The sequence below is a fragment of the Cannabis sativa genome, chromosome 4 (genome assembly GCF_029168945.1).
Source record: "Cannabis sativa cultivar Pink pepper isolate KNU-18-1 chromosome 4, ASM2916894v1, whole genome shotgun sequence".
Classification (NCBI taxonomy): domain Eukaryota; kingdom Viridiplantae; phylum Streptophyta; class Magnoliopsida; order Rosales; family Cannabaceae; genus Cannabis; species Cannabis sativa.
In genome coordinates this window covers 45,747,736-45,819,824 of record NC_083604.1, presented here as the reverse complement: position 1 = coordinate 45,819,824, position 72,089 = coordinate 45,747,736, and the positions used below count along the sequence as shown (strand labels likewise).

The following is a 72,089-nucleotide window of genomic DNA, read 5'->3' as shown; positions in this document are numbered from 1 at the left end:
GACGATGTCAGTCATCTATTTCAAAACATAAAAACCACATTCTTAGTTTTTAGGTTGTCTTGGACAATTTGCTAGTGAAATTTCTGACCGCAGGCCAAGATACGCATTTGATGCCCCTATATATTTGTATGCTCTGTTTGAAAAATTATATTAACATTTCAATTTATTAGTTAATTAAATAATTTGTTACATAAATAGTCATTAAATTATTACCTTCCCAACATTTGAGTAATTTGTTCGGGAACTTGTTGGCCACGTATATGGTCTAAATGGATCATTTTCCCTAGCGCAATGACCTCTAGCATCCAATGCGCACTAAAAAATTATATTGGGATATAAGTAACATACTATAAAAATAATTTCAAGTTATAATATAGAAACAAACAATTAGCACTAAAAAATTAAATAGTGTTTACCCGATATTCTAGGGAATAAAGAACATTTGGTAGTTGTTATTCATCAATAATAACCAAGCAGCCAATCGTTTTGCCGCATTCTCAAAAGACTAACTCTTCTCTTCATCGTTGATACTATTCACTACGAGAAGCTCTGGGTCGTAAAACTTGAAAATTTTTCTCAAATTTTTTATGCTCTCCCAGATGTGCCTGCATAAAATTGTTAAGTAATAGTGTGTTATAATAATTTTACTAGAATTTGATATATGAGGCTAATTAGATTAAAGAAGAGTATACATCATTCCAAACAACATTCCCTGGTTATCGATGAAGTCACACAATGCCACCTACTACAAATCATCTCTAGATAACGTGATCTGGAGATGCGGTGCTATGAATATTCGAAGCACCGGAATTGTGATTATATCACTTTTATGTTTGATTCTTAGAAATTTAGCAACCATCTATTTTAATTACTTAGGGATTAAAGCTATGACCTTTGGTGAGAATAATTCATCTTCTTCATCAGCACCACCTTGTGGAGAAGGCATGGGACCTTTTCCCTTCGACACATCACATCTTGATTGCAGTTGAGCGAGTGGACCCTATACAAAACACACCATAATATATCAAATTTGATCCTAATTCTACTTGATTTTTGGCAGCATAACGGCTGTAATTAAATGCCTCTAAAATTTTAAACATGCCTATATAATGACAAATAACATAGATATAACAGTTGTTTATTAATCCATCCCATCACAGCACAAATATTTGCATAACCTACTTCACTATGGTTGAATATTTACGATATTCAAACTCCACTAATCATTAATAATTAATTTATAACAAAAGTTACCTCGGGTGTTGCAATTAGGTATTTAGGCCAAGAAAGGAACATGTTTGCTACTTCCTTAATATATCTGCACCTGTCAATTGAGATTGGGATTTCAGTAGCCTCTTGCAAAATTTATGAAATCAGAACCCAGGCATGTGAATCATCGTAGTCTTTGCAGTGAACTTTGATTGGACCCTCATGTTCATACAAATATGCTCGGGCCACAACATTGTCGATATTGTCAGAGCAGAGATATACTGGCTGATTAAGGGCCCTCTATTCATCAAAATTGTACAAGAGCGGTGGCTCGTTAAGGGAAACAAACTCCTCAGCATAAATTTCTGGTCGACCCTCATCCTCACAAGTGTATTGTTATGGAACATACGCCTGATCAGCCACCTCTCCTTCTTCCTCTTGTTGGGCAATGTTTTTCTTCTGTTTAAGGGACTTGAGTTCGACTTTTAATTGGTCGATCTCCTTCTATTTCTGAGCCACAACATCAGAAACTTCCATTTTCTTCCTTCCAAACAGTTTAGATACCTTGGTAAGGAACCTGCAAATCATTAAATAAAATTAGCTATGATTTATTTTGTATAACTAAGGAAACAATATTTCTCAAGTACTAGCATACCCAGCATCCCTAACACGTCCAGGATGCTCTGGTGTCTCGAGCTCTTACGTAAGGATATCGTTTTAGCCATGGACTTGAATTTGTCCCTGAGTAACTTGCTCCTCTAATTGAGCCTAATGCAAATATTCAAGCAATTAGTATATGAATTATGTATACTAACTCATTATTAGTACTCAATTAAGGATTAATATATACTTACTATCTTTTCGACAATTTTCTTGTCGTAATCAGTGACAAGTTTCATTCTCTTGGTCCGAGATTTGATCCAAACACGACGGCGTGGGGGATCTTGAACCTTGAGGTCCTTTTTCTACATTATTTTATAACAATTAAATGGGTACAATTACATTTTGAAGCACATTATTAGAAACCATTGATTACTTACCACATCTTCCCTTACGTTTACCATTCCACTCCGACCACTTCGATGTCTGGATTGGATTTTTGCTGAACGTTCCCTTTGCACCTTACTCAATTCCTACAATGCCAAAAAAATACATTAGATACTTTTACTTGTATTTAAGAGTTTATCTTAGTACAAATATAATAAGCACCTGAAATTCAAGAGTTAGTCGACTTTCAACAAATTTCAACCAATCAGTAAGGTTAATTTCTGGATGCTTTTCAGGGACTTGTGCCAGTCGTTGCACATCTTTTTCTTCTAATGCGGGCATTATAACATCTTTTTTTTTTTTAATTTTGTTCTTGAAGTCTTTCATTAATTTCCCAACAAGGATAAAACAATCATGTTTGAAATCATCTTGCACTATAAAATCGGTCTAGTTTGAAAGAAAACAAAAACATGATTAGAGTTAACATCTGAATTAATCAAAAATAGATCAAAATGCTCACAAATAACCGCTTACCTGTAAATCTTTTCAAACTTTATTTTTAAGTGTAGGGTTTACTTCGTTCCAATTTTTATAGGACAACCCTCTCGTCTGACGACATCTACCTCCTAAAGTCGATACTAGCTTGGAGTAGTTTTTGCCACAGTACTGTCCTTTATCATTCACTTCGAGTGCCATTCTTTTTCCTTGGTCCATCAGCTTGGATACTTCATTCATCTGAGTAGCTCCTCGTGTAGGTATCCCCCTAGGACACTCTGCTTTTGGGTCTAAATCTGAGCCTGAATCTGAGTTAGCCATATCTACACCATTAACAAATAAAATATAAAGTTAGCTATATAACAGAGTAAATATGTACATAAAAAAAAGCCTAACAAGTAATCTATAAAAAATATTAACTACATAAACAAACATTATCACAAGTAAGCTATTGAAGTAAGTTACCAATTAATTAGGCACATTTTTTTTTTTTTTTATTTATGCTTTCCTGAATCACAATTAACCCATATTCCCTTATTGATATCGTTTCTTTGTACATGAATTGGTTGCCCAACAATGAAGTCATCATAACATAAATCAACATTCTCCTCACCTTCTTCATTTTCTAAGAACCTCCTCTCTGGTGTCGATAAAATAACAGATCATTTATCATTAGCCAGATCAGAAATATAAAAAACTTGAACTGCTTGGCTAGCCATGATGAATGGATCATTCTTGCTTTCTCTCTTACTTAAATCAACCAAAATAAAACCAAGCTCGTCAGTTTTTACTCCAACATTGTTGTCAACCCAAGAACATTTAAAAAGTGGAATTCAGAATGCAAAATAATTGAGCTCCCATATTTTTTCAATAACCCTATAATACGTCATAGTTCCTAAAACATGGTTTCTATCTTTTGCACTTGCAAAATGCATGGTTTCTGCAACGATATGTATGCCACTATTTTGAACCTCTTGAGCATCATCTCTAGACTTTGTATGGAAATATTTATCCCTTACAATGTACGCTTCATGCTTTGCTACCGCAAAAGTTAGTCCAAGGGCAATACGACTCAACACATCAGATACTCCAATTCGGCTCGTTTAACTTTGCTATAATAGTATTCCTTAACCACCCAATGAAAGTTTGACGATGCTGGTCTGCAACCCATTTCTATTTATTTTTATGATTTCTTGGAACCATTGATTGTAACATCTCCATATGGTCACTACAAAACATGTAAGGTAAATTAAGTTATTGTTCATCGTGACTTTAGAAATGTTAATCAAAGGAAAAGCTACTGACGTTGTATATGGCTAAACCTCTGCATTATTGTTCATCACGACTAATTGAGCTTTATCTAGTTCAAACTTGCACACTGGCACCATTCTCCCTTTCCCCCTTAATCCTCTATCAACCTCATCTGGGTCAGTTGTTGGTTTGCTAATTCCTATTGCCTCAACTCCAGCCATGTACTCTGAACAAAATTCCACAGCCTCTTCAGATATGTAGCACTCAACCATAGATGCTTCTAACCGATAGTGGTTATGCACATAACTTTTAAGTACCTTCATATTTCTTTCAAATGGATACATCCATCTCGCCCAAACCGGCCCACACAATCTTGCTTTTCTCACTAGATGAACCATTAAATGTATCATGATGTCAAAAAAAGATGGCAAAAATAACTTTTCGAGGTTGCATAATGTTTTGACTACATGTTCATGTAATGCATCTAACTTATCCAGTTCTAATTCCTTCCCGTACAACTTATTAAAGAAAATGCAAACATGTGTCAAACACTCTCGAACATTTTTCGACAAAACTGATCTAATGAGGATTGGAAGCAAATGTTGCATTAACGCATGACAATCATGTGATTTCATACCCCTTAGTTTCAATTCATCCTCATTTACCAAGTTTTTCATGTTAGATGAGTAACCATCAGGTACTTTTATATTTGCAAATGATTTTCAAACCATTTGTTTTTCCTTTTTGGACAAAGTGAAACAAGCAAGAGGCAAATATAATCGTTCATCTTTCTTCTCAGGTGCCAGAGATTGTCTTATACCCATTTCAACGAGATCTAAACGAGTATTTAAACCATCCTTAGTTTTGCCGGGAATATCAAGTAAGGTACCGATAATACTCTCACACACATTTTTTCAATATGCATGGCATCCAAACAATGTCGAACCAGTAAACTTTTCTAATATGAAGACAAAAAAAGATTGACTTTCTTTGAAAACAACCATTTATTTTCTTATTTTTTTGCGTCTTTCCATACTTAAAATCTACAAGTTCTTCTTGTTGGAGAATTTGTTCCCCTATCAGCGGCAAAGAAGCCATATCTCCCTCTTCAGTACCATCGATTGCTTTCTTCTTCCGTCTATCAAGATGATTTGTAGACGAGTACCGTCTGTGACCCATATAACACATCTTGTATCAATTTTCCAAGCAACAAGCCCATGTGTTAGTGCAACAAATCAGACAACCTTCGTAACCTTTTGTGCTTAAGCCTGATAAATTACTATAAGCTAGAAAATCACTGACAGACCACAATAACACTGCTTTTAGATTAAAGAATTCTTTTTTAAAACTATCATAGGCCTGAACACCATTCTCATACAATTCTATTAAATCGTCAATCAATGGTTCTAAATATACATCGATATTATGTCTGAGTTGTTGTGGGCCTGATATCATTAAAGAAAGCATATTAAATTTCCTTTTCATCACTAACCAGGGAGGAAAATTGTACATAACAAGGAAGAAAGGTCATGAACTATGAAGACTACTTAGAGATCTATGTGGATCTACTCCATCTGTAGACAGACCGAGACGAATTTGTTTTGGTTCAGATTTGAATTCAGGATTTATGTAGTTTACTTTTTTCCAAGCTTGGAAATCTGCAGGATGTCTAAGTTTTCCATCTTTAACTCTCTTGGTCTTATGCTAAATCAAATTTTTAGAATGTTCTGCACTACGATTTAAATCATAGTGAGTAAGATGGTGGTAACCAAACCCGAAGGAGTGAAAGAGATCCAGGTTCAGATCTTGATAATGCACTGGTAAAAGTTAGATTTTAGCCACTACAAATGTACGCTGGTAAAATTTTGAGCTCTTTGCCAACGCAGTTTGTGAAATGTGCTGGTAACATTACTTTTACCAGCGCAGTAGCGAACTGTGTTGGTAAAAGTGACATTTCTTGTAGTGTAAAGAAAGGAATCAAGGGCTAGAGATCTTGAACGAAAGGAAGCCATTTGGCTTAAAGGGTTCACAAATGAGCTTGGTATCAAGATAAATGAGTTGATGGTTCATTAAAGTGCTATTCACCTTATGAAGATTCTCTTGTTTCATGAGCGGTCAAATCACATAGATATCAAGGTGCATTTTATAAGAGATATCATTGGTAATAAAGAGATTTCAGTCAACGAAATTGACACCAATGAGAACCCAGTTGACATGTTCACAAAGAGTATAACATGAGAAAAGTTTAGGCATCGCCTAAACTTGCTAAAAATTAAGGAGCACTAAAAGTCCCATGTCTTTAGAGGCAGAATAGATGGAACAGTCAAAGCTTTAAGGGGCCATTTGGTATATATGCAAGTTTTATTTCATGGGAGTATGTTTAACATTGCTTGAAGAGTGACGAATGGAATTATAAACCTAGGAAAGCAACATTACCGTGTTTGATTGTGCACAGTAATATTATGATGATGCCTGGGAATATGAAAATTATTTTGTTTGGTTGACATAGGAATGGAATGTGACAATTTTTTTTTACAGTAATGATTATTTTTTTTTTATAAAATACTAATAATTCAATATTTTTTTTTCTTTGTAAGTGTTCAAAATAATTTTTATTTATTATTTTTCATATAATTTTATAAAAAATTAACAATAATAAATAATTATAAAGAATAAATATATTTTATAAAATAAAATATATAAAACGATAGGAAAATTACTTCATATATTAATTTTTAATTTGGGAGAACTATTTCATATTTTAAATATCTTTATATACATTAGTATTAATCATATATAAAAAAACAATTTTAAAATGCAAAAGTTTATGTCATATTGCCAACGGCATTGGAAAATCAATTGCAAGTTAAGTGAAAACTACATTTTCATTGAGTTTTCCTTGCCAGCCAAACTAAAGCCCACCACTTTCATTTAGCCAGCATTAAAATATTAAAAACGTAACCAAACACGGTAAACTTTCAAATTTACATTCCCACTTCTCCTAATACCGCATACCAAACAACCAGTGACGAAGCCAGAAATTTAGTTGAGTGAGGGCTTGAATAAATATTAAGTCAAAACTAATAAAAATAATGATAAATGTATCTTTCAAATTTTCATCTTCAACAAAATAAAATAATACTGTTGACAAAAATAAAATAAAATATTGTCAATGGTATTATTTATTTTTTAATAAAGTATTATTTTTTTTATTATTTGTATTGGACTACTTTTAAAATGGTCTTGATTAGAATAAGAGTAGGCTCATGAATCATGATTAAGATATTGAGTGAGGGCTTTTGTGAATTGGACTTTAATAAATTGAACAAAGTGAATTAATATATGTATATATCTACATATAAAAAATTTGATGTATATATTTGAGTGAGGGCTTTAGCCCACACATGGGCTAAAGTCCCTCCGTCCCTGCAAACAACCCCTAAAGGAATACAATGATATCTTTTACCAAGTGACCAAAATAGGTGGATTTGTGAGAGATTTTTGTAACTTGGGTATAGCTATTGTTAGTCTCATCTAGTGACATGTTAGATGTTGCAGGTTTGACTACTCAACTCCGAGTTAGTTATTTCAGTTTACTAACTCAGGTACACCTCATATTGAGTTGCCTCTATAAGGCTTTGAGTTTTACTTCTTTAATTAGGTGACGATCTAAAAATGAATTTAGATGATTATTACACTTGTAATGAGTGCGAAGGGTTGTTGAAGAGAATGTGTATGTTTGATCACATCTCTCAAGTGAGTTAATTTGTAAGGTGCAAGATACTATTGTTGATAAGATTAACTTTGTATTCTTTTATTATTGAAGATCCAATAAAGATTAGCCAAATGGTATGTCTTGGTAATTAGTCACCACAAGAAGAGTGATAAATCTCCTTAAACTTTGTCTCTATTTTATGTAGTTTAATCCGCATTTATTTCTGGTTTATGTCATTGATTGATTCTGTTATTCTAGTTCTACAATTCTTGTTTTATTTGATTCTTGTGTTAATTTACAACAAAATATATAGCTTTGTAAACATGTAATTTTAGTAGATTGAGTACAAAGATTAGAATCTTTTATTTGAAAAGAGATTGTAAGGCTTGTATGTTGTGACAGAGAGTTCGAGAGAACTGAGTGAGAGAAAGAAAGGAGAAATCAACAGGGAGGAGAGTTGTTCTTCAAAGGATATCCGATGTGTTCTCCACCAATTTCGAAGGCTTTGTTCAAGGTGAAAGTTCTGTACTGTGTAACCCGCTGTGTTTAGATCAAGTTGTAATGTGCCATTGAAATAGTGAAGATCGAATTCCTTGGAAGGAGTTCAAGAGGAGTAGCTCCAAATTAGAGTGAATGTGATCCACTATGATTTTCTTTGTATCTTTCACTTTCTGTTCTTAGCTTTATGTTCTTGTCTTGGCTTTGTTCTTTGTCTGGTTTTTCTTGTGATTGTTTTCCAGATAAGGTTTCAAGTTAAGGTTGTTGGTAAGTATATTAATTCTCACACAAGGGGCTGAACCATAAAAATCAGTTATACTACTGTATATTTATAAATCAATACTAAAATATAATATTATATTCTCTAAAAAAATATATATATAATATTACATTAATGGACAAAGTTTTGATTTCATGATAGGTAACTCTTACCCGTACAACTAATTCATCCAGCAATCATCCTCAATCCTAATAAAAGTATTGATTCAAAACCAAGTGATTTTTTTCACCTACTAAATCTAAACTATTTCCAGCGTTCTTTACACACACACAAAAAAAATATCTAAACTATTTTAAAATATATATTTTGTTTTATGAATACACTGAATCTTAATAATACAGTACAATTCAGTGAAGAAAAGCGAAAATCTAAGCAAGTTTCAGATAAGTAGAGAAAACAAGAAAGAAAGAAATATGAATAAATTCTAAAATGAGTTGTCGAACTGCATATAAATTGGTCCACATTGCTGAAAATAGTTAGTGCACCCACTGACAAAGTATCAGACTAACCCTTCGGTACAAGCAATTTTTATACATGGTGGGCTCATTGATGCCAAAAGCTCTACCCAAATAATCCAATTTGACCCAACAAGGAATAATGACACGTCCACGACCAAACAACAAACAATTTGCATTCCCTAAATATTATAGAAGTTGCCCTTTAGTGATTATCAACTGCACAAGATCCAATGTGGCTAATGTATAGGCAATTCGAGAAGGCACCAACATTTAGTGCTATTACATTTTGATTAAGACTTTTAGAGTCTATAATTTAAATTTAATAGTATGGTTTAGTTTATGTTAAAGAGTTTCTTACACGTTATTGAAGATGATTAGAAATTTGTGAAACTAAGATTTGAACAAATTTTTGTTCAATCTTATCCTCAACGCTTAATTTTACAAATTTCTAGATTGAATCTCACAAGTTACCTCATTCAGTGAATAAGAGCATTTCTAGTGGTATTGTTCTTTTAGTTAAGATAGCTAAAAAATTAAAATAAAAAGTCATCTTTATTGTTGTTACTTCAATTATACTTACCATTAGTATTTGATTATTTTAATGAAATTTTATAATTTTACTCTTTAAAAATAAATTAATTTTATAAAATAATAGTATTTTGATTAAAATACTATTAAAAAAGTACTTAAAAAAAAAGCTATTTAGCCTTATTCTCTATTTTTATTAAGCAGTATATTTAGAGAATATGATTGGAGATGTCTAACAAATTGAAATTATCTTTAGGATTAAGGTGTAAATTTATGCACAAGTAACTATTTGGATTGGAGCTTTAGGATACACATCTTCTTGTACATTTCTTTTTTCTTAAGTAATGAGCTCTCAGTTAAATAATAATTACATTGTACAAATATTTTTATTGAAAACAATGAGAGAAAGTCTCCAAAGTGCTGGGGAGAAGTGGAAGTGAGGAGCTATTTTATAGAAAAACTTTAATGAAATGGCATTGCAACCAAACCAATCCCAAGCCAACCCCAACAGTATAAAGGCAATCTGAAGCCAATAGAATACAAAACAGTCTTTGGAAATATATGTGATTTCTTTATACTTAGTTGTATTCAACGAGGGAGATAGGGGTGCGGGAGGGTGCCATGGCCCCCAAATTCTTTTTGATAATTTTTCAAAAATAACATATAAAAAATAATTAAAAAGAAAATTAAGTAATTGTTTATTTTCTTTTAATGTATTGGCCGTGTTAATTTTTAGGTTAGCTTCATTGATTGTATTGTAGCTAATGGTTTTGGTTCATCCCTTCTTTTCATGATCTTCTTCTTTTTCTACCCAAGAATATTAGTTGGGGTTGAGTTTTATAATCAAAGATTAGGGAGTTACATAATGGGTGGAGGGTGCATTCTCAAGGGCCTATCTTTCTAGTTAGCTTATTGTATTCAAATGCTTATAAATAATAATAATATTATAACATAGGGATTGGAGGAGTGGTCAAACTTGTATTACCTCTCTCTCCTTTAGCACATTTCTTTTTCTATTGGGATTCCAATCCCTTTCGCTCCCTTTCTGCTATCAAACAAAGAAATTTCATATAAATGTGAGAAAAAGGCCTAATATCATCATAGTCAGCAAAGCAACAATTTCAGCAATTGCGGGCACTTTGTCTCTTTCACTTAGTCTCTCTCTCTAGTTTTCCTCTTCACATTTTTTTATTGTTAATTTTTATTATCTCTAATCTCTAAAGATTAATTTACTTAAAATCGCAGGCGGGCTTTTGTTCTATTCCCTTTCAACGTTGGACTACACACCTAGCCGTTTTGGCTAGCTACACAATGCTTTGCATCTAGGTTTTTATATTCTAAAATTACTCAAAAGCCAGAAATATGGGCACAAATAACTATTTTATTTCAGAGTTGTCAATCCCAATTCATTACTTTCAGCTTCAAATATCCACCGTTTTCTGAAGATTCTTTGATTGATTTGTCTTGGCTCAAATTAATCATGACAGCATAAAATTATTAACGAACAAAATGATAGATGACTAGACAGTACATACCAAATGTATAACTAAAGTTTGAAGAGTATTCTTAAGAAGAAAAAAATGGGGAGTTTCTAGTTTGGTTTACTCCAAAGTTGAGCACTTTGGAGCAAGTATTGGTGCCAAGAACCAAAAACACTCAAAACGTTGGTACAAGCCAAGAGAATAGAAATGAGATATTGTTAGAACAAAGTTGTTATTGTAGCTTTTCATACAAATTAAGCTATTTGAAAACAAAGATGAAATTTTCAAAAATAAAAAATAAAAAATAACAAGGGGAGTTAGTAAAGTAGTCAGACTAACTAGCTAGTAAAAATCAAATTAATTTCTTTTTTTTGTATTCTTCTTCACTAACAAAATTTCCTTTTCATGTACAACCTCAATTTTTTTTTTGCCTTTCTCACATTCTATTTGTTCAAACAGAAAGACAGAGAGAGATTCAACTGTAAAAAAGAAAATAGAAATAAAAAAAGGGGTCATATCAGAAAGGCATGATATGAGTGGTCTTAGTATCATAACAAGAAATGAAAGATTTGGAACTAAGCCGAAAGATTTTAAGTAAGTCCGCCGACATTTGACGAACAGATGGCGTGCAATTGCTCTGCATCAGAAGCAATATCTTAGTCACGCCGTTGGCCTTTGCCACGGCCTCTTGCGCCGCCCTCTCTCGGTAGAGGTAACACACACTCCACAACACCGTCACCGCGTGTTCGGTGGCCGCACTCGACACCTTCAGTAATCTCTGAACAATCCTCGCCACGCAATTCGAGTCTCCGCCGATCTCTGACCACCCTTCCTTGACGGACGACGCCGTTTCAAGCAGCTTCAGCACCTTTTCGGTTACAGAAACGCTCAGATTCGGCTCTGATAGCGATTTCGCTAGGGATTTCACCGCGCCTAGTTGGACAAGTTTAACTTTCACTCGCCGGGGCTTTGATATTGCGATTAGGCACGATAATCCGGCTTCGATTAGGTTTGGATCTTTTTCGGGACTGATTAGTTTCAACAATTCAGATAATAGCTCTTCTTTATCGGCAATAATGAGTTTCGATTCCGCGTCGATGGCGATGGATTCCAAAACTCTAGCCGATCCAATTCTTGATTCTACGCTCCCTTGTTGAAGAACGAGAACAAGCGAGCGCAAGCAATCGCGGTTGCTCTTCAACATCGAGTTTCTCAGCTTCTCCATGTCTTTAATCTCATTACGAATCATATCCATAGCCCTAACCACAAGCTCCAAAAAATCAATGCCTCTGGAAGCTCCAGCACTGGCATTGCAAAGAAATTCGACCAGCATCGAAGCGAAGTCATCTGCTCCGGCGAGAAATTTACGGTTCTCGTCGGACTCCCTGGCGAAACAAACAATCTTTGACAAGAAGTCAAAGGAGGAGCCCGCTTCACGGTCCGCTCGTTGAATTAACTCAGTGACTTGGCTCTTGGTAAGGCAAGACTTGGGAGACGATTCGGCGGAGTCTACTCGGTGCTTGACTGATTCGGACCAGATCTGGATGAGCCGTTGCAAGGTCCGATTGGGGACCAATTCCTTGCTCTGAAGTACCTGCATGGTGGCGGGACACGTGTTATTGCCATTGTCAAGCCAGCGCTGGATGCTAGAGCGATCGTAGGTTACGCCGGTAGATAAGCTCACAGGGGATTTCATCACGTCAAGTGATATCGGACATCTAAACAAGCTCGGGACAGTGATGTACAAATCGTCCCTCACCATCTTCTTCTTCTTTTACTTCTTCTCGTTCCTTTCCCACTTTGGAAACTTGTTTGGCTGAAGAGAAAACACCGAGAAACTCAACGGGAAAGCGAGAGAAACGGCTCCTATGAAAAAATAAAATAAAAAAGACAATGAAAAAAGGAAACAGAAGATGAAGAAATCAAAGACACCAGTGAGTTTAAAGAGAGAGAAAGAGAAAAAGAGTCAAAGGTACGGTGACGTCAGCATTTACTTTTTCGTCTGATTTAATACATTAATTTATTTTTATTTAAAAATAATAATAATATTCTTCGGCTGGGTTATTGGTCAAACAAGAAGACTATTTTAGTGATTTCATTCCAAATTTAAATTAGTAGGGAAGTGTTTCCGCGTAGAGTTACGTATATTAATGCAGTGAAGTTTCCACCGTTTATTACAAGTAGAGTTTGGAAAGTTTTGGATGTAGTGATAATCAACGGCTGAGATGAGAGCAAAGCTTACACGTGGGTTGTGAAGTGAAAGGCGTATAATATGGAGAAGAACGTGGGGGTAGTGGGGACGAGGGGAGACTGGAGAGTAGTGAAATAAGTGAGGAGACATTTTGGGTAAAAAAAAAATTATTTGATTATTGGTGGTTTTGGGCTTGAAGGTGGGCCCAAACGAAGGGAGTGTGTGTGTGGTGGGGGCCCAGGGGAGGGTTCGCTCGGTCGGACTCATTACATCATTTGTACGTTTGTAGTAGGGAAAGAACAAGTAGAAGGAATACAAAAGAAAGTCTTTTTGATTTGTGGTTGTGTAATTAATTAAGGTTTTTGTTTCGTCCTTCCCTTTTTTTTATGTAAAAAAATAAAATAAAACAACAAAAGCTGGAGATCCATCAAATCGATGATAAAAAATGATAACGAGCAAAAAAATTTATAAATAAAAATATGGCAAATATAATTATTAGTGCTAATTGACTAATACATGAGTGATGCAAGAGAAAAATATGATGAAATAGTTAATAATCTTTTAGTGGGGAACATCTATCAAGTCGTGATTTTTATTTTTTAATCACCAGTAGTAATGACGGAAATAATTAGTGCTATCTACAGTTAAGTTGGCAGATACTATATGTTCATTTATGATATGGTGTGGATTCATTTATTAAGATTTGTCTAGTAAAGTAGAAGAAATTATATATACGTGTGGTACATATAGTGTCAACTCATATTTCTACCGCTTGAAACATAGATAGTGAGTATTACGTCCACACCATTTAACTATAGAATAATTACACAAGATATCATTTTTTTTATTTCGTAAAAAAATTACATTTTTACGTTTAAAGATTTTTTTTTTTATATTTTTACGGTTTTTCATAGAAATAACATGAAAATAACAAGAAAACTACATAAAAGTAATATGAAAATAACATTTAAATAACATCAGAATAATAACAAAAAATAACATACATATAACAAAAAATCAACAACAAATTAACAAGATAACAACATAAAAAGACCGTATATATTTTCTGTAAATAAAATAAAAAAAACGGTAAAAATATTTAAAATTACGTGTAATCGTATTTTTGTAAAATTTTTTGTTATTTTTGTGTATTTGTGAAATTATCCCTCTTACTATTATCATTGCTACTTTTTATTTACAAAGTTGATCTCCTTTAAAAAATATAAAGGCTATTTATAAAAATATTGAAAACAAATTGATATATTTAGTATGCAAACATAATTTCATTAATATGATATTTTCTTTAAAAAAAACTTAAATCATGATTGATAAAAAGAATTACCACACAAAAGGTTATATATAAATTTTACTTTTCTATAATCAGAACTAGTTTGTTGATAAAAAAAATTTAATTTCTTAATAAAAAATCAATTTTTTATGAAAAAATTAAAAGAAACTAGTTAAAAATAATTTTGTTAAGCCAATAAATTAAAAAAATTAGTTATTTTTATGTAATCAAAACTAGTTTCTTAATTATTTTTTTTAAAAAATAGTTCCTTAAAGAAGAAACATTAAGAAATCAGTTATGAATATTAAAACTTATAAATTTTACGTGCTTTGTATTCTATTTTATTGTATGGAATATTGAATAAATCCACTACAATATCAAAATTAAAACTAATTACAAACTTCTTAGAAGCTCCAAAACTCGACCATGAACCACTACCAAAATAGTACTATCCATTAAGACAAAAAAATAGAATGAGAATAGTTGCCGAAGTTGTTATCATCGTTAGAAAAATCATCGAACAAGTCGTTGGAATTGTCGTTGTTATTAGAAAGTTGCTAGAGTTATACATCGGAATTGTCACCAACGTTGGATGTTTGAGTTGTTGCCGGAGTTGGGCGTTGGCATCTGAGACTAAGAAACTAGTTATATTTATCAGCTAGTTAAAAATATAACACTGAGAAAGAAATTATGCAGGTTAAATTGAAAACTAAAGAATAATTAGCATTTTTGCCCTCTAAACTTTCGACACAACCTATTTTATTCCCTAAAATATACGGCTTGTTAAAAATTCTCCTTAAAATATAACAGTTACATAATTATGCCCCTTCTGTTAGGTTTTGTTTCTTTTACCGTTAAAAATTAGTATTTTCACCCCCTAAACTTTGACCATACTACAAGAAACTAAACTTTTGTCGGTGCATTTGTCCAAATGAGCCGACAAAAGTTTCTGGCATAAAAGGGTTGTTGAATCGATAACATGTTTCAGCCACAATTTATACCGGCGCAATAATGTGTCAGTAAAAGTATATCAATACTGGCATATTTGGTGAATTATGCCGATAAAACCACAAAAATGAACCGCCAAGAGGCACGAATAGTTTTTATCGTTTAATAGGCTTTCATCGGCGCATTAATGACCCGGTAAAAGTCCATAAAAAGAGAGAGAATTTTTACCGCATGTAAATAATTTTGGAGGAAAATTTCCCCTATTTTGGTAAATTTTGCCGGTGCATATAGAAGTGCACCGAATTTTGTTTTTTCAACTTTTAAAGACGCTTTTTCGCTTTTCCTGATGCATATATGTGCCAGCAAAAGTTACCAAAAAAAGGAGAAATTTTTTGTGTGGTAAGAATGGTAGGTGGGAAAATTTTTACCGATGCACTGTTGCGCTGAAGTCTTCCTCAAAATGCGTATTTTATTTTAGGTTAATTTTTGAACTTTTACTGGTGCATTTTTATACTTTTACCAGTGCAAAAAAATGTGCCGGTAAAAGTGCCTCGACAATATGAGGCCACCGTCCCCTTCTTCCCCGTTTCCTCAATTGCTCTCTCTCTTCTCTCTCTTCTCTTCACTCTCTTAGCTCACTCCCCTCTCTCTAATCTCATTCTCAATCTCATTCTCTCATTCTCACTCTCACTCTCAATCTCAATCTAAATCTCAATCTTCTCTTTTCATTTTGCTGCCTCCGCCACCGGCACCACCACCACCCCAAACGACAGTCACCACCACCACTGCCACCACCACCCATTCCAATCTGTTTTAAGGTATTTCATAATTTTTATTTTTCTTAAATAATAATATTTATATTTTTATCTATGTTTGTTAAATGTATATATGTATATGAATATGTATGTATATTTATATATGTATATATATGTATATATGTGTACGTATGTATGTATATGTATGTATGTATGTATATGTGTATATGTGTATATATATGTGTATGTATATTTATGTGTATGTATGTATATGTATATGAAATACTCTACTAGTTTAGGCATGTTAACGTGATTTTTAACTTAATTGTGCAACTCGTTATTAATCAACGAATTTATTTAAAATCGTGAATAATTAAAACTTTATTTAACTAATTATAAATACCAAAATAGCATACTTATGTTAAACCGGAATCCCGTTTACAAAAATATTTATAAAATATTTACAGTGCATATCACAAAAGTTTGTCATCCAACGACTATACAAAATGAGCCTCGTTGTCCCAAAGACCGTACACTCCATGCCTAACCACCCCGACATGTACAATCTCTATATGCTCAATCTTACGGCTGCTCAACCTTAGTCTTGTCCTTACCTACGCATGCAAACAATAACTGTGAGTCGACAGACTCAGTAAGAAAAGCATAAACAATAATATAGCATAAACCCACATTATAATCAGGCAGCGATAGACCCAATCATAACCCTATCCTTGTGTCCAACATGTTGCTGAGTCAATAACATTCCTACGACAATACTATTGATCATAATGTCACCCTATACTCAGTATGCTGGTCATACTCCAGCCATACTGATGTGACAACATCGATCAGAATCTGAGCCATACATACATCTATCAATATTCAATATAACTCTATGTATACTAATACCACTATCAATATAATCTAACAGGCATAAATAATATGTACGCTAAATATGTAAACATGTAAGAATATCATTATAGTAATCTTACCTTGTTTCTAAATTCAGGTGTGCCGGCCAACTTGAGTGGAATAGATGCTCGACGAAATACAGGCTCATAAAATCACATTATTCGTAAAACTGGTGAGTGACACGCTAAACTACTTGTCGGGGACCTAAACTTGGAACTAAAAATTTCTCTATCGATGAATAGCATGACAATACCCTAATTATTGATAACTCTATGGTATAGAGTTAATTTTGATGCTTTTAAACTAAAGTATTGTGAGGAGAGTAATGAAAATGTGTTTATTTTGCTTATTTTTAATTAGTTTTAGTGTTATTTTCTATTTAGTAATCTAACCTTTAAGTTTTGTAAATATTGATATTGTTGGGTGTGTTTTTCCAATTAACTGTGCTTATTTTGTTGAAAAAGGAGGAATTAAATTGATAGGTAAAAGAGAAAGAAGCAAGGAAGAAAAGGAGTACAAGCTGGAACTGGTTGTTGTCTTGCAATGTTAAAGCAATGCTGAAGTGAATTCAGCATCCTGGCAGTGACGTGGAAACACGAATTTCACTTATCCACCTCAGCAACTTCGGTCCAATCACTCAAATTGCATCAGCTAGCTGACATGGAAGAAAGGGGTCTCACCCTAGTGGGCCAAAGTGGAAAAGTTTGGGCTTCTATCTTGGGTGAGGAGGTTGGTACCCTAAAAACCCAACATCAAAAAGAAAAGAAAAGAAACAAGTACACCATTATCATCTTCATCATCTTGTATGTACAGTACGGGGCAGCTGCCATTTTTTCTATGGAGGAGCTTTAATTGCAGCAGGAAGTACACGAAGAAGAAAGAAGAGGGGACCAAGCCTAGTGTTTGAATTTTCTTTTACCCTTTCTTGATAGTCTTCTCTATTTTTCTCTTTGTTATTGTTGTTTGTACTTAGTATTCAAAACTTCTTGAGATTGTAAAATTGGGCAGCAGCCATGGATGAAGTATTTTTAGCTTGGATTTTATCTTTTTATTTGAATATGAGCTAAGCTTTTGAGGCTTGAATGACTATGAACTTCTAAGTTGGGTATGATTAAATTTTAAGCTTACTTTAGCATTTGTTTGCCTTTGTTCATTCAAGTGAGTTTCATTTTAATTGATTGTTGTTTCTTGGCCATGAATAACAATTTGCTAAGCTAGATCTTGTACCGGAAGGGCTAGATCTAGTAGTTCAACTTGAATGGAGCAAGTGAAAACCTAGATTTAGGCTTTTCTTTGTAAGTGGAATAGGAATATTTCATTTACCTTGCATAACTTACTAAATGAATGTTTGAATGGTGTTCGTCAATTGCCGGTTTGATATAGGAATATGTTGAGCTAAATAGTAGAATTAAAGTTGTGAGTGTTGGAAAATTCTCACAAGCCTAGAGGAATTTGTTGTTATCTCTGTGCAGAATGCTAGAGCAATGCTGAACCAATGCTGTACTGACTGTAAAAAACCTGACTAGAAGGAATTAGTTATTCAAGCCATTTTTGCCATATTATATTTTTTTTATCTTGCAAACAATTTTTCTAGCAGCAGTAGTTTTAATTTTAGCAAGTTTAATTCTTGTCAATTTTAATTTTGAATCATTACTCAACCATTTGCATATTATTTCTTTTTATTTTAAGTTGTAATTAGTTGGTTTTACAAGATATTTTTGTTTGCAATCCCTGTGGAGACGATCTTACTTATCACTTTATTACTTGTTTGACTGCGTATACTTGCGTATATAATTTTCACAACAAGTTTTTGGCGCCGTTGCCGGGGATTGAAACTAAAAATTGTGTATTATCAACTATTTTGCAATTTATTTTCTGGTTTAAGGTTTTAATCCTATTTGGTGCGCTGAATTTTTATTTTTCAGGTGTAAACTAGTGTATGAACGAGCAAGAAGAAGACCTTGAACTTGCTCCTATTGACCCCGAAATTGAACGCACTTTTAGACAAAGGAGGAAGGAACAAAAGGCTAAAAAACGCTGCAATATGGCCGATGGGTTTGAAATTGGGGGTGCTCATAATGAAGCCAATCCTATTGCTTTGGCCGATGATAGAGCCCGAGCAATAAGAGAGTATGCAGCCCCTATGTTCAATGAGCTAAATCCGGGTATTGTGAGACCCGAAATTCAAGCACCTCACTTTGAGCTCAAGCCCGTGATGTTTCAAATGCTCCAAACGGTTGGTCAATTTGGTGGGTCGCCAACGGAAGATCCTCACCTCCATATTCGCTCATTTTTGGAGGTGAGTGATTCTTTCAAGCTACAAGGAGTAAGTGAAGAGGCTTTAAGATTGAAGTTGTTCCCATTTTCCTTGAGGGATCGGGCTAGAGCATGGCTTAATACTCTTCCTCCCGATTCGGTGACTAATTGGAATGACTTGGCTGAAAAATTCTTGAGAAAGTACTTTCCTCCAACAAGAAATGCAAAGTTTCGAAGCGAGATCATGTCTTTTCAACAATTGGAAGACGAGACTACTAGTGATGCATGGGAAAGATTCAAGGAGTTGTTAAGGAAGTGCCCACACCATGGTATTCCTCATTGTATTCAACTTGAGACATTTTACAATGGTCTCAATGCGGCCTCTAGGATGGTGTTGGATGCTTCCGCTAATGGAGCCATTCTTTCCAAGTCTTACAATGAAGCTTTTGAGATTTTGGAAAGGATAGCTAGCAACAACTATCAATGGTCAACTAATAGAGCTCCTACAAGCCGAAAAGTAGCGGGTGTACTTGAAGTAGATGCTTTGACCGCTCTAACCGCTCAAATGGCCTCAATGACCAACATTTTGAAGAATATGAATATGGGAGGAAGTGTACAATCAGCCGCTGCCATTCAAAGGGCTGAAATCTCTTGTGTGTATTGTGGTGATGGGCATACTTTTGAAAATTGCCCCTCAAATCCAGCTTCGGTGTGTTATGTGGGTAATCAAAACTTCAACCGCAACAACAATCCATACTCAAACTCCTACAATCCGGCATGGAAGCATCATCCGAACTTTTCATGGGGAGGTCAAGGGGCAAGTTCAAGTGGAGCACAACAAGCACAAGGAAAGCAATCATTTCCACCGGGTTTTTCTCAACAACCAAGACCTCAACAACCTCACCAACCTCAAGGCTCTCAAACTAGTTCTTTGGAGAGTTTAATGAGAGATTATATGGCCAAGAATGACGCTGTAATTCAAAGCCAAGCAAAGATCTCTTCTAACCTTGAAGTTCAATTGGGGCAATTGGCCAATGATTTGAAGAATAGACCACAAGGCACCTTGCCTAGTGACACCAAAAATCCAAGAAGAGATGGGAAGGAACATTGCAAAGCGGTAACCTTGAGAAGTGGAAAAATAATTGAGTCAAATGTGGCTGCAAAAAGGCAAGAAAGAGCCCTTCAATCCAAAAAGAGGGGGAAATGAAGAAAAAACCAAAGAATCCTTCAACATAAATTCCCCAAAGAGTTACAAGATCCGCGACGTTCCGTCAAGAAAGAAGCCTTTGCAAAAGCCACCTCTACCATTTCCTCAACGGTTCAAGAAGCAACAAGATGATGGTCAATTCCGGAGATTCCTTGATGTTTTAAAGCAGCTCCACATCAATATACCATTAGTGGAAGCTTTAGAGCAAATGCCAACTTATGTGAAGTTTTTGAAGGATATTTTGACAAAGAAAAGGAGGCTTGGGGAGTTTGAGACTGTCGCTTTGACGGAGGGCTGTAGTGCCATGTTGAAAAGTAAAATCCCACCCAAATTGAAAGATCCGGGCAGCTTTACAATTCCTATTTCTATAGGGGGTCGAGATGTTGGAAGAGCTCTTTGTGACTTGGGAGCTAGTATTAATCTCATGCCTATGTCTATTTTTAGGAAGTTGGGAATTGGAGAAGCAAGGCCAACCACCGTCACTTTGCAATTAGCGGATCGTTCCATGGCTCATCCGGAAGGGAAAATTGAAGATGTGTTGGTACAAGTGGATAAGTTCATTTTTCCGGCCGATTTCATTATTCTTGACTATGAGGAAGATAGGGAAGTTCCAATCATTTTAGGGAGGCCCTTTCTTGCCACGGGAAGAACTTTGATAGATGTTGAAAAGGGAGAGCTTACCATGAGAGCTCAAGATGAGCAAGCCACATTCAAGGTCTTTCATCCTATGCGTGCTCCGGATGCAATAGGAGAATGCTTAGCAATTGGAGATATGAATCCTAACAGGGTTGAGGAGTCCAAATTCAAAAATAGTAAGAAGGTGAGAAAGAAGATTCCCCTTAAAGAAATTGCTAAGGATCACGAGCCGCAAGAAAGCAAAGACAAAACATCATTTGACCCTAAAAAACCACCCAAAAAGAAGAGAAAGAAAAAGAAGTTTAGTAGAAAATTTTGGTCTCAAATGTTTGAAGTTGGGCAACAAGTGATTTTTGCTAACTCTTTAACGAAGGCTACTCATGGACGACTAGATTCAAGGTGTGATGGATCTTTCTTGGTGGTGAGAGTGTACCCCGATGGGGTGGTAGAACTACGTGATGCACTTTCAAGAAGAAAATTTTTGGTGAAAGGCCAAGGAGTGAAGTTTGGGAATGGTGAGGTTGATCGAGCAAAGACCTCCATCACATTGGAAGAGGCTTGAGGAAGAAGGGTCTCGGGTTGTCATGGCTGTAGTGAATCACATTTGGGCAACCCAAGAGCGGAGGAACAAGATTATATTTAGTTATATATATGCTATGTAATAAGTTTGGGGTGTGCTACCCCTTGAAAAAAAATATATATGTATTTACAATTAAGTTTGGGGTGTGCCACCCCTTGAAAAAAAAAAAAAAGAAAGAAAAAAAAAAGAAAAAAGAAAAAGAAAAAAAAGAGGAAAAGAAGAAAAAGGAAAAAAAAAATTAGTATATACATACTTATATAATTACATATATATATATAACTTTTAATTTCCTACATTTACTAATGATTTCGCTGTAGTGTGGTAATCTTTATTGCTGGTGCAAAGCAAGGAATGACAGAAAAAAGGGGCTGCTGCAATATGGTGTGAGCAAATTTGTATGTTGAAGCAGTAGGTCCCAGTACAGCATTGGATCAACATCGCTTCAGCATTTTGAAGCAGAGACTCTAGTGGGGAAGAGTTCAAATCTTGAGGGAGTTTTCTTTTTCTCCTTAGTTAAATTGTTATTGCTGGTTGTGTTTGATTGTTTACTTAGTTTACTTTTATTGTCGTCTTTAGTTGTGTGAGTAATAAATATTATGTGGATTAGATGTGTATTAATCATGTTGTTTTGTCATGTTTGTGATGTTATGTTTTAGCTTGCAAATGAGAAACATATTGCTTGTATTTTCAGCTTTGGTTTAGGGTAGCGCTCGATGATGAAACATATCCATTTTCCTCCATTTGTGGAGTGCCTTGGTTTGTGTGTTGAAAATGCTAATTTTAAGTGTTATTTTTGTCTAAATGCTAGCTTATGAGGAATCCTTTCAAATATTGTGTGCTTGTGTTATCCCACCATACCTTGAGTTTTTAGAATAGCCAACACTTTGAGAGAGTTTAAGCATCTAGAATTAGCTAGTGTAATCCTTGAGGCGAAATCCTAGCGAGCTTTATAACTTAGAAATGATTTAGGCCATCTTTGGACGTTTGAGCCTTTCTAACCTTCCCTATGAATTCAAATTTTCCCTAGTCACCCAAGGTTGAGCCATTTAGCCTATTATTGTTGTGCAACCCAATCCTACATCTAACGCCAATCTTAATTTGCATTTCCACATATATCCTCACTTAATTGCTCACTTGTCAAGAGCCAAGTTTCACATTAAGTTTGGGGTGAGTGTAACTTGTGGCGAGCTAATTCAAGGTCATACTTTTAGCCACATTGGGGACAATGTTGGGTTGTAAGTTTGGGGTGGGGGAATTAGCTCACAAAGTATATGAGTATGAACTTTCAATTAACCTTCTCTTGCTATTTATTATATAAGTATAATATAGTAATAAATGTCTTTCTAATATATGAAAAAAAAAAAATCAGCAATGAAAAAAAAAAACAAAACAAAAAAATACATATGCTTGCAACTAAGTTTGGGGTGTTCCACCCATTTTAGTTCAAAAAAAAAAAGGAAGAGAATAAACATAGCAAGAGAAGTCAATTTTAATATCAAGTACTTGTGAGTATTGATTAGGGAAGAGGGTCAAGAGAAAAATTTTTTTTAAGGAAGAGACTCGGTTTTTGACAAGTGAAGTGGTTAGGTGTTGAGCTAGCTTAAATACATCCTATACCATACCATAACCCAAGCCTAACATTCAAGCCTAGTCAAGTCCTTTTGATCTAAGTTGTAAAGCTAAGCTACATTAGTGGAGAGGATTGCACTAATTCAACTTATGGAAGCAAACCTTTAAACTTGAGGATCAAAGGTGGTTGTTATAGAAATTCAAGTTGTTGGTGGGAAGTATTTGCACACTTATTTGATCGAATTACTCTTGATAAGTTTTAAGGACATAAATAGCATGCAAAATTCTGTTGAAACACACAAGTTCGAGGCATATTCACTACTGCCAATTACACTTCCATTTCATCTAATTCTGAGAGCAAATTTCGTCCCTAGACCAAGTGTGAAAGAGCAAGATTTTCTCTGCTGCAAGCATGTTAGTGTCGCTGTCATTTTTTTGTTTTTATTGTTTAGTTCTTTTTGTTTTTCATTACTCGAGGACGAGCAATACTCTAAGTTTGGGGTGTGATAACTCTATGGTATAGAGTTAATTTTGATGCTTTTAAACTAAAGTATTGTGAGGAGAGTAATGAAAATGTGTTTATTTTGCTTATTTTTAATTAGTTTTAGTGTTATTTTCTATTTAGTAATCTAACCTTTAAGTTTTGTAAATATTGATATTGTTGGGTGTGTTTTTCCAATTAACTGTGCTTATTTTGTTGAAAAAGGAGGAATTAAATTGATAGGTAAAAGAGAAAGAAGCAAGGAAGAAAAGGAGTACAAGCTGGAACTGGGTTGGTTGCTGAAGCAATGCTAAAGCAATGCTGAAGTGAATTCAACATCTCCGGCAAAGACGTGGAAACACGAATTTCACTTATCCACCTCAGCAACTTCGGTCCAATCACTCAAATTGCATCAGCTAGCTGACATGGAAGAAAGGGGTCTCACCCTAGTGGGCCAAAGTGGAAAAGTTTGGGCTTCTATCTTGGGTGAGGAGGTTGGTACCCTAAAAACCCAACATCAAAAAGAAAAGAAAAGAAACAAGTACACCATTATCATCTTCATCATCTTGTATGTACAGTACGGGGCAGCTGCCATTTTTTCTATGGAGGAGCTTTAATTGCAGCAGGAAGTACACGAAGAAGAAAGAAGAGGGGACCAAGCCTAGTGTTTGAATTTTCTTTTACCCTTTCTTGATAGTCTTCTCTATTTTTCTCTTTGTTATTGTTGTTTGTACTTAGTATTCAAAACTTCTTGAGATTGTAAAATTGGGCAGCAGCCATGGATGAAGTATTTTTAGCTTGGATTTTATCTTTTTATTTGAATATGAGCTAAGCTTTTGAGGCTTGAATGACTATGAACTTCTAAGTTGGGTATGATTAAATTTTAAGCTTACTTTAGCATTTGTTTGCCTTTGTTCATTCAAGTGAGTTTCATTTTAATTGATTGTTGTTTCTTGGCCATGAATAACAATTTGCTAAGCTAGATCTTGTACCGGAAGGGCTAGATCTAGTAGTTCAACTTGAATGGAGCAAGTGAAAACCTAGATTTAGGCTTTTCTTTGTAAGTGGAATAGGAATATTTCATTTACCTTGCATAACTTACTAAATGAATGTTTGAATGGTGTTCTGCTTGCTGGTTTGATATAGGAATATGTTGAGCTAAATAGTAGAATTAAAGTTGTGAGTGTTGGAAAATTCTCACAAGCCTAGAGGAATTTGTTGTTATCTCTGTGCAGAATGCTAGAGCAATGCTGAACCAATGCTGTACTGACTGTAAAAAACCTGACTAGAAGGAATTAGTTATTCAAGCCATTTTTGCCATATTATATTTTTTATCTTGCAAACAATTTTTCTAGCAGTAGTTTTAATTTTAGCAAGTTTAATTCTTGTCAATTTTAATTTTGAATCATTACTCAACCATTTGCATATTATTTCTTTTTATTTTAAGTTGTAATTAGTTGGTTTTACAAGATATTTTTGTTTGCAATCCCTGTGGAGACGATCTTACTTATCACTTTATTACTTGTTTGACTGCGTATACTTGCGTATATAATTTTCACAACAATTATCGTAAAACGGGAAAAATTAGGGTTCCCCAAAAACCCTAACCGATAGATTGGTTCTCCAACCAGAATTTCAGTTCTATAAGGTTTTCTTAGGACCAATCAGTCGATCGGTTCCTACAAGTCCCCCTGAACCGGTCGACCAGTTCAGTGCAGGAAACACTCAAAAATTCACTACACCCTTAATTCGACCTCAAACTTTACCAAACCTTCCAGACTTGCTTAATACACCACAAAATACATATTTCAAGCAGCAAAACAACACAAGATACTCAGAATCAAAAACCACTATTAAAGAGCACAGCTTGAGTTCTTAAACTCAAAGCTTGCTCAAACATCACAACAACCTACAAACCTAGCTCAATTTAACCTAATTAGCCTTAATTCAACTTTAGAAAATATAAACAAACACCAATCAACAACACAGAACCCTAATGCACAATACAAAATTCATCACTTAAAGCTTAAGAAAACCAAGAGGAAAAGTGCTATAAAGGTTACCTTCAAAGGATTCACCAAGAACCAACTATAATCCACAAAAAAAAGTTGAAGAACACCAACTGGCTGTTGGTTCTTCAAGGGTTCGAAAGAGAGAGAGAGAGAGAGAGGGAGTGAAGAGAGAGAAGTGACCTTTTCTTAATTTTAGTTAAAATAAAATAAAACATAATTATCCAACTAATAAAAGAATATATTCAGAATGCATAATTAAAATAAGCCCACTAAAGACAAAAGAATCTTAGGGCCAAAAGGACTATTTTACCCTTTACTAAACAAAAAGCTTCCAAGTCACTTAGGGATATTTTGGTCAATTCTAAAACCTCGACTATTACTGACATTTATAATGTCTAACTATATTGTCCCGCTATACTAAAAATACTAAAATGTGATTCTAATGGCCAAATGCCGCATTCTGATATTGCCGAGCACAAAGCATGCAAAAACATAAAATTCCTTGTATGGCAAATATAATACATCCTAAATTTAAATAAATCACCATAAAATAATAAATCATAATTATTATTCAAGTTTCATAAATAAACCCTAATTATCTGCTAATTCTAAAACAAAGCTAAGCAGTCTTTACAATTATCCCCTCGTTAAAAGGATTTCGTCCTTGAAATCTAACATGAACAACTCTGGATATTGAGTCTTCATGTCGGATTCTAACTCTCAAGTGGCTTCCTCCACTTTACTGTTTAATCAGAGCACCTTGACCAGAGCTATGGTCTTGTTCTGGAGAACTTTATCTTTCCTATCTAAGATCTAAACTTTTTGTTCTTCATATGATAGATGTGGTTGCAACTCAAGATTTTCATAACTTAGCACATGAGTAGGATCTGAAACTGTTGGGAATATTTTACCAAGATCTAGATTTACTAACAAGTATGTTTATTAACATCCTAAATATGAATTCTCTAAAATAATGAAATAAACACATAAGGGTTTAAGAAAACCTTACATTGATTGCAGCCGAATATAATGACTCCTTCCATTCAAGATCTCTAGCCCTTGATCCTTTCTATCGCAGAGATTATCAAGATATGAACCTGGATCTCTTTCTCTCCTTCGGGTCTGGTTACCACAGTCTTACTCATTATGATTGAGTACTTGACTCGATATGTGTGGGCATGGCACTCATCACCCAAGGTTTGAATGGTGAAGAACAATGAAGGAGATTTGAAATCACTAAGGAAGGAACTCTCTCATCTAGGTTGAAGGCAATAGTCAAGATGACATTAATTTGACAAAGTGTCAAAGTTGATGAGATGAGAGTATCATGTTCCTTTTATAGTGTTTCAACTAGGGCTTAGGGTTGAATTATATGGATTAAAAAAGAATAAAATATTAGGCAAAAAATCACTTGTTGGCCGTACACTTTAAAGGGCCAATCTCTAGTTACAATTTTACCACTTTATTTCAACCACTTATTCTTCTTTTCAATAATACCATATTTTCCAATTCAAGCTTACAAATGCCAAAACTATTCATTTAATAATTATAATTAATTACTAAATAAAATTTTCATTTATGTAATTTATTAATTAGACCATACAAAATCTCTTAATTAACAAACTGACCCCAAAATCTCTTTTCTTCATAATTAAGCCATTGCTTAGTGAAAATTCTTAAATAAGACATAGTCTAATTTTAGAATTATAATTGATTAATTAAAATCAATTGACTGTGTCTACAAGCAGTATTATCTCAACTAGTGTGTGGACCATGGGCCTATATAACCGAGCTTTCAATAAGTAGATCTAGAATTCACCAAGTAAATTCTTAACTTATTAATTCCGCCTTGCTCCACTATAGATTTGGAATTGAATACACTCCCAGTTATATAAAACGCTCTATATGTACCACGATATAGATATGTTATGATTATCAATTGTTACAATCCTAATAGTCAATGATCCTCTATAGATGATCTACACTGAATAGGGACAAATTTACCGTTCTACCCTTCAATGTATTTTATCCTTAAAACACTTAGCTACCTATAAATGATACTTCAGTAAACTAATATAATTACTGAAATGAGGCCTCAATCATTTATCTCTATTCAGCCAAGCTCGAAGGAGATCATCATTTCACTTCTATGTCCAGATAGAAGCTATATATTATATATCTATGATTAGCGCTCCCACTCAATTGTACTATGATGTTCCCAAAATGTACGTATCACCCAGACTAAAAGGTAAGCTTAACTAACAAATCAAACAACACAAATAATACTCTTGAGATCGAACCTAACCATGTCAGGATTAAGATCCATAGACCTAAGATCAACCATTGATATTGACTTAGAAAGATATAACGGTAAGTAAGATCAATATCGGTCCCTTCCAATGTATACTCCATACATCCGATACTGGTAAACTTTGCTAATGCCTTGGAAAGGACATAACACTTATCCAAGGTGTAAGAATACCTATCGCTGATTATCATGGCAGTCTAAATCCAGTGAACTGAAAAATCAGGGAATTAACTTTTGAACATATAATCATGATTATATTCCATTGTGCTGATGACACTATAATCATGAACAAATACATATATTCTGTACTTAATAGAATTTATACATTAAACATAATCATGAAATAAATCATGTGAACCATGCAACATAAAATGATTTCTGATCTTTATTAATTAGTAAATCTGATTATATTGAAATGGATTTTATTTAGGGCACAAAACCCAATAGAAACATACTTTTATAACATGGAACACATTCTGAACTGATGAAAGTTCAGGAGGAAAAGCTAGACAACATGCCACCAGTCCAATCTTTTCGAGAATCTCAAAAGGCCCTGTAAACCTAGGACACAACTTGCCTCTTTTCCCAAAACGTCTGATTCCTTTCATCGGAGACACCCGTAGGAATACATGATCTCCTACCTGAAATTCTACATTTCTGGGCTTCGGATATGCATAACTCTTTTGCCTACTCTGAGAGGCAAGCATTTTGAACTTAATCTTTTCTAAGGCTTCATTAGTCCGTTGCACTGATTTCGGACCTAGGAATTTTTTTTCTCCTATTTCATCCCAGTGAATAGGAGACTGCACTTTCTGCCATACAATAGTTCATAGGGAGCCATCCCTATTGTACTCTGGTAACTCTTGTTATACAAAAATTCTATCAGTGACAGGTACTTGCTCCCAGAGCCTTCAAAATCCATTACACAAGCTCGTAACATGTCTTTCAGTATTTGAATTGTCCCTTCGGACTGCCTATTAGTCAGAGGATGGAAAGCTATACTGAATTCAAGTTTGGTACCCATAGCTCGCTGAAGACTTTACCAAAATTTCAAAGTGAATTTTGGATCTCTATCTGATATAGTGGACTTTGGAGCGCCATGTAACCTCACTATCTCTTTCACGTACAAATCTGCATACTGATCCACTGTAAAAGTTATTTTCACCGGTAGAAAATATGCAGACTTTGTGAATTGGTCTACCACAACCCAAATTGAATTGTACATTCTCGTGGTTCTAGGTAACCCAACCACAAAGTCTATGGTAACATCCTCCCGCATCCACTCAAGAAGTTTTAGTAGCTATAATAACGCTTCTGATCTTTGATGTTCAGCCTTTATCTGTTGATAAGTTAGGCATCGGGATACAAATTCTGCTACATTTTTCTTCATCCCGCACCACCAGTATTAGGGTTTAAGATCTTGATACATCTTGGTAGTGCCAAGATGCAGCGGATATGAAGTGGTATGAGCTTCCTCGAGAATCTCATTTCTTAGTTCCGTACTACTTGAAACACAAACCCTAGTCTTATATAATAGCATCCCGTTATCTGTTATCGTAAAATCCTTAACTTGACCAGGTAAAACCTCTTCTGAGATCTCTACTAATTTTGGATCACTTAACTGAGCAACTTTAATTTGCTCTTATAGATTAGATTGCAACGTCATATTATGAAGTTTGCCTATAACCAACTTGATGCTCGATCTTACCATGTCATCTGCTAGCTGAGGTGAAATTCTAATCATACTCGTTACATGCTCGGGACCCTTCCTCCTCTGGGCATCAACCACCATATTGGCCTTCCCAGGATGATAAAGGATTTCACAATCATATTCTTTAACCAATTCTAACCAACGCCTTTGCCTCATATTCAAATCTTTCTGAGTAGAGAAGTACTTGAGGCTCTTATGTTCAGTATAAATTTCACACTTCTCTCCGTAGAGATAATGCCATCAAATCTTCAAAGCAAACACAACTGCGGTAAGTTCTAAATCGTGAGTTGGGTATCACTGTTCATATTCTTTCAACTAATGGGAAGCGTAAGCTACGACTTGATCGACCTGCATCATTACACACCCCAGACCCTGTTTGGATGCATCACAATAGACTACAAACTTATCCTTATCAGAAGGTAAGGCCAATACCAGAGCTATCCCTATTTTAGCTCAAAGAAGCTTGCTTCACACTTGTCTGTCCATAAAAACTGTTAATTCTTTTTGGTGAGTTCGGTTAAAGGTGTTGAGATTTTAGAAAATCCCTCAACAAGCCGATGGTAATAACCAACCAGACCCACGAAACTTCTAACTTCTATAACTGTCTTCCGTCTCGGGGAATCCCTGACAGATTCAATCTATCCTGGATCCACTTTGATTCCATCCTTACTGACAATGTGCCCAAGAAAAGACACTTGAGATAGCCAAAGCTCGCACTTCTTGAATTTGGCATACAGTTTATGTTCTCATAGTCGTTGTAGAATCATCATAAGGTTTTGCTCGTGCTCCTCTTCTGATTGAGAGTACACGAGGATGTCATCAATAAAAATTGTAACAGAGGATGTCATCGATAAAAATTATAACACAGATGTCGAGGAAATCCTTGAATACCTATTCATTAGATCCATAAAAGTTGCGGGAGCATTGGTTAGTCTAAAAGACATAACCGGAAATTCATAGTGCCCATACCTAGTGCAAAAAGCAATCTTTGAAATGTCCTCCTCTTGAATTCTCAGCTGATAATAGCCCGATAAGAGATCAATTTCTGAGAAGAATGTTTTCCCCTGAAGATGATTGAAAAGATCATCGATCTTAGGTAAAGGATACTTGTCCTTGTCAGTCAGTTTATTTAATTCCTGGTAGTCAATACACATGCATAAAGATCCGTCTTTCATCTTAACAAACAATATAAGAGCTCCCCAGGGTGACACACTAGGCCGTGAAAACCCTAGGTCAAGTAACCCCTGAAGCTGAATTTTCAGTTCTTTAAGTTTTGCTGGAGCCATTCTTTAAGCTGCCTTAGAAACTGGTTCTACTCCAGGTGCTAAATCGATAATGAAATCGATTTCTCTTTGTGGTAAACCCAGAAGTTCATCACGAAAAACATCTAGAAATTCCTGAACCACCCTTATATTCTTTGGCCAAACTGTGTCAGGCCGTGTGGTATCCAATATCACAGCCAGAAACCCTAAACATCCGTCTTGTAACAATTTGTTGGAATATGTTTTACCAGGATCTAGATTTACTACCATGTATGTTATTTAACATCCTAAATATGAATTTCTAAAACAAGTAATTTAAACACATATAAAGTTTGAGAAACCTTACATTGGGTGCAGCAAAATTAAATGACTCCTTCCGCTCAGATCTCTAACCCTTGTATCCTTTATGTAGCAGAGTATCACCAAGATCTGAGCTTGATTCTCCTTCTCTTGAACTGGATTCTTCACAGCCTTACACACTACGAATGAGTACCACTTGATGTGTGTGGGCACTTACTCTATCACTATAGGGTTTGAAATATTGAAGAGAGAAAGAGAGAAGAAGGGTTCGAATAGGATAGAGAAGATGGCTTAAAATTTTTGACTGAAGACAAGTGTGTTCATTATCTTTTAATTTGAGGCCATCACTATCTATTTATAGGAATCCAACTAGGTTTAGGTTTGAATTATTTGACATTAAAAAATTGATAAAACAAAGGGTAAATAGCGACATAAGTACCCAAAGTTTTAAGTTTGTAAGCGGCATAAACCCAATGATTTTTTTAGTGGCATAAGTATCCAATGTTTGTAATACTGTAATTTTTCTCTATTTTCGTCATTGCAGGCTCCGTTTTAAATTTATTAAAAAAAGATTTGGAAGTAACTGATACTACATATTTTTCGTCCAAACCAAATAATCTAAAATTTGAGTCTTATATGTGTCATGTTTAAAACAATAACAGAGTCTGTACTGATGAAACTGGAAGAAGATTACAGTTTTATAAACATTGGGTACTTATGCCACTAAAAAAAATCATTGGGTTTATGACACTTACAAATCTAAAACTTTGGGTACTAATGCCACTATTTACCCTAAAATAAATGGTAAAATAGCCTATAAGTGGCCGACCATGGATGTGGGCCCCCACTTTGCAATTTGCCATTTTTTTTAACTATTTATCTTATTTTCTCAAGAATGCCATTTTTTCAATTCAACCACTTCAATGCCAAAACTATTTATTTAATAATTAAAATTAATTATCAAATAAAATTTTCATTTAAGATATTTATTAATTAGACTTAATAAAGTCTCTTAATTAACAAATAAACCCTAAAATCTTTTTTCTTCACAATTTAGCCCTAGCTTAGTGAAAATTCATAAACTAGACATAGTCTTATTTTAGAATTATAATTGATTAATTAAAATCAATTAACTGAGTCTTACAAGAAGTATTGTCTCAACTAGTATGTGGACCATGGGCCTATACAACCGAACTTCCAATAAGCAGAACTAGAATTTACCAAGTAAATTCCCAAACTTATTAATTTCTCATTGCATCCACCATAGAGCTTGGAATTCCACTCTCAGTTATATAGAACGCTCTATATGTTCCACGATGTAGATACGCTATAAACATTTAACCATCGTTCTAATCCCAATAATCAAAGATCCTCTATAGGTGATCCTCAATGTATTCTATCTTTAAAAACACTTAGCTTCCTATAAATGATATTTCAGTAAACTAATATAATCACTGAAACAAGAGCTCTTCCATTTATCTCTATTAAGCCAAGCTCGAAGGAAATCATCATTTCAATTCTATGTCCAGATAGAAGCTATAGATTCCATATATATGGTTAGCGCTCCCACTCAATTGTACTACCATGTTCCCAAAATGTACGTATCATCCAGACCAAAAAACAATGTACATATCAACCGCGGTGTCTCGGTTTCCAGGGGATAGGATCAACCCTTTGACTATGTTTGGAAATGTAATTCTACTTTTGTAATAACAGTTTTGGAACTAGTTGTAAAAGAATTTATAAACAAGGGATCTCCATATTTTGGTGGTATTTTGAATGAAAGTCATATTTTAATTTAATCAGAAAGTTTTTAATCAGACCACACTTTTCCTAAACTAATAGAATAATTATAAATAAATTTATAAAGCACACACGTGGCGTCCTTGTAGGTCAGGGCGTTACAGAAAGAGTACATGCCCACCCATAGCAAGTCAAGTACTCAACCATAGTGTGTAAGACTGTGAAGAATCCAACACTTAAAGGAGAATCAGGCTCAAATCTTGATAATATGCTACGACAGAAAGGAACAAGGGTTAGAGATTTGAGTGGGAGGAGACATATTATTCTGCTGCCACTAATCTTGATAACATACATATTTAGAATGTTAATAAACATACTTGTTAGTAAATCTAGATCCCAATAAAATATATTCCAATAGAGACAACCAATAATATCCTCAAAGGGGGTAGGCCGGAGGGTCAAGGTAGTGATAAGTGGATCTAGACTAAAGAACCAACTGGTTGTTTTATTATAAAATCTGCCTATCTTGCTCAGGCCTTGACTAGAGAGCCCCCTACCACTGTTGCTCTCACTCTTTGGAACAAACTTTGGAATTTTTGTATCTTGGAATGCCACAAAGTCCTTTGGGGAAGTATTCTCTCAAACACCTTACACATCAGGTCAGCTCTTGCTAGAAGGATGAAGATTGAGGATGTGTCCTGCCCCTTTTGCGGTGAGGGAGAGGAAACTATGGAACATCTCTTCCTCTGCTGCAACTTTGCTTTTCACCTTTGGAGGTCCTCCCCTTGGAGTGTGATGCCAGTGACGAAGTTTGAGGCCCAAATGTGGGATTGGATTAAATTCTTATGGAGCTTGAAGAAAAAAGGCGTGGAGGTCCAAGAATTATTTTTGTATGCTTCGATTGTAGTGGACACGATATGAAAAATCCAAAACGATAAGGTTCATAAAAATAATTATATTTGTAACATTAGTCACTCTACCGACTACATATCTACTTGTTACGCATATTTTGGCTCTTGTTTGTTTCTTACGACGATGATGTTTACACCTCCCGTTTGGTTCCCCCTCCCGCCAAATGATTGGGTTTAAATCAACTGTGACATTAAGGTTGGTGGAGACTCAATGTGTGTGGTGGCCTTGGCGAGAGATCATAAGGAGTCGATTTTATGGGTGGCTAGCAATATTCTTATCTTTTTTGATCCTTTCATAGGAGATGTTGTAGCCTGTTTGTTAGTCCTGGAGTCAGCGACCCGTGGGAAGCATTCGTTTGTGATCATTGAGAGCGATTCTGAGACAGATCAACACGCTAAAGCGAACTAGTTCTGTTTTGGGTATTGATAATTATGTCCTTCAATGTAAAATGCTCTCAAACCTTTTCAGTAGCTGTAATTTTTTGTTTATTTCAAGATTATATAACTTTGCTGCCCATAATGTGGCTAAATGGGCTTTTGCCGGTAATATGACTAGTATGGTAAATCCTTCTTCCATACCGGATAGCTTAATTTGTATTGAACATGAGGTCTAACTCCTTTGTTTGTTGTAATGTAATTACACACTTTTTTTTTTTTTAAAAAAAAACTCTCAATTTTATATAAATATTTAAATTTAATTTTTTACAGTAATAACACATATTATACTTGTAGAACTTCTGTAGGTGCTTGGTCGTTAAGTGACAAGTTATTATCCACGTGTTATTTTCTTATTGGTATATTTATATTATTTTTTAAATAAAAATAATGACATGGACCAATTAGGAACTGTCATATGGTCATTGGCTTTACACTTAACGTCTAGGTATTTACGAAAATTCTAAAAATATTATTCAGATATTATTACTGATAGAAATTAAATTTTGATATTTATTACTACAAAAAACTGTTACGTTTAGTGATAATTTTTTACTCATAACATAATTTTTTTGTGACTAAATATGACTTTTAATCACAACAAAATGTTAGTTATGACTAAAATATAGTATTTAGTTACAAGTTGTCACTAATTTAATTTTAGTCACAACAAGTATTGTGATTAAAAATATAATTAGTCAAAATAAATTGTAATTTTTGTGACTAATACCTTTAGTCATGGACCTTTTAGTCACAACATCAGAATAATAATTTATAATTAGTCACAATTTTGTAACTTTTAATCACGAGTTTTACTGTGACTAAAAGTAAGAAAAATTTGTAATGATAAGCCGATGTTAAAATTAAATATTTATATCACATATTTTTATTTTTTTTTATATATTTACACAATTCATATCCAAAAATATAAGAATAATATCATAGATGAAATCTTTATTTATAGATGACTCATTTTTACTTTTTATGAAAAAATGTAGATGGAATATTAAAATGATCTATTTTGGGATAATAGAGAAACTTAACTTCACTACAAAATTGAGAATTTTGATTCTCTAACTAGTATTATCCTTACCAAAGGTAACAATAATGTAGTATACATGGCTAATAAAATCCATATGCAACTGTTAAATAAGATTTGCTCGAACTTTACGTTAGTCGTACCGCAGTACACTTTAGTTTTAAATTGTTTAGCATTAGAGAATTAATTCTAAATTCTTATTTAATTAATTGGATAATGCTCTAAGCACTGTAATTCTCTTTGCTTTATTTATTAGTTAGATTGCAATGATTTAATATATAATGTCAGTTGCAAATCATTTATATTAAAAACTAAATACAGAGAATTTTTTGCATTACCATTATACATATATATATATTTTGAAAACACTATTATACATATATTAAAATATATATAAGGCATTTTATAAGGTCAAAAAAAAAAAGTGATATGTCCATTCAGTGCGTACTTAAGTGGGCAGTTTTGTTCCACATCCATATAAAAGTGGCAAACGTGCAAAAGTAGATATGAAATTTAATTAAACCTAAAAAAATCTATAACTAAAGCCATCCAGTGACTCCACATTACTCAAATAGTACTTCTCACACTATTATTATTATTATTATTATTATTATTATTATTATTATTATTATTATTATTATTATTATTATTATTATTATTATTATTATGAATATTATTACCCCTATTTATGATTCTTCTTCACTCTTCCTTTTTGTTCGTTATCTTTAACCATTTCTTTTTGTATAAAATATGAATGTATAAAGGGGAAGTGAAATGATTTGTGATTATTAACTTTGTTTTTTCTTCTGTATATGCCTTTATTAAGAAAAACATGAATGGATATTTCTCAATGAATAAATTTATTAATTTATAATTTGATTATATTTATCATTATAATCTATTAATGGAGGGGTAATAACTTTGGCCAAGGCAACAGAAATGATTATATTTTTGAACAATGCAAACTATGATCATGGCACCGAAAGTATCCCATAGTAGAATCATATAATTCCACCCCCTATACAAAAAAGAGAGAAAGAAGAAAAGAAAAAACACTTTTACTGCTTGGGCATTTGGCGCTCTTAATTATTAATCAAGCTTTACTTTTACCTTTTATCATTTCAATCCAACTTTATCTTTGTATACCAAGGTTTATGAGATACCAAGGAAGAAATAGAAGATGATCATAAATAAAACTAAGAGACATTTACAATTACAACTTTATCAAAAACTTACAAGGATAAAAAAAAATTAAATAAATTAAGTATTATAACTCAAAACATAAAATACAAGTAAATAAAAGAAATAGAAAATTATAGTTACAACTCAAAGAACATACACATAAATATAAAAATAATGTAAAAATATCTATGATATATAGCTATAATATAATAAATATATATGAGTGACTATTCAATTGTTACATTTTTATTATACCAATCATGGTTACAATTTTTTTGACGTGTAATAGCATGTTACTAATAGGTAAACATTCCTTTTTTAGAATTAATTATTTAAATATTTAAAAAGATCTCTTTTAGCAATTAATTAATAGTTATAAATAATTTTTTTATTTATATTTAAATTATTACTTTAATTATTTTAACAATGAAGCCATTTAATTATAATATTTATAATAAAATGTATTTTTTTACAAAAGTTAAACTTCTTTTTACACAAATTAAAATTTTCTTCTTATAATAAATTTTTAAATAATTAATTATTTTTTTAAAAAAATCATTTAACTTATTTTACTTTTTACTTTTTAAATATTTAAATAAAAAAATTAAGTAATTAAGTGTAATAATTTAAAATTAAAATTACAAGTATAATAAAATTTAAATTATGAAATTATATGTGTATAATTTTAAATTATAAAAAATTTTGCTATAAATTTTAAATAATTTAAGTGCAAAAAAAATTACTAAAAGATCCTTATGTAATAATAAATTGTAAAAAATTAATTAATAATTATAATTAATTTCATTTTGAAATATAATTAATCTTAATTAAAGTTTTATAAGGAAATAAATTATAAGGTTACTTCCAGGTTATAAGTTATTTAATATTTATTTTTATTTAATTTCTAAATTAATCACAACCATTCAATAGTAATTCAATGGCTTAAAAAAATGTAACCATGATGGTTACAATAAAAATGAAACCATTGAAATCTCTTCCATAATAGTATATATATATATATATATATATATATTAGATAATACTATATATGCATGATAACATAATATAAGAGAATTGTTGTTGAGCATTATTGGTACCTAGTAATTTCTACAGGTGGCGTCCTTCGATTAGTTAGCGATATTCCCTAAAACTTATTTTCTTAAGTTATATAAAAACTCGATACTTAATTATGCCAATAGCGATGTAACACTGAGAAAAGTGCTAGGCACAAGTGATGCATGATAGCAATTCTCATAATAATATATCATATAAAAGTGTATACATAATATTATAGTTAAGAGAAGAAGAGACAAATAGAAGAACAAAACACCGAGTGTTAAGGGGGATCACCAATAAGTTGAACAAGATTTCTACACCTTGTCCAAACTACCAAGCACTTATAGGGTTTAGATTATATGCCTTCGGAAATAAACAAGTCTACTTTTGAATTTTAGAAAATGTAAAGTATGGATGAACTAAGGTCTCTATTTATAGAGTTTTTGAGAATTAAACTTGGAAAACACATCCCACAAGCTTAGTAGTTGTTATCAGCCGTTTAGGAGTGAGTAATGGAGCAGATGTTGAAAATATTTTACCAGGATCTTAGATTTACTAACAAGTATGTTGTTTAACATCCTAATATGAACTTTTAAAACGATATTAAATAAACACATATAAAGTATGAGAAACCTTACAGTGGTTGTAGCGGAATTTAATGTCTCCTTCCACTCAGATCTCTAACCCTTATATCCTTTCTGTCGTAGAGTATCACCAAGATCTGAGCCCGAATGTCCTTCTCTTGAATCTGGATTCTTCACAATCTTCCACACTATGATTGAGGTACCACTTGATATGTGTGGGCACTCACTCTATCACTCAAGGGTTCGGTTTTTAGAAGTAAAGAAGAGGAAGAGAGGGTGGCGGCTAGGTTTAGGAAGAAGGCACTCAGTTTTTCTCTGAAGAAATAAGATGCATCATCTTTTCCTGAAGCCATCACTACCTATTTGAAGTCAACCACCTAGGGTTAGGTTAGATTTATTTGGCATTAAAATAATGAAAAAATAAATGATAAATACCTACATAAGTGGTCGGCCAAGGTATAGGATAATGGGCTCCACTTTTGCAATTTTGTTGTTTTATCATTTCTACATCTCATTTTCTCAAAAACGCCAATTTTCCAATTTAACCATTTAAATGCCAATTCCAATTATTTAATAACTAAAATTAATTATTAAATAATATTGTCATTTAATATATTTATTAATTAGACTAACCAAAGTCTCTTAATTAACAAATGTACCTTAGAAACTCTTTCTTCACAATTAAGCCCTTGCTTAGTGAAAATTCACAAACTAGACATAGTCTAATTTTAGAAGTATAATTGATTAATCAAAATCAATTATCTGCGTCTTACAAGCTGTATGGTCTCAACTAGTATGGGGACCATGGGCCTTTATATCTGAGCTTCCAATAAGCAGACCAAGAACTTACTAGGTAAATTCACTGACTTATTAATTCCTTGTTGCATCCACGCATAGAACTTGGAATTGCACTCTCAGCTATATAGAACGCTCTATATGTTCCACCATATAGATACGTTATCAATTATCCATTGTTATAATCCCAATAATCAATGATCCTCTATAGATGATTTACATTGTGTAGGGATTAAATTACCGTTACACCCTTCAATGTATTTTATCCTTAAAACACTTAGCCCCGTATAAATGATATTTCAACGAACTGAAATGAGTACTCAACCATTTATCTCTGTTCAGCAAAGCTCAAAGGAAATCATCATTTCACTTCTGTTTGCTAGATAGAAGCTATAGATTCCATATCTATGTTTAGCGCTCCCACTCAATTGTACTACCATGTTCCCAAAATGTACGCATCACCCTGACTCAAAAGTAGGCTTAACTAAGAAATCAAAGAACATGTATAATACTCTTGAGATTGAACCTAACCATATCAGGATTAAGATCAATTTTATCTAGGATCAACTAGGATATATTGAATTGAGTAGATATTATGGTAAGTTTAATATATCTGATTCAAAGTTCAATATCGGTCCCTTTTTATGCATACTCCATGGATCCATCCCAAGCTTTACTTTAACCAATGCCCTGGAAAGAACATAGCACTTATCCAAGGTGCAAGTAAACTATGATGTAGATTTACATATCGGTTAAAACCTGTGTACTGATAAATCTAGGAATATATATTTAATCACATAATCTTGATTACTTTCAACTGTGCTGACGACACAATAAACAAGAACATAAATATGATAAGGGTTTAGATGAATTTATAAATAAGATAAACAAGTAAATGATAACATGAACCAAATGGCACACAAATGAGTGATGAAAATACTTCTGTTTCTTTATTGATATTGAATAATAGAGATTACATTGAAATAGAGTTTTATTTAGGGCATAAAACCCAACGGCAGAAAACTGCTGGCAAAAAAGTATGAAATGTCCCCCATTGATTGCATAATGTTTTACGACATTTATCTCAAAAAAAGCTCAAGGCGACATGTTGCTTGTAGTACACCAAAGAACCCTTCGAGATACTTTGCTACATGTTGACAAACACCCTGAACATATATTATGTGACATGTTGCTCAATAAGAGGCGACATGTCGCCCAGTAAGGTGGGACATGTCGCCTGAGACTTTTTTCAGAACAAATTACGAATTTTTAAATTTCTTCTCCGAGCCATCTTCCAAATATTCCAAAACACATTCAAGTAATATAAAAATATTTTGTAACAGTTTTTAACAGTTAGAAACTTCCCACTTGATTCTATAACTCTCACGTGTAATCACTCTTTTAATTACACATTACCAAGTAAGATATAAAAGTTACAAAACTTGTTTTAGATTTTGTAACCTTCCAAATGTTACAAATTTTATTTTTATTACACTTTATCATACACAAATTGTTGACATAATTTTTTGTCAACTTAATCTAAGAAGATAATTAATTAGAGAATGAATTTAAGAAATGAAGAGATGAAAGTAATAAATTTACACCAGCTTTTTTGTAATGACCGCTTAGCTTTATTACGAACATTAGTAGATATTTAAAGCTTATTTTCATAAGTAGACTTTTTAAATTATTATTTTTACAATTATAGAGATATATTTGAATTTTAGATGTATTAATTATAATATATGTGAATTTTGTAATTTTTATATCTTATGCCCGGTTATAGTGGAAGGCGACGTATAACCTGTGTAGTCACTTAGATGTAGTTTGGTACTTTAAGAAAAGTGGGACAGTATAGTTAGACATTTGAAATATCGTATTATTTCAAGATTATAATTTTGGACCATATTACTCTTAGATTTTAAGTTTATTTAATGATGAAGGAAAAGGGCAATTGGTAATTTTACCATAGCTTTGTCTTTAGTTAAAGTTAGTGGATTTGTTATTAATCCTTTAGTTTTTATTAATTAATAAGTTGAATAATAAATAAAGAGATTAGATCTTATCTCTTAGGTGATACTTAGCCAAATCACAAAAACTACAATGAACCAAAGTCAATCTCTCTCTTCAAGTCTCTCTCTCTTGGCCTCTCTTGGAACCCAACAAGAGCAGGCTTTAGTCCATCAATTTCTTGATGATTTGACAAGAATTTTGTAGGAATTTCAAGTATCAACTGAAGGTAAGCTCATCACCCACCTTCTTCTCTTTGATTTGCTTAAGAACTAGATTAGGTTTTCATGGTTGTTTTGTGAATTTAGCTTATGTATGTTTTGGGGTTTCTTGGATATATTTTATGAGGATGTTTTGATTCAAACTTAAGTCTTTAATAAATTTTTTTGATTCAAGGGCTTATTATAACTATTTTTATTGCTTGAAATATGTTTGTTATTGTTTAATTAGGTGATTTGGAGAGTTTGGTATGATTTGGGGTAAAATTGAGTTGATGGTGAAGTTTTTAGGGTTTTTTGTAGAGAACCGATTAATTGGTTCTGGCAGTCTTGTAAAACCGGTTAACATTTCCCTATGTAGAACCCTATGAAATGGTTTTCCATTTTGGGAAGCCAGTTTACCAGTTTTGGCCGTTTTAGAACCCTAGTTTTTTGTATTTTAGTGATATTTAGGGTATTACCACGCTATCCATCGATAGGGAAACTTTTAGTTTTAACTTTAAGTCTCCGAGAAGTGATTTAGCGTATCACTTATTAGTTTTACGAATATTGTGACTTAGGGGCCTATAAATCGTCGAACAGCAGTTTCAACTCAGGTTTACCGACACACTTGAGTTCAGAATCATGGTAAGATTAGTATAAAAATATCTCATGTGATTACATGTTTAGCGTTCATGTTTATGAATGTTATATAACATATTAGTAGTGGCGATATTAGTGTACATAGAGTTGCACTAAATTCTAATAAATATATGTTTGGCATAGTACTGATTGATGTTATCACATTAGTATGACTTGAGTACCGAGTATAAGCTGAAATTATGGTAAATAATACTGTCGTATGAACGTTCTAGACTCAGTACACCTGGGACACAAGATAGGGGTATGATTGGGTGTATGGGCGCCTAGTTATAATCTAGCTTATGTTATGTTATAATTATGCTTTTCTTACTATGTCTGTTAACTAATAGATATTGTTTGCATGTGCAGGTAAGGGCAAGGCTAACGATGAACAACAATGAGCTTGAGCTAATGAAGATTGTACATATCGGGGTATTTAGACATGGAGTGTTCGATCTTCGGGACAACAAGCTGTATTTTATTAGTCGTTAGACGAAAACTTTATTAGCTGAATATTTTGTAATACAGTTGTAAATTTTAAAGATGAGATCCATATGAGGCTTTTGTTTATTTAATTTTAAAGGTTAATTAAGAAAGTTTTAATTATTCACATTTTCCCATAAATCCTTGATCAATAAAGGAGTGCACAACATTAAGAAATCACAGTTTCACACCTAATATAGTAGGGTGTTACAATTTTAGTATCAGAGTGGCCAAGTTGTCTTCCAAATATCATCTCGATATGGATAATTGTCATCAAAGATAAGCTCGGCTCACAGTACAGTAAGCCTTTTATGCTTTAGTGGTTTGTTTTTTTAGTAAGTGATAGGAAAAGCCTGATATGAAGCATATTAGTAGCCTAATAGCTGAATAGGTGAATGTATTTTCTCATGTAAGTGGTAATTAAAATTTAATCTTAATCGCGATCTGATCAGGCTAGCTCATGGTTTTGTAGGCTATTTTTAATAGAATGTACGCCAGGCATAACACGAGAAGCTAGGGTAATTTGGTCAAATCTAGTTGCAGTCTAGGAGTTCAGTTTCCCCGTAATGCTAGCGGCCGAGGTAAAAGCCCAAGAGGTGGGAACGCAGTCGGGGTGATGTTAATCCACCGTAGGTTGCCCAAGATAGGGAAGGTAGATTTGCTAAAATGCAAGCTAGGATTGATGTGCAAGATGAAGAGATTTGGCGTCAAAGACATAAGGGGTGCTCCTACAATGCCTACTCCTGAGGTGCAGACTGCTCCTGCCCCTCTTATGCAAGTGGGGCTAGTTATTGTTGCCGACAAAATAAAACCACTTTATGAATGGTTTCATAAGCAAACACCTCTAGTCATTTTGGGAGGTTCAGACGTTATGAAAGCTGAGCAATGGCTAACTATTATTACCAGGATTTAGAATTTTGTGGGAGTCACTGACAACGAAATAGTGGCTTGTGTAATGTTTTATTTCTAGGAAGATGCCCCGGTTTGGTGGGACATGGTATCGCTCACACGGGACGTCACCAAAATAATCTGGGATGAATTTCAAGAGCATTTAATACAAAGTATTATAATAAGGAAATCCGTAGTGCCAAGACAAAAGAATTCACATAATTAACTTAGAAGGAAAATATGGCAGTCATAGAATATACCACACAGTTTAATAGATTGGCTAGGTTGGCTTGTAAAATTGTCAACTAACTTTAGTAAGAAAGAAAAGTAACTGAATGTTTTGAATCCCAAGATTAAGCATGACTTGATGATTACAACTAACGATGCTACTACCAATGTTGATATAGTAGGGAAGACAATGCGAGCTGAGGGTGCAGTTGAGTGTATTTAAGAGTCTCGAGGGACTGAGATTGTTAGTGGAGGCAATGCTCCTCCTACCTCTAGTTTTTGTAGGGGTGGTAATGGCTCAACCACTGATCAGAAGAGAAAAGTTTCTTATGCGTCGAGTGGCTCAAGTCAGAACAAAAGGTTCTGAGGAAACTAAGGTTGTGGTAACCAACAGGGTGGATCTAAGGACCGATACACTTACCCAGAATGCTCTAACTATATAAAGCGTCACCTAGGCGAGTGCAGAGGTCGAGGATGTTTCCAGTGTGGTGTAACTGGATATTATAAAAGATATTGCCCACTGTTAAAGAAATTAGAGCAGAAGACAGAGGCAAAGCCCGCTCCAGCAAGGGTGTTTGCCCTTACTTAAGTTGTTGCTGAAGCTATTCCTTCAGTTGTTACACGTCAACTTTTAGTCAACAACTCTTATTACTCTATTTTGTTTGAATCTAGAACCACTCATTCCTCTGTGGTAGCTAGAGTAATTAATAAATTGGGTAGGCCATGTGATAAATTTGATAAAGGGTTTGGAATCCTACTTCCTGGTAGAGAATTAGTTATCTCGAAAAGGTGTGTTAGGTCTATGTCGATTAGGATTGAGGATAGAGAGTTAAGCACTGAGATAGTGGAATTCGGTTTAGCAGATTTTGATATTATATTGGGAATAGACTTTTTGTCCAAATATGCTGTTGATATTCATTGTCAATGGAAGATGGTAATCTTCCAACCAGCGGGTGATGAACCGATCGTGTTTTTGGGATCATTTTAGGGTTCTTATATTCTAGTCATCTCTATATTAAAAGCCAGAGATTTGTTACAAGAAGGATGCACAAGGTTTTTAGCAGTGGTACTGGATACCACTAGACCTAAGTCAGTTTGGTTTGAGGATATCAAAGTGGTTCAAGATTTTTTGGACGTGTTTCCTGAATGAGATCTGGTTGGCAGATCTGGGTTCATTTTTTTAGGAGAATTAAAATCTAAATCAGAGGGGGAGGAGGAGGCTTGACTGGGTCACAGACGTGAAAAGCAGATCACTGGGGGAGGGCTAGAAGCGACTAGCATGGGTGGGTCGCATGAATTAGATAAGCTGAGAGGGTGAGAGGCATCGAAAGATTGGGGAAAGGAAGAGAAAGAATCATTTTTTTATGTCTTTACTATTTAACAAATATTAGTTATTTTAAGGATCAAGTTTTAGATATGTCAGAAATAGGAGAAAGAAGAAGAAAGAGATAAATATACTATCATTTGGATGCTCAGAGTATGTATTATCAAGATTTAGCTTTGGGTAAAGTTCATTCACCAAATCCACACACATGCAACAAAAAAAAATTTGTCAAGACCGACAGGGGAAATTCGAGCGCAAGAAGACTACAAACACAATTTCAAGGAAAAACATTTCCTTATGCCTTTGGTATGATTCTGCTAGGATGTTCGAAACAACATTTGAGTTTTGTTATTATTGTTATTGGTTATTATTTTCAGTTATTAGCTATTTTTATCAATTATTGGTTATTGCTCATTTTGATGTTTTGGAGTAAGTTTTTCATTAGGAGCAATATTTGCACTGAGTATTTGGAAATCTGAATAATACATGTTTTACTAACTATTCAGTATCACATAACAATGAAATGATTCTAGTATGATAATTGGTCAAACTACGCATAATGTAATTGAAATGTCTATTTTTTCTCCCCTTAATTTTTTCATTTTTTAATCTACATACGTTTTTTAAAGAAAGACACTTGAAGCATTACTATATCTCTTTAATTCTCTCATTTTTTAATTTTTTTATTAGATTTATAAATATTAATCTATCTATATATATAAAAAAATATAAAATAATATATTTTTGAGATGAGTGTTTACTTTATAATAATTTTTTTAATAAGTAAATTAAAATTCTATATATACAATACACCAAAAAAATTTTTGATCCTAATAATAATTATTATTTAAAAATATGGTGAATAAATTTTTAAAAAAAATTATTTTACGAAATTTTAATATTTAATAAATAAAATTATTAATACTAATATTTCATTAATATTATATATTATAATTATTTTATTTAAGTTACTAATTTTTTTTTATTATAATTTTAAAAACGAATTAAAATAATCAGGAATAGCGGCTATATTACTTAGTTATTATTTATTTTAGTTATTATTTGTTTTATGCATATAAATAATTTTTAACCATGTCGTCCTCTCTATTTATGGTTATTAATTATATATTATTATTACATGTAATATTTACTTATAATTTATTTAGGAAAGCAATAAAAAACTATTACATAATTACATTGTAAAATGTCACCTCACCACCAGAAACTAACAATACTAGGTGAATGTACGTGCCAAGCCACGTATTGTTAGTTTCATTTAAGATTTTGGTCTTTTTAAGTTTTGAATGTATTTTATTTTTAAAGATTACAAATTTTTTGTTTGAAAAAATTAAATATTTATATTTGAAATATTATTTAATAATGTATTAAAAATAATATTAGTGTAATTATAAAATTGTAAATAAATTTATTATTGGAGTAGTAGATTATTCTATTTATTTCTTTTTTTAACATAACATTGTAATGTAAGTTTATATCTATAAATATTCTGTAAAGTGTTAATATTATATGAACATCTCCATTTATAAAGCTAAAAAGTGGGTTAATGAAAAAATTTGTATATCTGCAATCACACAAAGATAGAAGTGGTATTTCTGCTTCCTATGCTTATCCAGAGAAAACATTAGATAACGTGAGGTTAACTTTAATATATAAAGATTTTTCTTTCTTAAAAAATAAATAAAATAATTATTAATATTCTCCCAAGATAAGTTTGTTAGAGAGATATGTGCCTAAGATAAGATGATTTTTTTTTAATTTAAAAAGAGATTATTAATATTTAAAAGATTGTTTAATTTTTTGGTTTAATTATTGGGTTTATTTGTTAACGGGAGATCAAACCTAATCGTTAAATTTAACAGAATATTTTTTTATTTTTAAGTATATTCTGTTAAACAAGAAATGCCGTTAAATAGACACTTTTAATATATAAAAATATAAAAACAAATTTTACCAAATAAAAGGATCTATTACTTTCTTGTTTTCATAAAATAGTAAAAATATTTATATTTTTATATATTAATATAAATAATATGGGCAAGGTTTGACCACACCTAATCGTGGCGTGGCCATATATATCTCCAATGTAAAATTTAAATTTAATGTTAAATTTACACTAAAAAGAGACTATTTTTCTATTAGTTTTTTTTAATTCTAACCACAGAAATTACATTAAAAAGTATATTTTTTTTATTATTATACTAAATTATTAATATAATAAAAATATTAAAAAATAAATAAATGTAGTAATCTACAGTATTCTACTATTATTAGTGGAATACTAGATTTGCATTAGAATGAATTTTCGTGTGTTTGGAAGTAATTGTTTAATTATTAGGTAGGGTAATTACTATGGTGGTAATTACACAGTTTAGTAATTAAACTATATTTTAAAATGCAAGGTGTATTTAGATATGAAGTGAGAATTATGAATTGCTAATATTTTGTTTGGTAAAATAGCTAGTAATTATATGGAAAAATAATATTTTTTAGTAGCTAATATTTAATATGGAAAGTTTTTAGCAATTACACAGTATAATTACATTGAATTCTCATGGAAGGCCATGAGAATTGGAGAGTGTAATTGGAACCCCTCAATTACTTCCAATTACGCAGTAATTACATGGTCAGACAAACATGCCAAATTGTGTAATTACCTTTAATTACACACAAATTCAATTACATTGTTTCTTTTCAAATGCACCCTAATTTAATTTAAAAATTTTATTAAAAAATTATATAATATATGAATTTTTAGTGTGGCATTAAATATGGCCTTAGGCAAAGGAGTAGTAATGGTACGTACGACTAATCTCTCTGCCTTATAATTAAATTTCATTATGCCAATTAACCTTTTACATGCGTATATTAAATATTGTTACTTGTCATATATAGCTACAAAATATGCTCTATCATTTTTCTCTATATATACGAGACTAAAATAATTAATAAGAAATAATTAAGTGGACAAATTGGATTAAACTTGGAAAAAAGAAAGAAGAATTGTCAAAGTACGTAAATTTGCATGATAAAGACGGGTAGTATATATATAGTAGAGTTAATATGTAGTAGTGGTGATTAGAGAGTTGGCTGCAACTTCAACCAATGTATTTTCAACGACTAAGAACCCCAAGCAATTGACCGAACCTAACACTTCCAGTTTTCAAATACTTTTCTTCTATTTTCTTTTGCTAATCTTCCAAATATATTATTATTATTATTGTTGTTTAAAAAAGAAGTCCAATTTGGTGGATCCGCACCATACGGCATTGCATACTATAAGTTAGTTTCAAAGTCAAAGTTCGGTGATGTTCAAACTTCATATTAGGAAACCCACCTCTTCCATTTTCCCTTTGACATAATAAATTAACTAACTAAATAAAATTATAGGATTTTATGTATTATAGGATTTCTATGTATTATAACTAAATAAAATTATAGCATGGCGGCAAGATTTTGGTGGGGATCTTCGGAGAAAGATTCGAAGATACATTGGTGTAAGTGGGACGTCTTATGCAAGCACAAAGAGCAAGGTGGTTTGGGTTTTCGGGATTTGAGACTTTTTAACCAAGCTCTTCTAGCTAAGCAAGTTTGGCGGTGCATACGGTTTCCGAATTCTTTATGTAGCCGAGTGTTGAAACCAAGCTATTACCCAAATGGTGGGGTGGTGGAGGAAAAAAGTGGGAACCATGCGCCATTTATTTGGCGAAGTTTGGTTTGGGGGAAGAAGGTTATTCAAAAAGGGTATCGATGGAGGATTGTTAATGGCAATTCTGTTAGAGTCATTGAAGATCCTTGGCTGCCACACCCTGTAACTTTTAAGATATATGATAAACCGCCTCTACCGAATGAGTTATATGTCATTGATTTGAAGAAAGGTAATGGGGAATGGGATGAGGAGTTTATTAGAGCTGTCTTCAATCCAACGGATGCTGAATTAATTTTGGGAATGGCTACTACTGAATGGGATATTGAAGATAAAATACTATGGCATTATAGTAAGGATGGAGAGTATTCCGTTCGCAGTGGATATCGTATGGCGGCTGCCTTACAAGTGAGAGATGTACAGTCCGATACGCAGGCTGTTGATGTTGGGTTTTATGCCCTAAATAAAACTTCATTTCAATGTAATCCATTTTATTCAACATCAATAAAGAAACAGAAGTATTTTTCATTCATTTGTGTATGTTTTGGTTCTTCTTATCAATTGCTTGTCTATTTATTTTATAAATTCATTTGAAACCCTTTTCACATACTTGATCCTGTTTATTGTGTTGTCAACACATTGGAAAGTAAACATGACTATGTGAATAAAGATTCCTAGATTTATCAGACACAGGGTTTTACTGATATGATAATCTACAACAGAGTTTACTTGCATTTGGAGAAATGCTATGTTCTTTCCAGAGCATTGGTTAAAGTAAAGCTCAGGTTGGGTGCATGGAGTATGCATCGGAAGGGACCGATATTGAACTTTGACTTAGATTTATTAAACTTACCGTAATATCTATTCAAGTCAATATCGCCTAGTTGATCCTAGATCAAATGATCTTAATCATGTTATGATTAGGCTCAATCTCAAGAGTGTTATTCGTGTTCTTTAATTTGTTAGTTAAGCCTACTTTTGGGTCAGGGTGATACGTATATTTTGGGAACACGGTAGTGCAATTGAGTGGGAGCGCTAACATAAACATGAAATCTATAGCTTCTATCTGGCGAATAGTAAGTAAAGGATGATCTCCTTCGAGCTTGACCAAATGAAAATAAATGGTGGAGTACTCATTTCACATAGCTGAAATATCAATTATACGGGGTTAAGTGTTTTAAGGATAAAATACATTGTAGGGTGTTACGGTAATCTAATCCCTTTACAGTGTAGATCATTCATATAAAGGATCATTGATCAAATTAGCATTATAACAATGGATAACTAATGACGTGTCTATATGGTGGAACATTGTAAAGCCCGCTTAGTTAATTTGGAAATTAGCAGTTGTTTATGTTTAATCATGAAATTATTTATAGCTATTTAAATAATTTATTACTGTTATTTATGGAATTCAGAAATGCATGATTATGTCATCAGTAGTTTTTATATTTCGCATTTCCGGTGTCCGGTATTTTGGAACTCGGCGTTTGGCTCAGTAGAAATCACAACTTAGTATGTTAGTAATTTGGGGACGGGTTTTAGACATTGGGAATGTCGGGAATGGCCGGGAATTTAGAATTTCCCAAAAATACCCCTTTAGTATGATTTATGTGATTTTATGGTGGAGGGGCAAAATGGTCTTTTTGCCCCATTAGTGTTTTGTCTTTTGTGGCTTTATGAAATGGAAAAAATAAATGTTTATTTATGTTTATTTGGCTGAAATGAATAGTATATGTGATATGCTAGGTGTCATTTTTACTATTTTCATTTTCCATCAAAAAAATGCTAAGTTAGAAAAAAATAGAATTTTCCAAAGAAAACTCTCTCTTTTCCTCTCTTGTTCGGCCAAGCTTGGGGAGCAGCTAGGGCTGGATTTTCCTTGTTGATTTCAAGTTATTTTAGCAAGGTCAAAGTGGTTTTAATTGAGGTATTTCTTGGCTTTAGTTTCTTACTTGGTTTTTCTTGAAAAATATGATATATTGTTGATGCATGCATGCTTTTGTGGCTGTGATTATGGCTGTGTTTGGTTGTTATTTTCTGAGGTTCAAAGCATGTTTAATTGATGTTAATTGAGTTGTTTGAAGCATGATTAGTTAGGTTGTTCAAGCTTTGAGTTTTCTATGTAAAAATGTGGTTTTTGGAAGGAAAATATTGTGAATCCGTTCTGTGATGTTGCTGTTGTTTCTATTAGTTTGCAGAGGTGATATTATGCTTAGTTATATAGAATTAAGTTGGTTTGATTGCATGTTTAGGTGTTTTTGCTCAAGTTTGAGTTTAGAACTCAAGCTTGAGCTCCAATGGCATTTTTCATGTATGTGGTTTCTGGGTGGTTTTGATGCTTTGGATTTGTTCTAGGGATAGTTTAGAACAGGTCTGGAAAGTTTGGTACCAATTGGGGTTGAATTGGTCGAGTTATGAATTTTTGAAGTTGCTGCCTGCGAGGAACCGGAATTCCGGTTGTGCATCCGGAATTCCGGATGGGGGTCCTGAATTTCCCAGAACCGGAATTCCGGTTTGGCAACCGGTCTACCGGTTGGGGGATTTTTCAGAACCCTAGTTTTCCTCGTTTTTAGGTTTTTTAGGGGTATTGCCATGCTTTTTATCGATAGGGAAACTTTTAGTTTCAAGTTTTAGTCCCCGGGAAGTGATTTAGCGTGTCACTTATAGCGTTGTGATTTTTATGGTTTAGGAGCCGATGTCCGCCGCTCGGCTTCGGTTCCGGTCGGGTTGACCAAGCACACGAAATCGGAATCCGAGTAAGATTAGTATAACAGTATGCATATGTAGATTACATGTTTAGCGTGCATGTAGGAAGCCTGCTAGATTACATTAGTTATGTAGTTAGGCTTCGAACCATCCAACCCTGTCACGTCGGTACGAGTGGAGTATGAGTATGACCACGGAGTATGACCGGTTCGACCGATCAGGCTGACACTTGGTTGGTGGTTCAGTGCTATTGACCTATCCCGTCGGTACAGCCGGAGTATGACCAGCGGAGTATGACCGGTTCGACCGATCAGGAGGATACTTGTCAATAGTACCGTCCCCTGAACGTTCAAAACTCAGTACCATGTTGGACATGGCAGTAGTAGCTCAGTACCATGTTGGACATGGCAGTAGCGGGACTCAGTATCGTGTTGGACACGGCAGTTAGTTATGTATGATATTATTATGCTTTTCTTACTGAGTCTGTCGACTCACAGTTTATGTTCATGTGTAGGTAAAGGCAAGGCTGTAGCTGATGGACCGTGAGCGAGCTTATGAGATTGTACATGTCGGGGCGGTTAGGCCTGGAGCGTACGATCCTCGGGACAGCAAGGCTGAGATTTTTTGTAACTGTCGTTAGACGACTTTATTTTGATGTAAAAGTTAAACAGTTAAAACGTTTGTAAATGATTTTATAAATCGGGATCCCGAGACTTTTATAATATGGTTTATAAGTTTAATCAAAAAAGCAAAATTTTAATTAATCACGTTTTTCCATAAACCTCGTTGATTAGCAACGAGCTGCACAGTACGTTTAAAAATCACGTAATACGCCTAAGGTAGTTAGGGTGTTACAATTTGGTATCAGAGCCGCCAGGTTGTCTTCCGAAGATCGTCACAACATGTACAATCATCATCAGCAGTTAGCTCGGTTCACGGTTCAGTAAGCCCTTATTGCTTTAGTAGTTTATTTTATTCAGTTATGAAAAAGAAAAGCCTATTAGGAAGCATGTTAGTAGCCTGATAGTAGAATAGGCGCATGTTTCATTTCTAATTTCCAAATTAAGCGGCATTAGTAAGCTCGCCTTGAATACGACCTGATACGCCAACTCTTGGTTTCGCAGGCGGTTCTAACTAGATGGACGCCAGGCGGACTACCAGGAGTCAGGGCAACTCCGTAGGGTCGAATCAGGGACAGGGAGCCCAGTTTCCCCCACCTGCCAGGGGCCGAGGTAGAGGTCCCCGAGGCAGGGCTCGTGGCCGGGGTGATGAGAACCCGCCACAGGCTGCCCAGGCTCCCCCAGCCGATCAGGGAGCCCGGCGGGAGTTGCGGTTTGCGGAGATGCAAGCCGGATCGAAGAACAAGACCTCGAGATTCGTAGGTTGAGACGGCGGGGTGCTCCCGCAGCCTCGTGCCGCAGTTCCGGTGGCACCCGCCCGCCGCCTGTGCCGAGATAGTGGTGGCGGCCCACAGATTGGAACCATTGTATGAGCGGTTCCGGAAGCAATCACCTCCGGTATTCTTGGGAGGTCCAGATGTAATGAAAGCCGAGCAGTGGCTGACGGTGATCACCAGGATTCTGAATTTCATGGGTGTCACCGGTAACGACAGAGTGGTGTGCGCCACGTTTCAGTTCCAGGAGGACGCCCTGGTATGGTGGGACATGGTGTCTCAGATTCACGATGTCACCACCATGACCTAGGAAAGGTTTCAGGAACTCTTCAACGCGAAATATTATAATGAGGCGGTCAGAAGCGCCAAGAGGAAAGAGTTCGTCCACCTGACCCAGCGGGAGAACATGAGCGTCACTGAGTATACTACTCAGTTTGACCGGTTGGCGAGGTTAGCCTCGGGAATTGTGCCGACCGACTTCAGCAAGAAGGAGAAGTATCTGGACGGGTTGAATCCCAAGATCAGGCATGACCTGATGATTACCACGGACGACAGCACCACCTATGCTCAGATGGTGGAGAAGGCACTGCGAGCTGAGGGCGCAGTGGGGTGCATGTCAGAGTCAGCTAGTACTCCGATTAGTGGCGGAGCTCCTACCCCTCCTGCATCAGGCTATAGCAGGGGGAGTAGTGGTTCGGCCATTGATCAGAGGAAGAGGGCACCCACTGCTTCCGGCGGCTCGAGTCAGAACAAGAGGTTCGGGGGAACCGAACGAGAGGAGTCGTCCTGGTGGTAATGAGACCCGATTCTCCTATCCCGAGTGCCCTAGCTGCAAGAGGCATCATCGGGGTGAGTGCAAGGGTCAGGGATGCTTTCATTGTGGCATGCCCGGACACTTCAAGAGGGAATGTCCCCAGCTCCGACCAGAGGCGCCGAGAGCTCCAGCGATACCCACTCCAGCCAGGGTATTCGCTATCACGCGCCGATGCGGATGCCGGCCCATCAGTTGTTACAGGTCAGCTTTTTATTAACAACTCGCTTTATTCAGTGCTGTTTGATTCTGGGGCTACACATTCTTATGTGGCGGCCAGAGTCTTTAGTAAGTTGGGTAGACCCTTTGATAGATATGAATTAGGGTTTGGAACCCTGTTACCTGGCGGAGAATTGGTTATCTCCAATAGGTGGATTAGGTCTATGCCAATCAGGATAGATGGTAGAGAGTTAAGCGCTGATCTGATAGAGATGAGCTTAGTCGAATTCGATATTATTTTAGGAATGGATTTCCTATCTAAATATTCGGCGAGCATTGACTGTAAGAGGAAGATGGTGGTCTTCCAACCGGAAAGTGAAGAACCGTTTGTATTTGTGGGTTCGGTTCAGGGATCTCGGATCCCGGTGATCTCGGCTATGTCAGCGAGAGAATTATTGCACGGTGGGTGCTTAGGGTTTACGGCCGTGGTGGTGGACACCACTCGGCCGGTACATCATTCGGCCAAAGGACATCAGAGTGGTTCGGGAATTTTTGGACGTTTTTCCCGAAGAACTTCCAGGGTTACCACCTCAGCGGGAGATTGACTTCGTGATTGACTTGGCACCAGGGGTGGATCCGGTTTCCAAAGCCCCGTATAGGATGGCTCCAGCTGAACTTAAGGAATTAAAGATTCAGCTCCAAGGGTTGCTTGACATAGGGTTCATTCGGCCCAGTGTGTCACCCTGGGGAGCCCCGGTTTTGTTCGTCAAGAAGAAGGACGGATCTATGAGGATGTGCATCGACTACAGAGAGTTGAACAAGCTGACGGTGAAGAATAAATATCCATTACCTAGGATCGATGACTTGTTCGATCAGCTTCAGGGGAAGACGGTTTTTTCTAAGATTGATCTCCGTTCGGGTTATCATCAGTTGAGAATCCGAGAGGAGGACATTCCGAAGACGGCTTTCCGCACTAGGTATGGACACTACGAGTTTCTGGTTATGTCATTCGGACTAACCAACGCTCCTGCAGCATTCATGGACCTGATGAATAGAGTATTCAAGGATTTCCTCGATATCTGTGTGATTGTGTTTATCGACGACATCCTCGTGTACTCTCAGTCAGAAGAGGAGCATGAGTTACATCTTCAGATGGTACTGCAACGACTTCGAGAACATAAGCTCTACGCCAAGTTCAAGAAATGTGAGTTCTGGTTGTCTCAGGTGTCCTTCCTAGGGCACATTGTGAGTAAAGAGGGGATCAAGGTGGATCCCGGGAAGATTGAATCCGTCAGGGATTGGCCGAGACCGAAGACAGTGACAGAGATCAGAAGCTTCTTGGGTTTAGCTGGGTACTACCGTAGGTTCGTGGAGGGGTTCTCCAAAATTTCAATGCCCCTAACCGAGCTTACAAAGAAGAATCAGCGATTTATCTGGTCAGATAAATGCGAAGCTAGTTTTCGGGAGCCGAAACGAGAGGTTGATTACCGCTCCGATACTAGCTTTGCCTTCGGACAAGGAGAAGTTCGTAGTCTACTGTGACGCATCCAAACAGGGTTTGGGGTGCGTATTGATGCAAGCCGATCGGGTTATCGCTTATGCCTCCCGTCAGTTAAAGGATTATGAACAGCGATACCCGACTCATGATTTAAAATTGGCCGCAGTGGTTTTTGCACTGAAGATTTGGCGACATTACCTTTATGGGGAGAAGTGCGAGATCTATACCGACCATAAGAGTCTCAAGTATTTCTTTACTCAGAAAGATTTGAACATGAGACAAAGGCGTTGGTTGGAATTAGTAAAGGACTACGATTGAGAGATCCTCTATCATCCCGGAAAAGCCAATGTAGTGGCCGATGCCCTGAGCAGAAAGGGTCCCGGGCAAGTAGCTAGCATGGTTCAGATCTCACCCCAGCTAGCTGAGGATATGGTTAGATCCAGCATTGAGTTTGTGGTAGGTCAGCTTCACAACTTAACGCTGCAATCTGATCTGTTGGAAAGAATAAAGGTTGCTCAGATGACAGATCCGGAGTTAGTGAAGATCCGAGATGAGGTATTGGCTGGTCAAGCCAAAGACTTTTCAGTGTCAGATAGTGGGATGCTTTTGTATAAAGCCAGGGTTTGTGTTCCGAACAGTGTGGAACTTAGAAATGAGATCTTTGAGGAGGCTCATTCTACTCCATATTCTCTGCATCCCGGCACCACCAAGATGTACCAAGATTTGAAACCGTACTTCTGGTGGAGCGGTATGAAGAAGAATTTGGTAGAATTCGTATCGAGATGCCTCACTTGTCAGCAGATCAAGGCTGAACATCAGAGACCAGCAGGGTTGTTGCAGCCTCTAACCCTACCAGAATGGAAATGGGAGGATATTACGATGGATTTTGTGGTCGGGTTACCTAGGACCACGGGTATGCATGATTCCATCTGGGTAGTGGTGGATCGATTTACGAAATCTGCTCATTTTCTGCCGGTTAGAACAACTTTTTCAGTGGATCAGTTGGCAGAACTGTACGTCAGAGAGATAGTGAGACTTCACGGGGTACCGAAGTCTATAGTTTCGGACAGGGATCCGAAATTCACCTCCAAATTTTGGCAAAGTTTGCAACGGGCAATGGGTACGAAGCTGAAATTCAGTACAGCATTTCATCCTCAGACAGATGGTCAGTCCGAAAGGACGATTCAGATATTGGAGGATATGTTGAGAGCCTGTGTTATGGACTTTGAGGGTTCATGGAGTAAATATCTACCGTTAATAGAATTTTCATACAACAACAGTTATCAGAGTACGATAGGGATGGCACCCTACGAACTGTTGTACGGTAGGAAATGTAGATCCCCTATCCACTGGGATGAGACAGGGGAGAGGAAATACCTAGGTCCAGAGTCAGTTCAGCGGACCAATGAGGCAATAGAAAAGATAAAAGCTAGAATGCTTGCCTCACAGAGCAGACAGAAGAGTTACGCAGATCCGAAACGTAGAGATGTTGAGTTCCGAGTAGGGGACCATGTGTTTTTGCGAGTATCTCCGATGAAGGGGATTAAACGCTTCGGGAAAAGAGGCAAGTTATGCCCTAGATTTACTGGACCTTTCGAGATTCTCGAGAAGATAGGTCAAGTGGCATATCGGTTAGCACTGCCTCCAGCCTTATCAGCAGTGCACAACGTATTTCATGTCTCAATGTTGAGAAAATACGTTTCAGACCCCTCTCATATACTCAGTTATGAGAGCCTTCGCCCGGACATGTCATATGAGGAACAACGGTGCAGATCCTGGATAGAAAGGATAAAGTCCTTCGGAATAAGACCATAGCATTGGTCAAGGTTCTCTGGAGAAACAGTAAGGTGGAAGAAGCCACCTGGGAGCTAGAGTCAGATATGAGAGCTCATTATCCAGAGTTATTCAGGTTAGATTTCGGGGACGAAATCCTTTTAAGGGGGGAACAGTTGTAAAGTCCGCTTAGTTAATTTGGAAATTAGCAGTTGTTTATGTTTAATCATGAAATTATTTATAGCTATTTAAATAATTTATTACTGTTATTTATGGAATTCAGAAATGCATGATTATGTCATCAGTAGTTTTTATATTTCGCATTTCCGGTGTCCGGTATTTTGGAACTCGGCGTTTGGCTCAGTAGAAATCACAACTTAGTATGTTAGTAATTTGGGGACGGGTTTTAGACATTGGGAATGTCGGGAATGGCCGGGAATTTAGAATTTCCCAAAAATACCCCTTTAGTATGATTTATGTGATTTTATGGTGGAGGGGCAAAATGGTCTTTTTGCCCCATTAGTGTTTTGTCTTTTGTGGCTTTATGAAATGGAAAAAATAAATGTTTATTTATGTTTATTTGGCTGAAATGAATAGTGTATGTGATATGCTAGGTGTCATTTTTACTATTTTCATTTTCCATCAAAAAATGCTAAGTTAGAAAAAAATAGAATTTTCCAAAGAAAACTCTCTCTTTTCCTCTCTTGTTCGGCCAAGCTTGGGGAGCAGCTAGGGCTAGATTTTCCTTGTTGATTTCAAGTTATTTTAGCAAGATCAAAGTGGTTTTAATTGAGGTATTTCTTGGCTTTAGTTTCTTACTTGGTTTTTCTTGAAAAATATGATATATTGTTGATGCATGCATGCTTTTGTGGCTGTGATTATGGCTGTGTTTGGTTGTTATTTTCTGAGGTTCAAAGCATGTTTAATTGATGTTAATTGAGTTGTTTGAAGCATGATTAGTTAGGTTGTTCAAGCTTTGAGTTTTCTATGTAAAAATGTGGTTTTTGGAAGGAAAATATTGTGAATCCGTTCTGTGATGTTGCTGTTGTTTCTATTAGTTTGCAGAGGTGATATTATGCTTAGTTATATAGAATTAAGTTGGTTTGATTGCATGTTTAGGTGTTTTTACTCAAGTTTGAGTTTAGAACTCAAGCTTGAGCTCCAATGGCATTTTTCATGTATGTGGTTTCTGGGTGGTTTTGATGCTTTGGATTTGTTCTAGGGATAGTTTAGAACAGGTCTGGAAAGTTTGGTACCAATTGGGGTTGAATTGGTCGAGTTATGAATTTTTGAAGTTGCTGCCTGCGAGGAACCGGAATTCCGGTTGTGCATCCCAATTCGGATGGGGGTCCCGATGTCCCAGAACCGGAATTCCGGTTGGGCAACCGGTCTACCGGTTGGGGGATTTTTCAGAACCCTAGTTTTCCTCGTTTTTAGGTTTTTTAGGGGTATTGCCATGCTTTTTATCGATAGGGAAACTTTTAGTTTCAAGTTTTAGTCCCCGGGAGTGATTTAGCGTGTCACTTATAGCGTTGTGATTTTTATGGTTTAGGAGCCGATGTCCGCCGCTCGGCTTCGGTTCCGGTCGGGTTGACCGGCACACCTGAAATCGGAATCCAGGTAAGATTAGTATAACAGTATGCATATGTAGATTACATGTTTAGCGTGCATGTAGGAAGCCTGCTAGATTACATTAGTTATGTATTTAGGCTTCGAACCATCCAACCCTGTCACGTCGGTACAGCCGGAGTATGACCAGAACTCGGAGTATGACCGGTTCGACCGATCAGTCGACACTTGGTTGGTGGTTCGGTGCTATTGACCTATCCCGTCGGTACAGCCGGAGTATGACCAAGGCGGAGTATGACCGGTTCGACCGATCAGGAGGATACTTGTCAATAGTACCGTCCCCTGAACGTTCAAAACTCAGTACCATGTTGGACATGGCAGTAGTAGCTCAGTACCATGTTGGACATGGCAGTAGCGGGACTCAGTATCGTGTTGGACACGGCAGTTAGTTATGTATGATATTATTATGCTTTTCTTACTGAGTCTGTCGACTCACAGTTTATGTTCATGTGTAGGTAAAGGCAAGGCTGTAGCTGATGGACCGTGAGCGAGCTTATGAGATTGTACATGTCGGGGCGGTTAGGCCTGGAGCGTATGATCCTCGGGACAGCAAGGCTGAGATTTTTTGTAACTGTCGTTAGACGACTTTATTTTGATGTAAAAGTTAAACAGTTAAAACGTTTGTAAATGATTTTATAAATCGGGATCCCGAGACTTTTATAATATGGTTTATAAGTTTAATCAAAAAAGCAAAATTTTAATTAATCACGTTTTTCCATAAACCTCGTTGATTAGCAACGAGCTGCACAGTACGTTTAAAAATCACGTAATACGCCTAAGGTAGTTAGGGTGTTACAAACATATAGAGCGTTCTATATACTGAGAGTGCAATTCTAAGTTCTACGTGGATTCAACAAAGAATTAATAAGTCAGTGAATTTAGGTTATAAATTCTTGATCTGCTTATTGGAAGCTCGGTTATATAGACTCATGGTCCCCTCACTAGTTGAGACAATATTACTTGTAAGACTCATTTAATTGGTTTTGATTAATCAATTATAATTCTCAAATTAGACTATGTCTATTTGTGAATTTTTGACTAAGTAAGGGCAACATTGTAAAGAAAGAGTTTTTAGGGCATATTTGTGTTGGAAATTATTTTACCAGGATCTTAGATCTACTCACAAGTATGTTGATTAACACCCTAAATATGAACTTTCTAAAACGATGAAATAAACACATATAAAGTTTAGGAAACCTTACATTGGGTGCAGCGGAATTAAATGACTTCTTCCGTTCAGATATCTAGCCCTTGATTCCTTTCTGTAGCAGAGCATTATCAATATCTGAACCTGGATATCTTTCTCTGATTCTTTGGTGCTGAAACTCCTTCTTGCTGAAAGTCTTTCTTCACGATCTTCCTCACTATGATTGAGGTATCACTTGCTGTGTGTGGGCACTATTCTCACACTAAGAATTTCGAAAATATTGAAGAAGAAAAGAAGAGGGAAGTGGCGGCTAAACATAGGGAGAGAGAGAGGCTCAGTTTTTTCTGAATCAGAAGTGTAGAAAATTTAGTGTAATTTTCCTGAAGCCTTCACTATCTATTTATAGCATTCGAATAGGGTTAGGTTTGAATTATTTGGCTTTAAAATATCAGTTTAAATTCCCTACAAAAGTGGCCGGCCCTATACATGTGGATTTGGGCCTCACTTTTTGCAATTTTGTAGTTTTATCTTTTCTGCATCTGATTTTCTCAAAAACGCCAATTTTCTAATTCAACCATTTAAATGCCAATTCTAACTATTTAATAACTATAAATAATTATTAAATAATATTGTCATTTATCATATTTATTAATTGAACCATACAAAGTATCATAATTAACAAATATGCCCCTAAAACTCTTTCTTTACAATTTCGCCCTTACTTAGTGAAAATTTCACAAATAGACATAGTCTAAATTGAGAATTATAATTGATTAATCAAAACCAATTACATGACTCTTACAAGCAATATTATCTCAACTAGTGCGGGGACCATGCGTCTATATAATCGAGCTTCCAATAAGTAGATCAAGAATTTATTACTAAAATTCACTAACTTATTAATTCTTCGTTGAATCCACGCATAGAACTTAGAATTACACTCTCAGTATATAGAATGCTCTATATGTTCCACCATATAGACACATCATTATTTATCCATTGTTATAATCCTAATTTGATCAATATATGAATGATCTACACTGTAAAGTGATTAGATTACCGTTACACCCTACAATGTATTTAATCCTTAAAACACTTAACCCCGTATAAATGATATTTCAGCTTATGTGAAATGAGATCTCCACCATTTATTTTCGTTTGGTCAAGCTCGAAGGAGATCATCCTTTACTTACTATTCGCCAGATAGAAGCTATAGATTCCATGTTTATGTTAGCGCTCCCACTCAATTGCACTACCGTGTTCCCAAAATGTACGTATCACCCTAACCTAAAAGTAGGCTTAACTAACAAATCAAAGAACATGAATAGCCTCTCGAGATTGAGCCTAATCATAACAGGATTAGGATCATTTGATCTAGGATCAACTAGGCGATATTGACTTGAATAGATATTACGGTAAGTTTAATAAATCTAAGTTCAATATCGGTCCCTTCCGATGCAAACTCCATGCATCCAACCTGAGCTTTACTTTAACCAATGCTCTGGAAAGAACATAGCATTTCTCCAAATGCAAGTAAACTCTGTTGTAGATTATCATATCAGTAAAACCCTATGTCTGATAAATCTAGGAAACTTTATTCACATAGTCATGTTTACTTTCCAATGTGTTGACGACACAATAAACAGGATCAAGTATGTGGAAAGGGTTTCAGATGAATTCATACATTATATACATATAATCATGAAATAAATCATGTGAACCATGCAACATTAAATGTTATTTCTGATCTATATTAAGTAAATCTGATTATATTGAAATGAGTTTTATTTAGGGCATAAAACCCAACAAACTCCCACTTGCACTAATATAAAACAAAAAAGTGCATTTCAAATAATCTCAACACCTTGATATACAAATCAAGTGTAGTAGTAGTAAACTCCTCGTAATAGGATCTGAAATGTTGAATTAACCACAACCTTTCCTCCACTATTACTCTTCCTTAATCACAAAATCATTGATAATGTGAAATTCCTCTCTATATGTCTACTCTCTTGGGATACTGGATTCTATACCTTTGGCAACTACTTCTTTGTTATTCAGGAAGTAACACTAGTAGTTAAGGCAATTTGGAATGGTGCCAAAGATGTATAGAACTTTCCTTAGACTGAATAAGTACCTTTCCTGCAACTTTAACATTCAGTCCCTTTCTGGTAGACCTAGAGACTTCAGATAGGTTTTTACACTTCTCCAAAATCACTATTCCACCCCAAAGTAATCACCATCTTATCAGAAAGATTTTCTAGCACAAAGGCAAATTTCGAAATCTGATATGGTGTAGTCTAAGAGTTTTAAACACACCCTTATAGACTAACATATAGTTCCTCTTCTTAATCTGAAGATTTACTTGATTGTCTTCCAATGTTCTTCAATATAAATTCATACACAATTCAGAAATTATTAAACATATAGCAAGTAGGAATGACAAGTGAAAATACTAAAACATACAATCCTAAATAATTTCCAAGGTTTTCAACAAACTGATATCACTGTCCCGTTTAGGCGAGAGTCAAAGCTACCATCCATTAAATAGAGTTGTCAGCTCATCTAAAATGTTAAACATTCTAGCAACCTTTTATTCGATCAAGATTGGAAATCAGTGTTGTCCCGTTTAGGCGAGAGTCAAGGCAATTCTATCTTATGAGCTTCCACCATTGTTTCGCAATTTGCAAGTCAAATATGGTCGCCACCATTAGGGTGATCCATACCATATAAAACACTTAAAAAGTACTTATCTTTCGAGATTAAACGGTGCGAAATTGCTAATGAACGTTCCTCCATTAGGGAGGATTACTCACTAAAACAAACGCGATGTAAAACCAACAATGGAGATCGAATATCTTAATAATAAAGCTCATTATTTAAAGAGAGTTGTATTTTCTTTGATTCTCATTATTTAATCTATTTATTTGAAATATATATTTATTTAATTAAAATTTCCAATTCAGAATGAAAAATTCTAAATATAAATTTTACTTAGATGGATATGAAAATAACATGAATTTCTTCCATCTTAGTAATAATTTCCAATAAATATTTAGAAAAATATTCAATTTAAGTTGTTACAAAATTAATTTACAACTCAAATTTAATTTTCTATAAATATATATTGCATTTCGAAAAATTAAAGTATTTAAGAATACAATTTTCGAAAATGCATGTTAAAATAAAAAATAAATCCTGGAAAAATTATTCTAATTTAATGTTGGCCCAAAATTAATTAATAAAATTAATTTACAACAAAAAATATAATTTTCCTATTTATATATAAGAAAAATTTCAAATACTTAAGTATGATGATGAAAATTAGCTTAAATATTAATTTTCTATTTAATTAAATACACTAGAAAAATACTTCAAGCAAAAATATCACCTATCTAGATTTTCCTTTTGACTAATTAATTAAATTTCTAATAAAATATATTTTACTTCATTTATTTTAAATTAATCAATAAATGAAAAAATCATTGATTTAAGTTGGTCCAAAAATTAATTAAAATAAATAATTAATTTACAACTTAATCTATTTTTCAAGATAAAATTCGAAATTCCAGCAATTAAGAAATGCAATTTCGAAATTTGATTAATAAAATATAGAAAAAATATATTTTGAAAATTATTTAAATTTAGTTGAAAAAATAAATTTCAACTAAAAATAATTTTCTATTTAATTAAGTGTCATGAAAAAGAAATATTTAAGTATCATGATGAAAATCAACTTAGATATTTAATTTTCAAATTAATTAAATGTATTAAATTCAAGAAATAAATAATTAAGTGTAGAGAAGGCTTAATTATTAATCTCTAGTTTAATACTAGGAAAATATACTTAAAATAAATTGTACCAAAATTAGTTATTCAAATAATTAATTTCATAATGTATAATATTTTCCTATTTAATATTAGAAATAATAAGTAGTCTAGATATAACTATCTAGAAAATATCTTATTTGATTAAGTATCTTTTCCACAAAATTTGAAAAAATATCTAATTTAAGTTGTATTAGAAAAAAAATAGAACTTAAATATTTTCAAATTTAAATTTAATTAAATATCAAAAATTAAGTTGTAACCACTTAATTTGAAAATATTCCATTTTAAGTTAATATTCGAAAAGATATCAACCTAAAAAATATCTAAAATATTCCATTTTAAGTTAATATTCGAAAAGATATTAACTTAAAAAAATATCTAAAGAATCTTAATAACCAATGCCTAAAATTCCTCAACTTAATTTTGAAATTTTAAATCCAAAAGATATTCAGATTTAAGTTGATTAGTTAGAGATAACTAAATATCAACTTAAATAGGAATATTTAATGAAAAATTTAAATTAAACTTCAGAAAGAATCTAGATGGTGATAATTCTATATTTAATTAAATATAAGAAAATAGACATAGTTTAGCTTAGAATAAAATTCTTTAAACTATGATTTTCTTAAATTAATTTCAAAATAAATGAAATTAATTATGTTGCTAATCAATTTTATTAGGTTAAACTAGTTTAATTAACCTAGTACAGTTATTCAAATCAGGCAAATGGGCCTTCACAATTGGGGTGGTTCATGTGAGGGGGTGCTGGGTTCAGTATGTCGTACCCACTACTATGGCTCCCAACTCTCACACAAGGCCCAAAAGAGAGGAATTTAACCTTAAAATGAACAACTGTTATTAATTGAATAGGCCCAAAAACTAAATGGGCCTAAATAAAATCTATCAAGAACTATGACATTTTATTTAGCAACAACAACCTATATGCATCTATAATGAAATTAAACACATAGGCTCACACAGGCACACTTTGGATGGGTCCTATCATGTTGCTAGGTCATACACAGATGAAAGAAGATTGTAAATATACCTGTTACAAATATTTACTTGACCAAGGGAGCCATCAGATCATTAGATCTGGCAAAAAGTAACCATGGCTATTTGCAATCAAGTAATAATAGGTTTTGAAAACTTACAAACAAGCTAAAACACATACTCCTGCAACAAGGTTAGCTGGATAGTTAGATGTAGGATTTATTTAATTTTAAATAATTAATTTCAAAAATTAAATAATTAAATAAAAAAAATTGAAAATTTAAAAAAAAAATTAAAAGATTTCGAAATTTAAAAAAATTTAAAATTTAAAATTAAACCTATAATTTTTGAAAAATTACGTTTCAACCAACCTAAATATCATTTCAAAATTTGCTAACTACTTTTTAAAAATTTAATGTTACTTTATAAATAAAAATTAAATAAAAAATTAAAAAAAAAAAGATAAATGAATATCTTTTTCAGATTTTAAATGTAATTTAAATAAATAAAATAATAAAATTTAAAAGTTAGCAAAATATCTTACATCTATTTAAGATTACATGATTATAGTTATCTTATTTTAAATTTAAATAAGATCAAATTATTTAAAAAAAAGATTTAATTTAAAAATTTAAAATCTGACCTTAAATTTAAAAATAAGATAAGATATAATCAAATTTAAAAATAAGATAGATAATTAAGCAAAAAAGATAGATATTTACTATTTTCAAATTCAAATTACATTAATATCATGAATTAAATTTAAAAAATATTAAATAAATTAATTATGATAATTAGAATTGAATTAGGAATAGTAAATGTATAAATACAGAACTACACAAAAAATCGGAAGTTAATTTTATGAAAAAGCATGAAAAAACGGAGAAAAACGAAAAAATTGCGAGCTGTATACTGTCCATGGGCGCGCATGGGCTGGCTTGGGCGTGAAACCTAGGCGCAGGGGGCTGCTAGCAGCCTCTCCGCGCGCGCAGGTGGGATTCAGCTCAATCCCGTTTTTTTCGAAACTTCAAAAAATCATAACTAATTCAAATTAAATCGAAATTGAGTTCTGTAAAAAAGTAACTTGCTTAATTTTTTCCATACTATCCATTAAAAATAATTCCAGAAACAGATATTCAATTATTTTTCACGAAAATTCACAAATGTCAATCAATCATCAAATAACACTCAATACAACATGATACCATCCAAAACATCAAACAATTGTTTTAAAGTCCAAATTTCTTGCAAGCAAATCAATTACCATGGCTCTGAGGCCAGTTGTTGGAAATTATTTTACCAGGATCTTAGATCTACTCACAAGTATGTTGATTAACACCCTAAATATGAACTTTCTAAAACGATGAAATAAACACATATAAAGTTTAGGAAACCTTACATTGGGTGCAGCAGAATTAAATGACTCCTTCCGTTCAGATATCTAGCCCTTGATTCCTTTCTGTCGCAGAGCATTATCAATATCTGAACCTGGATCTCTTTCTCTGATTCTTTGGTGCTGAAACTCCTTCTTGCTGAAAGTCTTTCTTCACGATCTTTCTCACTATGAGTGAGGTATCACTTGCTGTGTGTGGGCACTATTCTCACACTAAGAATTTCAAAATATTGAAGAAGAGAAGAAGAGGGAAGTGGCGGCTAAAGATAGGGAGAGAGAGAGGCTCAGTTTTTTCTGAATCAGAAGTGTAGAAAATTTAGTGTAATTTTCCTGAAGCCTTCACTATCTATTTATAGCATTCCACTAGGGTTAGGTTTGAATTATTTGGCATTAAAATATCAGTTTAAATTCCCTACAAAAGTGGCCGGCCCTATACATGTGGATTTGGGCCTCACTTTTTGCAATTTTGCAGTTTTATCTTTTCTGCATCTGATTTTCTCAAAAACGCCAATTTTCTAATTCAACCATTTAAATGCCAATTCTAACAATTTAATAACTATAAATAATTATTAAATAATATTTTCATTTATCATATTTATTAATTGAACCATACAAAGTATCATAATTAACAAATATGCCCCTAAAACTCTTTCTTTACAATTTCGCCCTTACTTAGTGAAAATTTCACAAATAGACATAGTCTAAATTGAGAATTATAATTGATTAATCAAACCAATTACATGACTCTTACAAGCAATATTATCTCAACTAGTGTGGGGACCATGCGTCTATATAACCGAGCTTCCAATAAGTAGATCAAGAATTTATTACTAAAATTCACTAACTTATTAATTCTTCGTTGAATCCACGCATAGAACTTAGAATTGCACTCTCAGTATATGGAATGCTCTATATGTTCCACCATATAGACACTGTTGGAAATTTATTTTACTAGGATCTTAGATCTACTCACAAGTATGTTTATTAACACCCTAAATAAGAACTTTCTAAAACGATAAATTAAACACATATAAAGTCAAGAAAACCTTACATTGATGCAGCGGAATTAATGTCTCCTTCCACTCAGATCTCTAACCCTTGATTCCTTTCTGTAGCAGAGTATAATCAAGATCTGAGCCCGAATGTCCTTCTTCTTCAAGTTTTGATCCTTCACAGTCTTCCAATCTATGATTGAGTTACTGCTTGCTGTGTGTGGGCACTTACTCTATCACTAGGGTCACGAAAAAGATGAAGGGAAAAGAGAGAGAGGTATTTCGGCCAAGGAATAGAAAGTGGGAAGGCTCAGTTTTTCTGAAGAGAGAAATTTCTGTCAGAAAGCTAATGAAAGCATGTTGTTGTGACTGAGCCATCACTTTCTATTTATAGGCAACTACTAGGTCTAGGTTTAGAATTATTTGGCATTAAAATAATGAAAATATTAATTTGAAAAATTAACATTAAGTGGCCGGCCTAGGTGTTGTAATGGGCCTCACTTAATTTTGCAATTTTATCAAATTTTATCTCTATTTTCTCAAAAACGCCAATTTTTCAATTCTAACCTTTTAAATGCCAAAACTAATTATTTAATAACTAAAATAGATTATTAAATAATATTGTCATTTAATTTAATTATTAATTAGACATATAAAGTCCATTAATAAATAAATAAACCTAGAAAACTCTTTTCTTTACAATTTCACTTTGCTTAGTGAAAATTCATAAAATTAGACATAGTCTAACTTTAGAATTATAATTGATCAATCACGAATCAATTAATGAGTCTTACAAGCAGAATGTTCTCAACTACAATGGGGACCATGGATCTATATGCTGAGCTTCAAATAAGTGAACCAAATTTACCAAGTAAATTCCTACTTATTAATTCTTCGTTGAATCCACTCTTAGAACTTAGAATTGCACTCTTAGACTTATATAGAGCATATTGTATGTTTCACGATATCAATATACTATCTCATTTAACCATTGTTATAATCTTATTGTGATTTAAAGATCCTCTATATAGATGATTTACATCGAGATGGGATTTCTATACCGTTCTCACCCCTCAATGTATTTTGCCCCTTAAAACACTTAGCTACCTGTAAATGGTGTTTAGTGATCTAATGATTAGTCAGTTAAACAAGAGCTCATCCATTTACTTCTATTTGCTAAGCTCGAAGGGAATCATCACTTAACTTCTATACACCAGTAGAAGCTATAGATTCCATATTTATGTTCAGCACTCCCGCTCAATCATACTATCATGTTCCCAAAATATACGTATCACCCTGACCCAAAAGCAGGCTTAACTAATAAATCAAAGAACATGAATAGTACTCCTGAGTTGAGCCCAAGCATATCAAGATTTAGATTCTTTTAATCTTAAGATCAACTACTGATATTGACTTGGAAAGATATGTATAACGGTAAGTTTGTAATATCTTAACTTAGTTGCAATATCGGTCCAGTCCAATGTATACTCCATACATTCGAAACTAGTATACTTTACTAATGTCCTGGAAAGAACATAACACTTACTCCAAGTGTAAGTACACATCATCGCTGATTATCACATTAGTGTAAATCCAATAACACTGATGAAACAGGGACCAAAACTTTTGATTCATATGATCACAATCATATTCCACTGTGTTGACGATACTGTAATTGTGAATAAACATATGATCTGGATTTAACTGATTTTGTGTGTATGAATGTAATAAACATATTAAACATATTAAACCATTAGCATGTAAAATTCATGCAAACATCAATCACTTCAAATTTCTTATATTGATAACTAATCAGATTGTAAAGAGTTTTATTTAGGGCATAAAACCCAACAAACTCCCACTTGCACTAATATAAAACAAACTGTGCAAATAGGTCAATCTGATGTCTTGATCTTCAGATCAAGTGTAGTATATTTGAATCCACCTAAACTTCTGGAAACTAGTTCATAAATACTCTTATGAAACATCCTTTACTATATGCTTTACTCATCAAGGGATACTGAAATCTTTACTGTTTTAAAAGTACATACGAGATTAACAGAGGACATATCTCTCATATTTTAAAATATGTAATTGAGATAATACAGTGTAGACTTTTCTTCAGTGATATAACTTTCTGGTATTTTCGAATAGACCAAGTTACAATTCTTCTCTGGTAGAGCTTGAATTATTATTCAATAATTCCTCCACCCCCAAAGTAAGCACCATCTCATATAAATCGAAATTAGATGGTGAGATACAAAGACAACTGATACACAGTTCCTTAATATCTGACATATAGATCACTTTCATAAATCCTTCTTGAATATCTTCTAATGTTCCCTATTTGATTACATCTCGGATAGCTCCCACTCAATAGCAGATGTCTGGTTAAATAATACTTTTAACCTCTGATTGTTTAGAGAGTTACCTAGTTGTGACTTTTGTGTTAGTCTGAAACTTTAAGTTAAGACTAAGTCATCAACATAGCAGACTAGTATTTGAAGTGAAAAATACATGCCAGAGATAAAGTAATCAAAATTAAGATACCATCAAATTTTATGAGGATTAAGAATTCTTGGTTCAAGTCATTCGAATGGACTGAACTAGAGTTCTTTATCTTATTCTCATAATTCTGATAAGCTATACCTATCCATGTGAATGGTTAGATTTGCTTTTCAGTAGTGTTCTTAAGTACCTATCACAATTATCAACCTAATGAAGATGGGTATAGAACTTTAAAATTCTCCCACTCAATTAAGGTAGTGTGAAACTTTAACAAAGAACTTTCAAAGGTATCAAACTTTTACTTACAATACTAAAATCGAAATGGAACATACAATCAAGATCAAGAATTTATATTGACAATAGCTGACTCATTATATTACTTCCATGTTTAAACAAGATATGTGTTTCATAGGGAATTGTGGAATAGACTCCACCCCTAAGAATATACATATAGGGTACTATGGATAACCTCCACCCCTAAGTATATAGAGATTATGATCCACCCCTAAAGGTTGTAAAGATCATGATTCTCTTAGTGTGATAGAGTTTATGTGGAGTTGAATACTATCCATAGTTCATTAGATATAAAAGATCGTTGAACTGCATAGTTTTCTTAACTTTTTTCCACCCCTATCAGATCATAAGATCCTTTTATTAAACAAATTCTTAATAATTGTATTAACAATTATTGATAAACATAGAAATAATTTCTAGTGTTTATATAATATAACTCTATGAAGAGTTGAAAATATTATAGAATTTACATCAATAATAAAAACACTTACATATACAAACATACAAATATAATGTGGTAATAATTGATGAAGATAAAATTAAATGAAGCTCAATCTCATAAATTGCAATAGTGAATTTCGAAAATTATAAACTTTATTAAAAAAAAATGTATTGCAACAATATGAGAGAAACAGGGATAAATATCCCTAACTAAAATTTGAAATCCAAATTGTCTTTAAACTAAAACAATTAATTCAAAAATTGAAGAGCTTCATCTTCATCTGGACGATTTCACCCTTGGTCCAGCTTTCTGATCCAACTCAATTGAGTTCAAGTAGCTTGGCCTATAAGAAGAAGAAAACAAATAAACAAAGTTAGTCCAGAATCATAAATCCAATTGGATAATAATTCACTAAAACTCTTAAAGTTTATAAATGGAAATACCTTGTTTCTTTGCAAGAAGTTTAGGACACTGGGGTTTCCAATGACCTTTTTCATTGCAGTGGAAACATTTTCCTTTAAGTGTAGCATCACCAGAAGGAGCAGCCTTTTTCATGGCTTTTGTTCGCTTCTTGGTGTTCTTCCACTTCTTCTTCAATTTGGGCTTTGAAGCAGAGGCAACATTTGCTTCAGGTTTCATCGTCCCATTACCATTACCAGGATTATGAGGTTTACTCCCTTTCTTCTTGGGTCCTCCAATCAAATTTTCATAAGTTTGAAGGTCATTGACTAATTCATGAAAGTCAATTTCCTTCTTATTCATGACATAATTTGATGTGTATGGTAGAAATGCTGGAGTCAGGCTATTCAAGATAAGACTAACTTGAGTAGCACTGTCCATTTCAGCACCATGATCCTGGGCTTCTTGGAAATAACTGGACATGAAGAGAACATGATCACACACGTTTTGATGAGGTTCCATCCGTGCATTGATGTACTTCTTAGTCGCGTCAAAGCGTGACTGAAGTGATGCCTTACCGAATAGCTCATTTAACTTCGTCATAACTTCAGCAGCCTTCTCAGTTTTAGAAAACCGAGTTTTGAGGGTGTCAACCATGCTAGAAAGCATAAAGTATAGAGCTTTGTCATTTGCTTTCTGCCAACGCTCATACTTTTCTTTCACAGCTTTGGATGCATTGTCCCCGAGCACTTCGTGTGACGGCTCAGTTAAAACAAACAAGGCACTTTCTCCTATGAGAGCAATATTAATGTTCTCATTCCATTTATTAAAGTTAGATCCATTCAGCTTGTTTTCAGTCAACAGTGATAACATGGGATTCATTTTGACAAAACAGAATACTACAAAATAATAGAAATCAACAAATAGAAATTAATAATGGTTTAACACACAAAATCAATTCAGAAATTATAAGCACATAGCAAGTAGGAATGATATGAGAAAATACTTAAAAAATTCAATCCTAAATAATTTCCAAGGTTTTCAACAAACTGATATCAGTGTCCCGTTTAGGCGAGAGTCAAAGCTACCATCCATTGAATAGAGTTGTCAGCTCATCTAAAATGTTAAACATTCTAGCAACCTTTTATTCGATCAAGATCAGAATCCAGCGTTGTCCCGTTTAGGCGAGAGTCAAGGCTATTCTATCTCATGAGCTTCTACCATTGTTTCGCAATTTGCAAGTCAAATATGGTCGCCACCATTAGGGTGATCTATACCATATAAAACACTTACAAACCACTTATCATGCGAGATTAAACGGTGCGAAATTGCTAATGAACGTTCCTCCATTAGGAAGGATTACTCACTAAAACAAACGCGGTGTAAAACCCACAATGGAGATCGAATATCTTAATAATAATAAAGCTCATTATTTAAAATGTATTTTCTTTATTATTCTAATAAATAAATCTCATTAAATTCTATTTAAGAATTAAAATTCAAAAAATAAGAATTTAATATAATATTTATAAAATTATACTTAGATGGTGATTGAAATAAAATTAATTATTTCCATCTTAGTAATAATCTTAAATATAAATATTAAAGAAATTAATTTA

The 72,089-nt window shown here is 34.0% G+C and overlaps 1 protein-coding gene, 1 long non-coding RNA gene and 1 other non-coding gene across 3 annotated transcripts; 1 reads left to right on the top strand and 2 right to left on the bottom strand.

Annotated features, from left to right (window-relative positions):
* Window positions 1–11,248: 11,248 nt before the first annotated feature.
* LOC115714814 (U-box domain-containing protein 27) lies at window positions 11,249–13,424 on the bottom strand. Its single transcript, XM_030643581.2, has one exon. The coding sequence runs from the start codon at window positions 12,662–12,664 to the stop codon at window positions 11,420–11,422; it is 1,245 nt and encodes a 414-aa protein (XP_030499441.2). The 5' UTR covers window positions 12,665–13,424; the 3' UTR covers window positions 11,249–11,419.
* Window positions 13,425–19,478: 6,054 nt separating this feature from the next.
* Window positions 19,479–19,585, bottom strand: LOC133037572 (small nucleolar RNA R71). The gene has a single exon (XR_009687664.1). It is a non-coding gene; the product is annotated as a small nucleolar RNA R71 (small nucleolar RNA).
* Window positions 19,586–41,109: 21,524 nt separating this feature from the next.
* On the top strand, window positions 41,110–42,518 carry LOC115712316 (uncharacterized). The gene is made up of 2 exons (XR_004010838.2): window positions 41,110–41,302; window positions 42,282–42,518. It is a non-coding gene; the product is annotated as an uncharacterized LOC115712316 (long non-coding RNA).
* The last annotated feature ends 29,571 nt before the right edge of the window (window positions 42,519–72,089 follow it).

Coding starts and splice junctions, on each gene's coding strand:
- LOC115714814 (XM_030643581.2), bottom strand. CDS start 12,664: ATGGTGAGGGACGATTTGTACATCACTGTCCCGAGCTTGTTTAGATGT.